This window comes from Helianthus annuus, chromosome 13, assembly GCF_002127325.2.
Source record: "Helianthus annuus cultivar XRQ/B chromosome 13, HanXRQr2.0-SUNRISE, whole genome shotgun sequence".
Classification (NCBI taxonomy): Eukaryota; Viridiplantae; Streptophyta; class Magnoliopsida; order Asterales; family Asteraceae; genus Helianthus; species Helianthus annuus.
The window spans coordinates 159,507,311-159,579,399 of record NC_035445.2 but is presented as its reverse complement, the minus strand read 5'-3'; the positions used below and the strand labels follow the sequence as shown (position 1 = coordinate 159,579,399).

Genomic DNA, 72,089 nt, shown 5'->3' with positions numbered 1-72,089 from the left:
GACATTACTAACTAGACACTAACGATAGTAGTTTCTCATCCCCACACTTAAACTCTGCATTGCCCTCAATGTAGGATGAAACCGACTCAAAAGACTAAAATAAATAAGAAAAAAAAAGACAAAGGGCAAATCGGAAAGGACTTAGCTGGTTAATTAACGTGTAAGCTCCAAAACTCTCGTCCAATCTAGCTCGATCGTACAGCATTTCATTCGCGATCGGCTACAACTCTTACCGGTACACTCAGTAAATTCCTTGAAATTTGAGAAGCAGCTCCAAAATCACCCGAATGGAGATTGCGTACGGGTGGTACGATTCAAACCTACATAAACAAAAACAAGCAAAAACCAAAGCAGTACCGACTCGACACAAAAGAAACCGACTCAAAACTACTAAGTTAGACTCATAGTACAAAATAAATGACTCAAAATACAAGTAAACTCGTATCGTATACAAATCGGGTGCGAGAAACTGACTAACCCGACAAGAAACAAAGTTGGCTCGAAATCACCCTCGTCGCGCTACGCGACGAATTCAGGTCTATACGTTCACGTGCCGCCGCGTGCTTAATTTAATTTATTTTATATTTTATCCTCACGCTACGCAACTAAACTACCACATGCCCTTTGCGTAACGCGAAGGGCTCTTTTTCACAGAAGGTTTCTAGTTTTCCATGCCTTAGAATTTTCAATATAATTTTCCCAACTCATCCAAAGTAATTTTTAACCTAAATTTTGAGTAGAAAACACTCTCAGACTCCGTTTCTTCGTATTCCGAACTCTTCCACGGACATGAGTACCTGCAAAACAACTCAAAACACCAAACACAAAACTACCTAAAGTACGACAAAGACTTAACCTTTCTAACTCTCATGTAGGATCATGTAGACCCAGCTCACCTCGGTACCCTAACTCTCGGGTTGTAGCGCTATCATATCGATTATTAACCGAGCCTCTCCATGCCCCCATATCTCTCACAAACTCTCAACTCAAACCTAGATGTATTCCAGATATATCCATCCCCACATTGAGCGCTCAGGGTTACTATCTTAGCTTCTAACCATTCCATTCTCTTCTCTAAATCCTCAACTCTCCTATCTGGTGGATCCCCACACTTGGGTCCTAGCATCTCCTCTAGACTATGGTCTCTCGCCCCCCCTTCTTGTCTCTCTCACCCTTTTCACTTTCCATAACCGCCGCTACCGACTCTACTTAAGCGCTCGAGCCTCTCGCCTTATTGACCTCGAAAACTATTGTCTCCTCACCCACTCTAAGAGTAATAGTACCTATTAAAATGTCTATGAGGGCCTTAGCAGTGCACAAAAATGGACATCCTAAAATTAGAGGCACATTCTTGTCCGCTTCCATATCTAGCACAACAAAATCCACCGGGAAAACAAATTTGTCGACTTTTATGAGCAGATTTTCAACTATCCCCCGAGGATACTTAACGGTTTTGTCAGCTAAGCCTAAGGTCATGCGAGTTGGTTTGGGATCACCAAGGCTGAGTTTTTCATAAAATGAATGCATCAGATTAATACTAGCACCAGGGTCGGCTAACGCGTGATTCAGAACAACACCACTAAACAAACATGGGATCGTAAAGATACCCGGATCTATGAGTTTCTCCAGTAGTTTGTTCGTCACCACAACAGAGTATTCAGCATTTAAGGAAACATTCAAAAGCTCCTCTAACTTATCTTTCCCTTTCAGGAGATCTTTTAAGAATTTAGCATATTTCGGCATATGCTTGAGGGCTTCAGTTAACGGAAGATTGATCTTAAGTTTTTTGAACATGTCTAAGAAATGCCCATATTCCTTAGTGTATTTTTGATTCTTTACACGTTAGGGATAAGGAATACAAGCATGATCAATCTCAGAATTCGGTCTAACTAAGTCGACCGGCTTCCTAACAAACTTTTCTAACGGAAGGGTCTCTAATTCTCTCTCCTCATCCACCGGTTCCTCTTCCTCTACTTGAACCGGTGTTCTCTCAAACTCCCCTAACTCTCGACCCGACCTAGTTGTTATAGCTTTAACGTGTTAGTTGGTTGGGTTGATAACAATGCTACTTTGGAAAAGAAGCACTTCTTTTCCATTTATAGTGAAATGTTATATCTGTAGTTGATTTACATACCTTTATAAGTTGTCTTGAAGTATCTTGTTCGAGAGCTGTTATGTGCCATATATGGAGTTGAGATAGGGACTCCAAGTATACTGATGGGAACCTTTTTTAGTAGGCAACACTCCTAAGAAGAATTAAGGAAGCGTATAACATTTATTACAATATCGCGACCGATTTTGGGAGCTACTAAATCACAAATACTAAACATATGAGGAGCTTATGGGTTACGGAAGAGGGAAACAGGCTTGTCAAAACAGAATCCTTATGCATGATTTTTTATGTGCTAAAAGTGGTCAAATAAAAATAAACTAAATTAACCTGATCTAGACACCCTAAGCTATTAATTTATAACCTTAGACTCGATCTAAACCTAAACCACACAACCGACAAGTGTACCGATCAATGTAGTAAAGCTAAAGTAAGTCCAAGTATCGAACCCAGAAGATTCTCTAATTACGTTAACTAGACGCTATCTAAACCTAGACTGACATAGACACGAAACTAACCATTGTTATATTTTGGGGGAGGGGGGTTTCTAAATATCCTAAAATTGCAAATTAAATTAAATTAATTAACTAAAGTTAACGAATCACAAATTAACTAGGGTTTTACTCAATTGGTGGAAACGACTGCCTACACTGGATTCTTGATTTATTTTAGTTATGACTTCTTATGTTTTTATAATTATTATGGAACTGAGATCTTTATATACTAAACGTGTCGAGACACAGAACAAGACCATCGACCCTTCTCGAGGAGACACTTATGGAACTCTAAAGGCTGTTATGTTTACCGGTTAACTAGACTCCTTCACATGTTATCTAGGTTTACAAAAGTACCCTAATACGATTCACCCCCTCACGGGTTATAAACCTAGGATAAGTTTGGAATTTCAGTTTAACTTGTTAGACAATTATCACTAAGGAAACTAGTTCAGACTCCTCACAGATATCCTATCTAGCAATTTAATGATGAAGACCTAACAATAATTTCGCACGTCACAGCTATTGAAATTAGTAGAACACTTTAATTTATTAAATTATCAATTATTACTTCTAAGGTGTATTGGCCAATTAACCCTAAAGATTATTAAATTAATTTATAACCTAGCATGAATCTAATGTGTGATATAGACACTCACCAAGACTCATACGAAGCAACGAAAGACAATTAAACGACTAAAAGCGTGCATATACATTAAACCAAAATAACAAACCGACTACTTTTACAAACAATCCATAAATATTTAATTAAACATAATAAAAATCATAACTTTATAAATCCATTATCACACTCTACGCAGTAACAAAAAAATTAGCCAACAATAGTCATAAACCAACACAAACAAAGAGTATTTTCAAGGGCAAAAGACATGACTGAAATTAGAAACAAAGAATGATAAAACCCGGATAATAAAGGCACGACCCAGAGACTTCCTCTGCTTCAAATCTTCATCCAATGGCTTCAACGTCTCGAAAACGCTCCAAAAGTTCCCAAATTGCAGTTGATTTTCGTCCCTAATTGATGTAGATTCGTAACTAGGGTTTAATGGGGTTTAAAGATGTTTAATTATTGCTTAGAACAAGAATCCTAGTCCCAAAATAACACTGCCGCGTAGTTAAATGCCTTCGCGCTACGCGAAGGGGATGTGGCCTTCCTGTCGCACGACACGGCTTGTGAAAGTCAAGCCGGTCAACTTAAAGTCCTTCGCGACACGCAGAGGTTTCTCTTGATTTTGTCGCGTAGCACGACAAGCATTAAACTTTCATTTTTTAATTCCTTTCAACTCTCGAGCTTTCGTTCACGTCCCGGCACTTGGTTCTAGCATGTTTTAGCCCGTTTTCACTCTTTTCAGCTACTTTTATTAACCAAGTCCTGCAAAACATAAACGAATCAACTATACGCATATTCTAACTAAAACTGAAATAAACGACACGAAAACTATACAAACTTTACACGATAAATGGATGTATTTTGTAATACATCAATTTTCCAAAGGCATATGTTAGGAAATACACTCATGACCAAGTTAATCAACGTGCGAATGACTACAAGATGCTTAAGGGAGAGTAACTAATAATGGCAAATATGGTGGAAGAACCCTCCGTGTTATCTAACATCACAATATGATGTCAGAGGTGAACCATGATGGTTCCAACTATGAGGATTGGCCAGTGGGCTAACACAAGTGCTACCGGTCATGATTGTATGAACAAAAGAGACATCGTATAAAAACAACGTAGTGTTGTTTTTTGAACAAAAAAAAACTTAATCGTTTTAGTTTACTACTCATACTAAATAGTTTGTTGCAAACAATATGAGATACTGTTACTAAACAAATTTGTGACATTTCAAGGTTGGTGTTTCAACATGAAAGACATACATAATCTTGTGAATCCACTTAAGTCTACTGAGGGAACCTGGAGCATACACTCTATATCGATGTTAGCTAATGGGCGAAGATGTAGGTCCCTTTTTCTCGGAGGATTACGAACCTAAACCTTGTTATACAAACCTACTAGCGAGTGCGGAATCCAAGCTAGCAAGCAAACCGAGTTAGTAGCAAGTAGAGAAACAAACACACAAGTTCACCGATTAACACAACTTGTATTAATGCAATGAGGGTTCGGTTACAAGCTCAATGTTTACAGAAATGTTCTATAAACTCTCTTAGTGTGTGTGTGTGTGAGTCCTGGACAGAATGCTCTCAAAGCTCTCTATCTCTCGGATGTGCAAATGGCAGAACTAACTCACACATACACTGCATGGGTATATATATACCCAGCCCATGATGCCAGATCGAAGGATCCGAAGGTTCCGATAGATGGTCCGAAGGATCATCTATCGATCACAAGTTGTTCGAATGATCAGCATTGACCTCGAAGGATCATCCTTCGAGGTCTAATCAGTCGAACCATATCTTTCGTGCACCTCGAAGGATCAACAGCATCCTTCGAGAAGCTATCCTTCGATCAGAACACCTTTCACTATTTTACCAACTGTTGTCCAAGTCAAACCGGAGGATGGTTGACTTGGTCAACTTACAACACTAAATAGAACATCGTACATACAGACCGAATACAGACAAAGTACAGACACAAGTGCACCAACAAACTCCCCCTTGGCTGTAGCTTTGTCTTTATCTTCTATAGTTGTAGACTCGTCTCGAACTTCGACGGTCTTTGGTCTTCGAGTTACCAAAACTCTGATGTCCTTTCAAGTCTTCAATGTCGGAGGATCTTCAAAGTCTTCACGTCTTGAAAGCAGAGAGTGTATCAACAAACTACCCGTATCATGTAGGAAGTGTGTTGACAAACTCCCCCTTAACATAAGCTCCCCCTTGAGTTATGCTCGTGAAAAGACTTTATCTTTATGAAGTGAGATCCCTGTGGTGTTGATGATGGTCAGCGGCTACTCGATCATCTTCATCTTTTGAGCGCCTTCTCGTCGTGTCCTCCTTCCAAGGCTTATCATCGACCATGTTCTCCTAGCCTTTAGAATCTGCACATGCAAGAAATCTAAACGCGTAATGAGAACACTGCTTGGAATATAGTATAAACAAATGACACACGAATGACCATGTCATAATCAAACACCGTCCGACAGTTTGAAAGTTTAAATTTGTCAATTTTAGTTTTTAACTTTCAAACATGCAAATTTCGACCGTTTATGAAGATTTAGTCAGTTCGATTTTCAGTCAGGTTTCAGGTAACGAAGACTTGAGCTCCAACATCGTACGATCGAAAATAAAGTAGAAATAAAATCTTTTTGGCTTTTATAAAGTTTATATTAAAACACTCCTAAAATCTTTTTGGTATTTTTGAAAGTAAAAGACAACAATTTAAAATCCTTTGAGTGTTATCAAACGACATCACCGCTAATGTCGTGCTGATATGCACCAAACGACGAAACTGTTTAAAAGAAATAATAAAAGTTAAGCAGTAAATAAGTAAATATATACAAACATTCTTTTTGCGAGTTTCTAGGGTAAGAGAATCATATCAGTATACGGTCATGCCAAAACACTCTTGTTGTTCAGTTAGTTAACATTAAGATAAGCATCCTATAACAATTATCGGTATTGTTGTCCACTTAAGCTCAACTTATCAGATGTAATCATGGCGAGGGGATACGTTAAGGTATGATTTATACTTACCGACCGGTGTGCATCCACATCACGACACATTCCCGTATCAAGGTATGCACGAGAGTTCATCTTACCGGTGAGTATACCGATTATCATCTGTTTGACCGTATAAATTGTGAGATACTCACTTATTTTGATTTGAAAACAAGCCCTATGTGATATAATCACTTATTGATGAGGAACTTGATTTTCATATGCATGAGGGCACAGGTGCAAGTCCGTGAACAGGTCAGTACTTTCGTACAGCAGAGAGACGAACTTGACACCCGGATAAATGTGATATTTTATCACTTATTTGATTTGGACATGTGATTGTTTATCACTTATTGAGGTCGAATGCAGTATGTAATATGTACACGTATGTATAGTATCATGGAAGATCTAGACTTGCGTCCCCGTTATTTTTCGGTAAAAGATACAACCATGATACCCAGATGATAAGCAGCATAAAGACCGAATATCTCAGAACCTCGGCAATCTATCAAACGAAATTTCGGTACTAAGACCATATGCCAATGAATGGTTCCCACCTGGTCTTCAGTCGATTAAGATTTATATCACCCTGCACACTTTAAAATGATTATGAGCCTACCGATACATCTTATATAGAGCTGCTTATCGTTTTGCATTTAAGGTTTAAAGAGGTTTGGATAGACCACTGATGTACTATCATTTTCTCTTTTGCTCGCCAGGAAACTCATTTTTGTTTTTCTATTGTTTTTGTGTTTTTGAAATTTTTCGATGTTTTTGTATTTTCCGATTTTTGGAATTACTCCCCCTAAAATCAACAAACTAAGATAAATTTAAAAACACAAAGATATTTACAAAAATGATTTTCCGATGTTGGTTTACTCTTGCTTGACCTTAATGCCGTTTACCAAAATTAAGTTTTACCAGAAAAGATTTAACAAATTTTTGAAAAATGAGTTGGCATGTCGGTAAGCGGTGCGGACCATGACAACATTGATGAGTTTCATATTGAAACAATCACGTGTGAGGTGATATCCGAGATCAACGTGTCAGGTCAAAGAGTGCTGTTCAAGATAATAATAATTCATAAAGTAGCTTAAATATCGACAAGTATAGGAGAGATTCCGTGCATTGCAAGGAATCTAAACATTCTCCCAACTGGATATCCACCCGGTGTGGACTTCAAAGTCGAATTTTCAACTACTGAAAAGTCTCTTGACAGCAACAAAATCATAAACCTCCGGGTCCGGCTGGTCTTCCACATTTCACCAGCGAAGGTCTTTGACTTTCTCTTTCAGAAATGGTGTGCGGATGTTAAATCCACGCAAAGGCATCGACACACATTTCACTTCATTCGTTCCTGTGGACCCGATCAAAAACCATAATGACCAAATTTTGACACGTTCTTCATTTGGTCGAATTTTGCAACTTCATTCATCCAAATTTTCTTTTTCTTTTCTCTCTCTCCATCAAAGGCAACAATTTCTTCTGTCGCCTATCTTGTGCAAGGACATTCCACTATCAACAATCCTAAGACTATCAATAGTTCCTCCTGGAACTTCCTGCACACTCATTCAGAGATTAGTTGAAGAGAGGGACCCAAGCCATTGTGGTCTTGGGTCTTCCATTTTCATCAATGACAATAACTTCTTGTCTTTGATGGTTTGTAAATTGTGATGGTCCCCCTGATTCAGTAACCGATTTAGGTTTCCATGTCTGTTTTATTTTATCAGTGTCATTCTTTAAAATTTTAACTTCATTACAGTTTGAAGCTTTTGAATTTGTTGATTTTACAGAAACAGATTGTTTTTGAACCACATCGGTTTTAATTGCCTTTTCAATCCTTTTGACCTGTTGGCGTTTCTGCTTCTTCTCCCTTTCTTTTACAAGTCGGGGATCTTGTTTTGTGGAAACAGATGGCTTACGGTCAGTCTTGTCACGGGGATCATCAACCTTCCCTTTTTGCTTATGAAGATAAGGGCAATTCCGAATTATATGCCCAATAGTTCCACACTCAAAACATGATCTTCGTTCAACATACCTCGAAGAATCATGTGTTCTCTTAGCCGATGATGTTGAACTTTGTGAACCCGAGGTACTAGGCTGTGAACTGTTTTGTTCATTTCTTTTCAAAACAGTAGCTCTCTTGACAAAATCTAAGTTAGATTTATTTTCAAACGTTTCAATTTTGTCCGTTCCCGTCGATTTCACAAAGTTAACATTTTTCTTCTTCTTTTGATTCGGCTTCTTCTGGACTTGAGTCGGTGCCTTTCCTTTGGGCTTGGTGTGATTTTGCTGTTTTGGCATTGCTGGTAATTTCTTGTTGCCAAATTGTTTTCGAACTTCAGCCTTTGGGATTGGAGGACACTGTGTAACTGTAACATGTGGTCCTTTCTTCCCCAAAAACTTACTTGTCGAATTTTCAAAGACTTTATCGATTAAGGATTGATTAACGTTCTTAATCGGAAAATCTTTGTCTGAGTAAATTTTATCATCACCAACCAAAGTGTACAGCAAGGTCACACTCTCCGACTCCTTCTCAGACGAGGACTCAGTTGCAACAGTCTTAGCGGGTGTGGCAGGGGGATCACATAGAATGTGATTCTCAAGAGGTATGTCCTCATTTTTGACTACCGCATTAGACTTTGCTGGAGCAGCATCATCAGATTCATCATCTGAAGAATCAGCATCCTCAACCTCAACTGGAGGATCCTGTTTCTGTTCAGCAGTTACAAATGTATCTGCTGACACATCTGAATCTGAGGATACTTCTTTCTGGTATCCGAGTCCTGCTGCAAACTCCTTCACATCAAGAGGAACAGATGGTTCGAAAAACACTCTATCCTCCTCATCAGGCATGGCATCATAATTGTGTCTGACTGGTGGTGGGCATTTTTTGTATCCTATGCATGTGACATCCTTCTTTTCTTTCTGAACGTCAATGATGTGATCCAACACGTAGCTAGAGCTCAAATAGCTGTCTAGCTTGAGTTGGATTGCCTCACTTTCCGTTTTTACACAGACCATTTCTTTTTGCATTGCCTCAAGACGTGAGATGTACAAATTAATGTCCGTTTGTTTTCTGGAAACCATTTTAGTCAATTCAGTTTTATCTTTCTTTAATGTCTCTATCATTGACTTAAATTCCTTTTCATGGTTTTCATAAAACATATTGGCTTCTGTGCATTTTGAAAGATCCACAGTCAACTTCTGATTGTGGATGAATGTCACATCATATTTTTCTTGCAAAGCCTCGTGTTTGCTTTGCAATGCACACCACTCATCATTCAAGGAACCATGTTTGTCTTGCAAGTCAAACAAACTAGCTTGTAAAGCATCATGTTTGGCTTGCAACTCAGACATGCTTGCCTCAAACTCAGCACATTTAGCCTGCAAGCTATCACAGTTATCACAGTTTACAGCAATGGGTTCATCGACCCATACCTGACTTGAAGAACTGTCGACATTAGCCATAAAGGCTGAATGGAGAGAAGACGAAGCACATGCAGCTTGATCCACCAGAACAGATCTTCTTTGAGTTTCTGCTGCAGCTTCCTCCAAAAGTTCATCAATATCAGCATCAACTGAGACACCAGATGTCTCACCCATATTCTCATCGCCTGACCCAGATGAATCTTCATCAACACTCCTGCTGTACCCAGAAGAGTCTTCATCCTCAGAAGATTCACCACCACTGGCGGAAGATTCTCCACCACTGGTGTTAACTACATTCTTCACAACTTGAGCAAAGCAAGCTGTACCATTTGGAGCATCACCACCAAACTGGATTGACCAGTCGCAACCTTCATCCATCTGAACTACAAGTGCCCGGTTGGCTTGATTGTTGACAGGCACTAACGTACGTTCATTATTTCTGTTCTGGTTCTGCTGGTTGCCCTGGTTTCTGAAGGGGTTCTGGTTTCCATGCTGTGCTGGCTTTGCACATTCCCGTTTAAAGTGACCCCGTTCACCACAGTTGAAGCATTTAACGGCTTGCTTATCGAACCCATACTTGGTGTCTCGCTTACTTTCCAAGCTGGTTCTGCCAGTACTTTCCATCCAATCCTTTGCTCTTCTCACAGCACTAGCAAAGGCCCACTTGATATCCATCAAGTCCATCTCTTCTTTATCAATCTGCCTGTAATCTTCTTGTGTCAGATTAATGTTGCCAATCTGACCTTCAATTAACCCACAGTACGCGCTCACTATAGTGTTAAGTAGCTCCATGTGTTCCTTGGCTACTTCTACACTGACTTTTGAGAAGCTTGACGTGTCGAGTTGTACTGTACCTGGCTTTGATTGTTGACTAGCAGATGATGTTCCTCCATAACATGCACGTTGTTGTTGAGCAGGAGGCGGAGGAGGAGGTGGTTGGATTGGATTTCCAAATATGTCTGTGGTGGGAGGCGGCTTAACAGGAACTTGTATTGGATTGCCAAAACAATCTGTGCTTGTGACAAACGTCGTTTGAATTGGAGCATGTGAACCAGTTCTTGCAGACGAAGAGCTGGAAGTTCCATAATACATTTCTGGATTCTGTGGTAATGGAACTCTCTTCGCCTTCAATGTTTCCTCCTGATCCTTGTTTTCCAAAAGCTGCACGAAGTCGTTAAAACTTGTAGTTCTCAACGCTCCGTTATACTTAAGGATTTCCAAGAAACTACTCCATTGAGGAGGTAAGGCATCAGCAAACTTCTTTACCACCTCTGCTTGAGTTGTTGTAACTCCAAAATTGTTCAACTCAGTAAGCAGGTGATAGAAACGACTTGTCATGTCTCCCAGAGACTCCTTATCCATGCAAGCGAAGCTATCAAATTCTTTCTTGAGTAGATCATGACGCAGCTGACGTGTTGCTTCATTCCCTACTCCTCTTGTTTTCAACCCGTCCCACAACTTCTTAGTTGTCTTGAAGCTGACAAACTGGTGATAAATATCCTTGCTCAAAGCCTGGGTGAGAATGGCGTATGCTTTCTTTTCCAGATCATACGTTTTCTTTTTATCTTCGGGAAGATCAGCAAATGACGCAGTCTCTGAAGCAGCAACCTCTATGGCTTGATCGAAATCTGTGGTGAAATGTATCCACAGTTCCGTATTTTGACCAAGAACATATGTTTTAAACCTCTCAGCCCATCCTGGATATTCATTCAAACTCATCAGTTTTGGGGGTCGATTCAAACTTCCTGTTTCGCTTTCGCTTAATAAGATACTTTGTACACTCGGAGTTTGACCCGTTACTAATGCCCATTGATTTGATGGTAAAGCATTTGCTTGTGAAGATGTAGATACTGGAGATTCGGCCCATGATGGTGATAGACTTGTACACGTGTATTTTCCACTATCAGGAGCCGGTGTACCCCACCATGAAGGAGTAACTCCTGAACTTGTATATTTACCACTATCTGGAGCAGGATTCCACCAACTCGGATTCATGATTGATAAGCAAAATAAATGCTAAGTGAATAATCCGAGAGATCACAGCCGAAGGATCCTGGTCGAAGGATCTGAAATCACAGAAACTTGTTAACAACAAACTGACCACAATCGAAAGATTAACTATTGTTCGAAGGATCAACAGTACTCGAAAGATTACTGTTGAGTCTCGAACAATGATTTCGAAAGATTCAAGAGCTCGAAGGATTCTCCTTTGAAAGATCCTTATCTTTCGAGCTAAATCCTTATCTTTCGGACACTTGTCTTTCGATTAGATTCCTTTCTCGAAGGATATGATTCAGACTTCGAAGGATGGGTCGAAGGATAACAATCTTTCGAGCCTTCCTTGATCGACAGATGCCGAAGGATAGTCTTTCGATGTCGAAAGATATCTTTCGAGAGGTTCTGACACACACTGATCTGATGTGATAGGTTGGTGAAAAAGGTGATGGGTTGGTGAAGTACTTTCGGCAGAAAGGTATGTTCTGCACACGGATCTTCACCAACTTTTTGACTTTCAAAAACAATGCCCAAAAATGGCAAACCTTATCCACCAAGTCCGGTCACCGGAAACACACCGGAAATTGGCCGGAAAACACAAAGTTTCTTAAAAACCAATTTCCAAGTTACCCAACCCAACTTTAAACACTCCGGGTTAGTTTAGACACGTTTTTACTCAACGAATATGCAAGAAAACAAGTAAAAACAGGTGCAAAACCAAGTGTTTCAACACACCAAAACTTGTAAAAACCCGGTTTTAAACAAGGTAAAGAGCGAGGCTCTGATACCACTTGTAGGTCCCTTTTTCTCGGAGGATTACGAACCTAAACCTTGTTATACAAACCTACTAGCGAGTGCGGAATCCAAGCTAGCAAGCAAACCGAGTTAGTAGCAAGTAGAGAAACAAACACACAAGTTCACCGATTAACACAACTTGTATTAATGCAATGAGGGTTCGGTTACAAGCTCAATGTTTACAGAAATGTTCTATAAACTCTCTTAGTGTGTGTGTGTGAGTCCTGGACAGAATGCTCTCAAAGCTCTCTATCTCTCGGATGTGCAAATGGCAGAACTAACTCACACATACACTGCATGGGTATATATATACCCAGCCCATGATGCCAGATCGAAGGATCCGAAGGTTCCGATAGATGGTCCGAAGGATCATCTATCGATCACAAGTTGTTCGAATGATCAGCATTGACCTCGAAGGATCATCCTTTGAGGTCTAATCAGTCGAACCATATCTTTCGTGCACCTCGAAGGATCAACAGCATCCTTCGAGAAGCTATCCTTCGATCAGAACACCTTTCACTATTTTACCAACTGTTGTCCAAGTCAAACCGGAGGATGGTTGACTTGGTCAACTTACAACACTAAATAGAACATCGTACATACAGACCGAATACAGACAAAGTACAGACACAAGTGCACCAACAGAAGATTGAAACTAGACTACCAAGTATAACGCATTCTAGGAGGTTACACTCCAATCATGTTCACACTTAGTCACATTTCTTGTTGTTAAACTTCCTCTACCGATCGATCTAGCCATGAGCAGGTTGAAGAGAGCTCTAACAGGCCTTGGAGGACTGAACCCACGTATGTGGCAAAATACAGGGATGACTTGTGGCTAGGGGTGAAAGGCCAACCAAGATCGGATATAGCTGGTTTTCACCTAATCTAAGCATATGATGTCGATGGCCCGAGGTAGAGCACTCAATGGGCTAGGGTGGCCCCATTTTGCCTTACCAACCCCAAGGAAACTCCGAATACAGGCCTAGATCGTTTGTACAGACAGACTTTTTGGGTGCTAAGATCGAACCCTAACTAATATAAGTTTCCATTTACCTTGCATCCATACTTATACATTTATGATCCAAGTTGGGAAACAAATCCATAAAAATTAAAGATTAAAAATCAAATCTGTAATTTGCCCCAAACCACAAACCATCCGTGTAATTTACTCTAGAGTTGAATTCGGTTTTGCTCCCAGTGGTTTGGTCATTTTAATAGTTTTGCCCCAATCCTTTAAAAATAGCCATTTTATTCCCTGGTCAATTTAATGTATCTCTATTTCAGTTCTTGCCCTAAACGGCATCCATGTGCAACATTAAATAATTGTCATGTGCCCCTCACATGAGGGACAATTATGTCTTTTCTCATCATATCTTATTATTTAGTATTTGTTTATATATCAAAAAGAAAAACACAACTCACTTTCACATACTTATCTTTCTCGAACTTCTCAGACCGCCACCACCCACCACATCTGCCGCCATCACCATCACCACCCCACCCACTACACCTTCTCTCTCCAAGTCAACCACCTTTTCATAAGAATATTGCACCTTTCAAAACAAACACTAAAATAAAACCCTAACTTATATCATCAAATCCGCCAAATTTCAAACTCCCGTTTCTAAGTTCAGACAGTGACGGAATGAATGAGAGAGAAAACACCAACAAAATGAATATACAGAGAGAGAGGGGACCAATGAGAGAGAAATATGAGAGACAGAGAGAGGAACGCAGATCTAAGTTCAGACAGTGACGGCGCCTAGGTTTTCGAGCCAAGAACTCTAGCTCCGACGACTTTACAAACTCAAATGATGATGGTGACGATGGAGTTCGTTGAAATCTTATTTTAGATCTACTTTTAAAGGATTTTTGAGCAGTTAGGGAGGCCACTAAAGTGCGTGGGGTGGTGCAAGATGGTAGCGGTCAGGTGGAGGTGGTAGTGGTGGTCGGGTGGGGCTGTTGCAAGGTGGTTGTCGGGTGGGGCTGTTGCAAGGTGGTTGTCGGGTGGGGCTGGGGCAACGTGATGGTAGTGGTGGTCGGTGGAGGTGGTGCAAGGTGGTGGTAGTTGTCGGGTGGAGATGGTGAGAGGGGTGGTGGTTGTTCAGTGGGTTGGGGATGGTGTTTGATGGTGGGGTGTTGGTTGTTACAGTATAGAGAGAAAGATGCAGGGATGAAGCATGGAAGTGAATGTTTTTCTTTCGTTATACTTATGTAAATGTAAATATATACATATAATTAATAATAATAAGGGAGGATGAGGAAAGACTGAAATGCCCCTCATGTGAGGGGGCACATGACAATTATTTAACGTTGCAAATGGATGCCGTTTGGGGCATGAAGTGAAATAGAGATAAGTTAGATAGATCAGTGAGTAAAATGACTATTTTTAAAGGATTGGAGCAAAACCGTTAAAACTGTAGGTCCCTTTTCGCGGAGGATTACGAACCTAAACCTTGTTATACAAACCTACTAGCGAGTGCGGAATCCAAGCTAGCAAGCAAACCGAGTTAGTAGCAAGTAGAGAAACAAACACACAAAGATTCACCGATTAACACTAGTCGTATTAATGCAAATGAAGGTTCGGTTACAAGCTCAATGTTTACAGAAGTGTTCTATAAACTCTCTAAGTGTGTGTGTGAGTTCTGTGCAGAATGCTCTCTAAGCTTCTATCTCTCGGTGTGTAAAATGGCAGAACTCTTAGAACTCTCAACACATGCATGGGTATATATACCCAGCTCAGCAGGTCTGCTCGAAGGATTCGACAGATGGTCCGAAGGATCATCTGTCGACCACATGTTACACGAAAGATCAGCATGGACCTCGAAGGATCATCCTTCGAGGTCTAATGGTCGAACCATGGTCGAACCATATCTTTCGATCACCTCCAAGGATCAGGTGTATCCTTCGAGGCTATCCTTCGATCAGAACATCTTTCAACTGTTGTCCAAGTCAAACCGGAGGATGGTTGACTTGGTCAACTTACAACACAAATCAGGACATCGTTTATATCAGACCGAATACAGACAAAGTACAGACACAAGTGCACCAACAAACTCCCCCTTGGCTGTAGCTTTGTCTTTGATCTCTAAGCTTTGTCTTGTTCTTCTAAAAGTGTAGACTCGTCTGGAACTTCGACAGTCTTTGATCTTCAGGTCTTCAAGACTCTGATGTCCTATCATGTCTTCAATGTCGGAGGATCTTCAAAGTCTTCACGTCTTGAAAGTAGAAAGTGTATCAACAAACTACCCGTATCATGTAGGAAGTGTGTTGACAAACTCCCCCTTAACATAAGCTCCCCCTTGAGTTATGCTCGTGAAATACTTTAACTTTATGAAGTAAGATCCTTGTGGTGTTGATGATGGGCAGCGGCAACTCGATCATTTTCATCACTTGAGCGCCTTCTCGTCGTGTCTTCATTCCAAGTCTTGTCATCGACCATGTTCTCCTAGCCTTTAGAATCTGCACATGCAAGAAATCTAAACGCGTAATGAGAACAACTGCTTGGAATATAGTATAAACAAATGACACATGAATGACCATGTCATAATCAGACACCGTCCGACAGTTTGAAAGTTTAATAAATTTGTCAATTTAAGTTTTAACTTTCAAACATGCAAATTTTTGACCGTTTATGAAGATTTAGTCAGTTCGGTTTTCAGTCAGGTTTCAGGTAACGAAGACTTAAGCTCCAACATCGTACGATCGAAAATAAAATAGAAATAAAATCTTTTTGGCTTTTATAAAGTTTATATTAAAACAAACCTAAAATCTTTTTGGTATTTTTGAAATTAAAAGACAACAATTTAAAATCCTTTGAGTGTTATCAAACGACATCACCGCTAATGTCGTGCTGATATGCACCAAACGACGAAACTGTTTAAAAGAAAACAATAAAAATTAAGCAGTAAATAAATATATACAGACATTCTTTTTGCGAGTTTCGAGGGTAAGAGAATCATATCAGTGTATGGTCATGCCAAAACACTCTTGTTGTTCAGTTAGTTAACATTAAGATAAGCATCCTATAACAATTATCGGTATTGTTGTCCACTTAAGCTCAACTTATCAGATGTAATCATGTTTAGAGGATACGTTAATGTATGATTTATACTTACCGACCGGTGTTCATCCACATCACGACACATTCCCGTATCAAGGTATGCACGAGAGTTCATCTTACCGGTGAGTATACCGATTATCATCTGTTTGACCGTATAAATTGTGAGATACTCACTTATTTTGAATTGAGAACAAGCCCTATGAGATATAATCACTTATTGATGAGGAACTTGATTTTCGTATGCATGAGGGCACAGGTGCAAGTCCGTGAACAGGTCAGTACTTCCGTACAGCAGAGAGACGAACTTGACACCCGGAAAAATGTGATATTTTATCACTTATTTGATTTGGACATGTGATTGTTTATCACTTATTGAGGTCGAATGCAGTATGCAATATGTACACGTATGTATAGTATCATGGAAGATCTAGACTTGCGTCCCCGTTATTTTTCGGTAAAAGATACAACCATGATACCCAGATGATAAGCAGCATAAAGACCGAATATCTCAGAACCTCGGCAATCTATCAAACGAAATTTCGGTACTAAGACCATATGCCAATGAATGGTTCCCACCTGGTCTTCAGTCGATTAAGATTTATATCACCCTGCACACTTTAAAATGATTGTGAGCCTACCGATACATCTTATATAGAGCTGCTTATCGTTTTGCATTTAAGGTTTAAAGAGATTTGGATAGACCACTGATGTACTATCATTTTCTCTTTTGCTCGCCAGGAAACTCATTTTTGTTTTTCTATTGTTTTTGTGTTTTAGAAATTTTTCGATGTTTTTGTATTTTCCGATTTTTTTGGATTTACTCCCCCTAAAATCAACAAACTAAGATAAATTTAAAAACACACAAAGATATTTACAAAAATGATTTTCCGATGTTGGTTTACTCTTGTGCTTGACCTTAATGCCGTTTACCAAAATTAAGTTTTATCAGAAAAGATTTGACAAATTTTGGAAAAGTGAGTTGGCATGTCGGTAAGCGGTGCGGACCATGACCACATTGATGAGTTTCATATTGAAACAATCACGTGTGAGGTGATATCCGAGATCAACGTGTCAGGTCAAATAGTGCTGTTCGAGATAATAATAATTCACAAAGTAGCTTAAAAATCGACAAGTATGGGAGAGATTAAGGATTTAAAGGCGTCTCCTGCAACTGTTCCGTGCATTGCAAGGAATCTAAGCACTCCCCCAACTTAATATTCACTCGGTGTGAACTTCAAGGTCGAATGTGCAGCTACTGAAAAGTCTCTTGACAGCAATAAAATCATAAACCTCCGGGTCCGGCTGGTCTTCCACATTTCACCAGCGACGGTCTTTGACTTTCTCTTTCAGAAATAGTGTGCGGATGTTCAATCCATGCAGAGGCATCAGCACACATTTCACTTCATTCGTTCCTGTGGACCCGATCAAAAACCAGAATGACCAAATTTTGACACGTTCTTCATTTGGTCGAATTTTGCAACTTCATTCATCCAAATTTTCTTTTTCTTTCCTCTCTCTCCATCAAAGGCAACAATTTCTTCTGTCGCCTATCTTGTGCAAAGACATTCCACTATCAACAATCCTAAGACTATCAATAGTTCCTCCTGGAATTTCCTGCACACTCACTCAGAGATTAGTTGGAGAGTGGGACCCAAGCCTTCACAGACTTGGGTCGTCCGTCATCATCGAGAATTGTAACATCCATTTCCCGATGATTCAGAATTGATGCAGCTCCCCCTGAAACAGTTACCGGTTTTGGTATCCAAATCTCTTTCTGTTTTTCATGTTTAGCATTCGATTTAACAGATTTTGTTTGAATAATCTCCGGTATTAAAAGCTTTTCAACTTCTTTTCTTTGTTTCTTTTTCTGTTTCTTTGCTCGTTGTTTAACAAGACGAGGGTCCTGTTTTGGTGAAACAGATCTTTTATGGTAATTGTTACCATGGGGGGCATCAATTTTTGTCTTTCTTTTGGTGAGATATGGACAATTCTTAATGATGTGCCCATACTCACAGCATTCAAAGCATGATCTCCGCTCAACAAACCTCGGAGTATCATAACTGCAATAGCCGGATGATGAACGTCGTGATCTTGAGGTACTTGGTCCTACATCACAACCGTTTGTGTGTTGTGTATAGTTGTTTTGACTGTTTCTTTTCAAAATTTTACTTTGTTTAACAAAATCCTTATTGGATTTGTTTTTGGAAGTATCAATTTTATCAGTCCCTCTTGATTTCACGAGGTTTATCTTCCGAACCTTTTTCTTGTTTTCGCCCTGTTTGCCTTTTCTATTCTCTTGGGCGGCATGATTTTGTTCACGGGGATCATCAACCTTTGCTTTCAACTTATGAAGATATGGACAATTTCGAATGATATGTCCAATTGTTCCACACTCAAAACAATATCTTCGTTCAACAATCCCCGAAGCATCATGTGGTCGTCTTGCCGACGATGATGAACTTTGTGATCCCGAGGTACTAGGTTTTGAACAGTTTGGATCATTTCTTTTCAACACTGTTGCTTGTTTAACAAAATCTAAGTTAGATTTGTTCTCAAAAGTTTCGATTTTGTCCGTTCCCTTAGATTTCACAAAGTTCACATTCTTGTTTTTCTTTTGGGTCTGTTTCTTCTGACCCTGAGTCGGTACCTTTCCTTTAGGTTTGGTGTGATTTGGCTGCCTCTTTTCTGTTGGGAATTTTTGATTGCCATATTGTTTTCGAATTTCAGCCTTTGGAATAGGAGGGCACTGTGTAACTGTAACACGTGGTCCTGTCTTTCCCAAAAACCTACTAGTCGAATCTTCAAAGACTTTACTTATTAAAGATTGATTAACATTCTTAATAGGAAAATCTTTGTCAGAGTAGATTTTATCATCACCAACAAGAGTGTACAGCAAGTTCACACCCTCCGACTCTTTTGCAGACGAGGACTCGATTGCAACAGTCTTAGCAGGTTTTGCAGGAGGATCACATAGAATGTAATTCTCGAGAGGTATGTCCCCATCTTTGACTACCGCATCAGACTTTGCTGGAGCAGCATCATCAGATTCATCATCTGAAGAATCAGCATCCTCAACCTCAACTGGAGGATCCTGTTTCTGTTCAGCAGTTACAGATGTATCTGTTGACACATTTGAATCTGAGGATACTTCTTTCTGGTATCCGAGTCCTGCTGCAAACTCCTTCACATCAAGAGGAACAGATTGTTCGAAGAACACTCTATCCTCCTCGTCAGGCATCGCATCATAATTGTGTCTCACAGGTGGTGGACATTTCTTATATCCTATGCATGTGACATCCCGTTTTTCTTTCTGAACGTCAATGATGTGATCCAACACATAGCTAGAGCTCAAATAACTATCTAGCTTAAGTTGGATCGCATCACTTTCGGTTTTCACACAAGCCATTTCTTTTTGTATTGTCTCAAGACGTGAGATATACAAATTAATTTCCGTTTGTTTTCTGGAAACCATTTTAGTCAATTCAGTTTTATCTTTCTTTAACGTCTCAATCATTGACTTAAATTCTTTTTCATGGTTTTCATAAAACATATTGGCTTCTGTGCATTTTGAAAGATCCACGGTCAACTTCTGGTTGTGGATAAATGTCACATCATATTTCTCTTGCAAAGCTTCGTGTTTGCTTTGCAATTCACACCACTTGGCATTCAATGAAACATGTTTGTCTTGCAAGTCAAACAAACTAGCTTGTAAAGCATCATGTTTGCCTTGCAACTCAGACATGTTTGCCTTTAATCTAGCACAATTATCACAATCTACAGCAGTTGGTTCATCAACACATACCTGAATGGAATTACTCTCAGGTGTTGGCCTTTCTGCATCAGAATCAACAATCTCCCTTGATGATTCACATTCAGATCCATCCTCACTTGAACTTGAAGTTGTATCACCCTCCACTGAAGTTGAAACATCTTCACCTGAACTTCTAACATGTTCAGAACTGTCATCATTTCCCGAGGATCCACCATTGCTGACATCTTTGACAATTTCAGCGTACAACGCCGTTTTTGTCTGACTACTGTTCTTGGGATTAAGAAGTGACGATTCTACAGTAGAATAATGGTGTTGTACGGAAACTGGGGGTAATGGATTTCCAAAAATGTCTGTGGTGGGAGGCGGCTTTACAGGAACTTGTATTGGATTGCCAAAACAATCTGTTGTTGTTATTTTCGATTCACTTTGCCTTTGATTGATAACTGATGCCCACATTTCTGCAGTAATTCGAGGTGGTGTGACAGGTTCGGCCCATAATGGAGATGACCTTGTATTCGTGTATCTTCCATCGTCTGGAGCCGGTGTACCCCACCATGAGGGAGTGACACCTGAACTTGTATATTCACCATTATCTGGAGCAGGAGTTCCCCAGCTCGGATTCATGATTGATAAGCAAAATAAATGCTAAGTGAATAATCCGAGAGATCACACAGCCGAACGATCCTGTTCGAAAGATCTGAGATCACAGAAACTTGTTAACAATAAACTGACCACAATCGAAAGATCAACTATTGTTCGAAGGATCAACAGTTCTCGAAAGATTACTGTTGAATCTCGAACAATAATTTCGAAAGATTCAAGAACTCGAAGGATTCCCTTTTGAAAGATCCTTATCTTTCGAGTCAAATCCCTATCTTTCGGACAACAGATCTCGAAAGATTCACCAATACGAAGGATCCTAATCTTTCGGACACTAGTCTTTCGAAAAGATTCCTTTCTCGAAGGATATGGTTCAGACTTCGAAGGATGAGTCGAAAGATAGTAATCTTTCGAGCCTTCCTTGATCGACAGATATCGAAGGATGATCTTTCGATGTCGAAAGATATCTTTCGAGAGCTCTGACACAATCTGATCTGATGTGAAAGGTTGGTGAAAAGGTGACAGGGGTTGGTGAAGTTGCTTTCGGCAGAAAGGATGTTTCTGCACAACTTTCCACCAAACTTTTTGACTTTCAAAAATTATACCCAAAAAGGCAAAACCTTATCCTCAAGTTCAGTCACCGGAAACACACCGGAATACCACCGGAAAACACAAAGTTTTCTAAAAACCAATTTTATGTTACCCAAACCAAACTTGAACACTCCCGTTAAGTTTAGACACGTTTTTACTCAAAGAAAATGCAAGAAACTTAGTAAAAACAGGTGCAAAACCAAGTGTTTCAACACACCAAAACTTGTAAAAACCCGGTTTTAAACAAGGTAAAGAGCGAGGCTCTGATACCACTTGTAGGTCCCTTTTCGCGGAGGATTACGAACCTAAACCTTGTTATACAAACCTACTAGCGAGTGCGGAATCCAAGCTAGCAAGCAAACCGAGTTAGTAGCAAGTAGAGAAACAAACACACAAAGATTCACCGATTAACACTAGTCGTATTAATGCAAATGAAGGTTCGGTTACAAGCTCAATGTTTACAGAAGTGTTCTATAAACTCTCTAAGTGTGTGTGTGAGTTCTGTGCAGAATGCTCTCTAAGCTTCTATCTCTCGGTGTGTAAAATGGCAGAACTCTTAGAACTCTCAACACATGCATGGGTATATATACCCAGCTCAGCAGGTCTGCTCGAAGGATTCGACAGATGGTCCGAAGGATCATCTGTCGACCACATGTTACACGAAAGATCAGCATGGACCTCGAAGGATCATCCTTCGAGGTCTAATGGTCGAACCATGGTCGAACCATATCTTTCGATCACCTCCAAGGATCAGGTGTATCCTTCGAGGCTATCCTTCGATCAGAACATCTTTCAACTGTTGTCCAAGTCAAACCGGAGGATGGTTGACTTGGTCAACTTACAACACAAATCAGGACATCGTTTATATCAGACCGAATACAGACAAAGTACAGACACAAGTGCACCAACCTGTCGACCACATGTTACACGAAAGATCAGCATGGACCTCGAAGGATCATCCTTCGAGGTCTAATGGTCGAACCATGGTCGAACCATATCTTTCGATCACCTCCAAGGATCAGGTGTATCCTTCGAGGCTATCCTTCGATCAGAACATCTTTCAACTGTTGTCCAAGTCAAACCGGAGGATGGTTGACTTGGTCAACTTACAACACAAATCAGGACATCGTTTATATCAGACCGAATACAGACAAAGTACAGACACAAGTGCACCAACAAAAACGACCAAACCACATGGAGCAAAACAGAAGTTAACTCTTTACTCTATTTATGTACACTAGATTTAATTCAGCATTAAATTTTAAATTTACAGCTATAAATTATTCTTAAATCAAATTTAGTTTTTTTTTAAGTATTGAAACACATCTATTTTATTTCCAACCTAAACCACAAATTCAGTTTTAATATTGTTAATTGTTAATGCTAATCACTTCATTGTCATTAATCATTGATAATTGATAAATAATCTATAAATATAAGTTTAGTAAATCCTAAGCTATTGCTTTTATTATTATTATCCTAATTAATATATCAAATTAATATTCCGAAAGTTTCTCCGTGGAAGATGTAAAAAGCAGGAATTGGCCGGGGATATATTCACATGGAATCATCACTAAAACTTGAGTGACTTAACTTTATACAAATAAAACTAAAAGGTCTTAAAAACAACATTGATGAAAAACGTTACATTTTGACTCTTGACATGTGTCGTATCGAAATTCTATCTATAAAAGAACTGACAAGGGGACATTGGAAACCGATCCCCCTTTAATTCCTCCTCCGCGAATCACAATTCAGCAAGGTACAACGATTCTTTCTGCAATGTGATCGATCATCGATCATTATAGTAGTTTTTTGTTGTTTTAAAGAGTACATGTGATCTTATGTTCTGCTAATAATCTTAAATTAAAAAAATTAAACCCTAGTTTCATATTCTATGTTTTCGTTAATTCAGTTTTCTGCAAATTTCTATCAACTTTGTGTTAAGAATGTATAGTCATGTTCCTTATAATTTTCTGAGGTTTTATTGGATAATCCAGTGTATGGATCGATCTTAGTAGCATGCAACTTCGTAAAGTGGCGTTGGGATATCGATCCAGATAGCATGTAACCTCATAATCTTCTGATTGAATGCTAACAAATATTCAAAGAAGTTTACGAAAAGCACGCAATTACTCATTAGGGCTTAATTAAACTAATTGTTCAGTAAGGAGTTTCTAGCTTTTTAAAACCTTTCATGGGGATGTAAAAAGTTTATTTCATGGTTCATTTGCTCATGATATATAGATGGAGTGTTGTCTTGTTAATCAGTGTGGTTTTTAGATCCTTCCCTTTTCCTCAAAAGCATTTTAATCCTGCTACTTTATATAGAGTGACTTTACCACATAATCTCTCTTTACTGATTTCGATACTTGATTTAAGTGTTATTATTACATCAAATATTTTTTCTGATATACATTGAAACAATTCAGGTGACTGGAATGCCAAACCAGATTGAAAGCATGAATTTCTGACTCTAGCCGTTCATACGGTTGGGGATTATACACATCACATGAGCGATGGATTTGGCACGTGATGCAACAAGTATCAATGAAGAAGTAGAAGAAAAAGAAGATAGAATAAGCAATTTACCAGATGAACTTATTCGTCACATTATGTCTTTCCTTGATATGAAAAATGCTGTTCGGACCAGCGCACTGTCTCATAAATGGGAGCATATTTGGACCTCAACTCACAGTTTTAACCTTAATAGCTGTGAATTTCCTACAGTGCGTTTGTTTGCCGAATTTGTGAAGGGCGCGCTATCTCATCAAAAAATTCCTGTAGAAGTGTCTAAGGTTCAGCTCACAATCACAAGAGCAGCCAACCTCCCTGTTGTTAAACGCGTTGTAAACAATGTATATATGCATAATGTAAGGGAACTGAATATGACATGCCTTGCTAGGAAATTCTATCAGTTTCCAGAATGTCTTTTCAGTTCTGATACTCTCAAACATCTCACCCTTGCAACCGGTGACCAATCTTTCTATCTACACAAGGCCAGCTGCATACCAAGAGTTGCATGGAATTTTCCGGCTTTAGAAACTCTGTGTTTGAGGAGTATGCATTTAGGTGATCAAGGATATGAGAGCCTTGACCTTTTTTCCAAGTGTGTAAACCTAAGGGACCTCACTTTACATGAGTGTTGCATGTATGGCTTGAAGATTTTCAATATTTGTGCTCCAGAACTTTCTAATCTCACAATTAGGGGCACCGCATATCCAGATGTTGTCAATGTCGTCGCTCCTAAACTTGAGAATCTTACTGCATCTGTCAGGGGTACTGTTAATCAAGTTCCATACACATATGAATCTCTGCAGCTGTCCACGGAGGGTTTTGATTCTCTTGAGAAAGTGAACCTTTCCTTGTCAATGCCGCATTTGGATCAAGCCAGATTTTTTCCGCTGCTTCTTAATTTGTTTCACCAACTCCGCAGCACCAAATATTTGGTTATTAATTTGGATATCATTGAGGTATTTATCCTTACTCTTATTCTTTTATATGTTGATTAAAACTTGAACTAGTTTTATTGTGCTTGGGATGAAGAAAAAGTCCATAATTTAAACGTTAAACTGTTCGGACAAAGTAAGGAATACGATTTTCTTCTAGTCCATCCATCAAAGAGGGGCGAGGGTACTTTTGGCTTTGGGTAACTTGATTGCTCATTGAACTAAGTTTATCTATATAACTTGAGATATTTATTAGATATAAAGGTGACCATATAAAAAATGATTTTAATGTAAAAGAATGCAGTTTCTTTTTCAAACTGATGAACAAAAGTTTTCAGATTGATATCTCCCCAAATTAGATTGTGATAGTACAATATCTAATCATCACTTTTAAGGAATCATAATAGAGTTTTAAGATAAATATTGCTTGCTTATTCTAAGCTGTCTCATTTTTTTTTTGTTGCAGTAAACTAGTTTACAAAGATCATTTTTGTTAAATGACACTTGGCTAGCATGATTCGGTCATTGTTAGCTGTTGTGTTCTGCAGTATATTACTGTAGCATTTTTGCTCTTCTGAATTCCTATGAGCTACCAACCCATTAATTAGTCTAGAGATTTTGTTATGTACTTATTGCACTTATCCTTTATGTATGTCTAAGATAGTGCTGAAAGTTTCTATTTTCTAATTTATGTTTACTTGTTTGTATATAATGTACCAAGACCCTCTCATTATGCCTGGATCAACTATCACTTGAACCTTGCCCATTCGATAACTTGAAGTGTTTGGAGATAAGCATGGTGTCCCAGAAGCAAAATGACCATATACCTAGAGTACCCACTCAAGTCAGAAGCTACTTTCTTGAGAATTCTCCCAGTGCAACAGTAATCATGAATTTACCTCAGGTATTTACATGACCACATAATCCATGTATTTGTCACCGTATTTCTGTTAACATTCCTTTGTGACTATGTTTAATTAATTTAGGAGTGTTTTAATAAATAATGGTGTATCTCACTGCCTATTATATTACTAGTCAAAGGATTGCTTTATAATGGAAAGTTCAGTTTCTTGATTAGCTTACTAGCACATGGATACAATATATGATCTATCAGGTATTTTTTAAGGATACTTTTCTTGTATATTGTTGGTGCACTTGTGTCTGTACTTTGTCTGTATTGGGTCTGTATGTAAACGATGTCCTTAGTAGTCTGTAAGTTGACCAAGTCAACCATCCTCCGGTTTGACTTGGACAACATTTGAAAGATGTTCTGATCGAAGGATAGCCTCGAAGGATACACCTGATCCTTCGAGGTGATCGAAAGATATGGTTCGACCATGGTTCGACCATTAGACCTCGAAGGATGATCCTTCGAGGTCCACGCTGATCTTTCGTGTAACATGTGGTCGACAGATGATCCTTCGGACCATCTGTCGAATCCTTCGAGCAGACCTGCTGAGCTGGGTATATATACCCATGCATGTGTTGAGAGTTCTGAAGTTCTGCCATTTTGCACCGAGAGATAGAGAGTGTTGAGAGCATTCTGTCCAGAACTCACACACACACACACTTGAGAGTTTACATGTTAGATTTGTAAACATTGAGCTTGTAACCGAACCCTCATTGCATTAATACGACTAGTGTTAATCGGTGAATCTTTGTGTGTTTGTTTCTCTACTTGCTACTAACTCGGTTTGCTTGCTAGCTTGGATTCCGCACTCGCTAGTAGGTTTGTATAACAAGGTTTAGGTTCGTCATCCTCCGCGAAAAGGGACCTACAAGTGGTATCAGAGCCTCGCTCTTTACCTTGTTTAAAACCGGGTTTGTTCAAGTGTTTGGTGTGTTTGAACACTTGGTTTAGCACCCGTTTTTGGTGGTTTTTCTTGCTTGTTTAAACTGAAAAACGGTTTCTAAACCTTCGGGAGTGTTCAAGTTTGGGTTGGGTAACATAAAATTGGTTTTTAGAAAACTTTGTGTTTTCCGGTGGTATTCCGGTGTGTTTCCGGTGACTGGCTTAAGGATAAGGTTATCCTTTTTGGGCAATCTTTCAAAAGTTGGTGGGAAAGTTGATCTGACATCCCCTTTTGCCGAAAGTTTGACCTTACCAACCTGTCACCTTTTCACCAACCTTTCACATCAAAGTCAGTTGTGTCAGAGCCTCTCGAAAGATATCTTTCGACATCGAAAGATCATCCTTCGATATCTTTCGATCAAGGAGGGCTCGAAAGATTTATATCCTTCGACCCATCCTTCGAAGTCTGAAACATATCCTTCGACAGAGGAATCTTTTCGAAAGACTAGTGTCCGAAAGATTAGGATCCTTCGTATTGGTGAATCTTTCGAGATCTGTTGTTCGAAAGATAAGGATTTGGCTCGAAAGATAAGGATCTTTCAAAGGGAATCTTTCGAGTTCTTGAATCTTTCGAAATCATTGTTCGAGAGTCAACAGTAATCTTTCGAGTACTGTTGATCCTTCGAACAAGGTTATATCTTTCGATTGAGGTTTGTTTATTGTTAACAAGTTTCTGTGATTTCAGATCTTTCGACCAGAATCTTTCGGTTGTGTTATCTTTCGGATCTTTCTTACTTAGCATTTATTTTGCTTATCTATCATGAATCCGAGTTGGTGGGGAAGTCCGGCTCCAGACAGTGGAAAATACATGAATACTAGTCAATCTCCATCATGGGCCGAATCTCCGGTATCTACATCCTCACAAACAAATGCCACTCCAGCTGGTCAATGGGCGTTTGTTTCAAATCAAACTCCGAGTATTCAAAGTCTTCTTCTAAGCGAAAGTGAAACCGGAAGTTTGAACAGGCCTCCAAAGTTGATGCATCTTCATGAATATCCAGGATGGGTTGATCGTTTCCATACATACATTCTTGGTCAAAATACAGAGTTGTGGTTACGGTTCATTACGGAATTCGATCAAACTATCGAGGTTGCTGCTTCTTCGACAGCTACATTTGCCGATCTTCCTGATGATCAAAAGAAGACGTATGACTTAGAAAAGAAAGCATACGCTATTCTTACTCAAGCACTGAGCAAGGATATTTATCATCAGTTCGTCAGTTTCAAGACTACGAAGAAGCTGTGGGATGCCTTGAAGACAAGAGGAGTAGGTAATGAAGCCACACGTCAACTACGGCGAGATCTACTGAAGAAAGAATTTGATGGCTTCACATGTATGGATAAGGAGTCCTTAGGAGATATGACAAGCCGTTTCTATCACCTGCTTACTGAGCTGACAAACTTTGAAGTCACAACGACTCCAACAGAGGTGGTAAAGAAGTTTGCCGATGCATTGCCGCCTCAATGGAATAACTTCCTGGAAATCTTGAAGTACAACGGAACGTTGAGAACTACCAATATCAACGATTTCGTGCAGCTTCTGGAGAACAAGGATCAGGAAGAAACGTTGAAGGCAAAGAGAGTTGCAGTGCCACAGAATCCAGAGATGTATTATGGCACCTCCACTACTTCATCTGCAAAAGCCGGTTCACATGCTCCACTTCAAACGGCGTTTGTCACAAGCACGGATATGTACGGCAATCCAGTGCAAGTTCCTGTAAAGCCGCCTCCAACCACAGATTTGTATGGAAATCCAATACAACCACCTCCTCCTCCTCCTGTTCAACAACCACAATATGCCTGTTATGGAGGAACATCATCTGCTGCAGGTCAACAATCAAAGTCAAATCCAGTACAGCTTGACACTTCAAGTTTTTCTAAAATCAGTGTAGAAGTAGCTAAGGAACACATGGAGCTGCTTAACACTGTAGTGAGCGCGTACTGTGGGTTGATAGAAGGTCAGATTGGAAACATTAATCTGACACAAGAAGATTACAGGCAGATTGATAAGGAAGAGATGGACTTGATGGATATCAAGTGGGCCTTTGCGAGTGCTGTGAGAAGAGCAAAGGATTGGATGGAAAGTACTGGCAGAACCAGCTTGGAAAGTAAGCGAGACACCAAGTATGGGTTTGATAAGCAGGCTGTTAAATGCTTCAACTGTGGTGAACGGGGCCACTTCAAAAGGGAGTGCACAAAGCCAGCCCAGCACGGGAATCAAAACCCCTTCAGAAACCAAGGCAATCAGCAGAACAGAAACAATGATCGTACATTGGTGCCTGTCAACAACCAAACCAACCGAGCACTTGCAGTACAGGTGGATGAAGGTTGTGACTGGTCAATCCAGTTGGGTGGCGATGCTCCTGATGGAACAGCATGTTTTGCTCAGATTGTGAAGGAGCTAGTTCACACCAATGGTGGAGAATCTTCTGCCAGTGGTGATGAATTGTCTGAAGATGAAGACTCCTCTGGATACAGCAGGAGTGTTGATGAAGAATCATCCAACTCTGGTGATGATCATGTGGGTGAGACATCTAATGTTTCGGATGATATTGACATTGATGAACTCTTGGGGGAAGCTGTAGCAGAAACTCAAAGAAGATCTATTCTGGTGGATCAAGCTGCTTACTCTTCGTCTTCTCTCCATTCAGCCTTTATGGCTAATGTCGACGGTTCATCAAGTCAGGTATGTGTCGATGAACCCACTGCTGTTAATTGTGATGAATGTGCTAGGTTGCATGCTAGATGTGCTGATCTTGAGAAAAGTATGTCTGAGTTGCAAGGCAAACATGATGCTTTACAAGCTAGTTTGTTTGACTTGCAAGACAAACATACTACTGTGAATGAGAATTTGAGTGACTTGCAAAGTAAGCATGACGCTTTGCAAGAAAAATATGATGTGACCTTTCTCCACAATCAGAAGTTGACTGTGGATCTCTCTAAATGCACAGAAGCCAACATGTTTTATGAAAACCATGAAAAAGAATTTAAGTCAGTAATTGAAACATTAAAGAAGGATAAAACTGAACTGACTAAAATGGTTTCAAGAAAACAAACTGATATTAATTTGTATATATCTCGCCTTGAGAGTATGCAAAAAGAGATGGCTTGTGTGAAAACCGAAAGTGATGCGATCCAACTCAAGCTAGACAGTTATTTGAGTTCTAGCTATGTGTTAGATCACATCATTGACGTTCAGAAGGAAAAGAGAGATGTCACATGCATTGGCTACAAGAAGTGTCCACCACCAGTGAGACATAATTATGACGCCATGCCTGATGAAGAGGACAGAGTTTTCTTTGAACCTTCTGTGCCTCTAGATGTTAAGGAGTTTGCTGCAGGACTCGGATACCAAAAGGAAGTATCCTCAGATTCAGATGTGTCAGCAGATACATTTGTGAGTGCTGAACAGAATCAAGATCCTCCAGTTGTAATTGAGGATGCTGATTCGTCTGATGATGAATCTGATGATACTGTCCCAGCAAAGTCTGATGCGGTAGCCAAAAATGAGGACATACCTCTTGAGAATCACATTCTATGTGATCCCCCTGTTCAACCCGCTAAGACTGTTGCAACTGAGTCCTCATCTGCACAAGAGTTGGAGAGTGTGAATTTGCTGTACACTCTTGTTGGTGATGATAAAATTTACTCAGACAAAGATTTTCCCATTAAGAATGTTAATCAATCCTTAATCTGTAAAGTCTTTGAGAATTCGACGAGTAAGTTCTTGGGAAAGGCAGGACCTAAAGTTACAGTCACACAGTGTCCTCCAATCCCAAAGGCTGAAGTTCGAAAGCATTTTGGCAACAAGAAATTGCCGACAGTGCCAACACAGCAAAATCACACCAAACCCAAAGGTAAAGCTCCGGCTCCAGTGCAAAAGAAGCCGAATCAAAAGAAGAAGAAAACTGTTAACTTTGTGAAATCGACGGGAACAGACAAAATTGAAAAGTTTGAAAATCAATCTAACTTAGATTTTGTCAAGAAAGCTATTGTCGAGAAAAGAAATGAACCAAGCAGTTCAAAACCTAGTACCTCGGGTTCACAAAGTTCAACATCATCGGCTAGACGATCACATGATTCTTCGGGGTTTGTAGAACGAAGATCATGTTTTGAGTGTGGAACCATTGGGCACATTATTAGAAACTGCCCATATCTTCATAAGCAGAAAGGAAAGGTTGATGATCCCCGTGGCAAAACTGACCGTAAGCCAACTGTTTCCACAAAACAAGATCCCCGCCTTGTAAAAGAAAGGGAAAAGAAACAGAAACGCCAACAGGTCAAAAAGATTGAAAAAGCGATTAAAACCGATGTGGTTCAAAAACAATCTGTTGTCGTAAAACCAGAAAATTCTAAAACTTCAAATCATCAAGAAGTTAAAATTTTAAAGAAAAACACTGGTGAAACCAAACAGACTTGGAAACCAAAAACGGTTGTTGAATCAGGGGGACCATCACAATACACCAACCATCAAAGACAAGAAGTTATTGTCATTGATGAAAATGGAAGACCCAAGACCACAATGGCTTGGGTCCCCATCTCCAACTAATTCATTTGAGTTCATGTGCAGGGTGCTTCAGGAGGAACTATCAGTAGTCATTGGATTGTTGATAGTGGGGCATCCAGGCACATGACAGGCGACATGAAGCTTCTCTACGACGTTAAATCTATTAGAGGAGGTTATGTTGCTTTTGCTGGAGATAAAGGTGGATACATAACGGGAGAAGGAATGATATCTAACGGGATTGTCAGCTTTGACAAGATCAATTTTGTGCAACAACTTGATCACAATCTTCTCAGTGTTTCTCAAATTTGTGACAAGAAATTTTCAGTACACTTTGATGCTAATGGATGTTATGTGCTGAAACCCGGCTTCAAAATTCCAAAAGAATGGATTCTCTTGTCGGCTCCAAGGATAAATGATTTGTACGTCCTTGATATGAGCCAGGCTATTACTACGTCTGCACAAGCAACTTGTTTCGTTTCCAAAGCCACAGAAAAAGACACTATCTCTTGGCACAGACGAATGGGTCACATTCACTTACGCAAAATGAATCATTTGGTTTCAAATGAATTGGTGAATGGTGTTCCCCTCAAAAATTTCCATCTTCAAGACATCTGTGTTTCGTGCCAGAAAGGAAAGCAAACAAAGAAGAAGCACCCTACAAAGAAGATCAACACAGTGGCAGTTCCTCTTGAACGTTTGCACATGGATTTGTTCGGTCCTGTCAAGCACAAGAGTATTCGGGGTGATCAATACTGCCTCGTGGTTACTGATGATTATTCAAGATTTTCTTGGGTTGCGTTCATGGCACACAAGAGTGAAACCTTCGGCATTATCAAAAACTTGATCATTCAGATTGAGAATTTATATAAGTTGAAGGTTAGGCGGATACGTAGCGACAATGGTACTGAATTTAAAAATCATTCCATGACGGAGTTCTGCACTTCAAAAGGTATTCTTCATGAGTTTAGTGCAGCTTATACTCCTCAACAGAATGGTGTCGCTGAACGTAAGAACCGCACATTGATCGAGACTGCTAGGACAATGTTGGTAGAGTCACAGTTACCCATTCCATTCTGGACTGAAGCTGTGGCCTCTGCATGTTACACATTGAACAGAGTCCTTACAGTCAAAAGACACAACAAGACCTGCTTTGAGCTTCTTCAAAAACGGAAACCAGATTTGTCTTATCTAGAACCGTTTGGAGCTCCATGCACTATCATCGATCCTAATGGAAAGTTTGGGGCAAGAGCAATTGATGGATACTTTCTTGGGTATGCCACTCCCAACTTACGAGTCTGGAATCTAGAGACTAAAAGGGTCGAGGAATGGTCTGAGGTCAGAGTACAAAGGCACACTTTGCCAGTCAAAAATCCGGGTCAACCTTGGATGTTTGAGTACGATGACTTCTTCAATTCGATCAATGTTGAAGCCGTTGAAGAAAATGCTGCGGCTAGGATGTTTTTCGAGAGTGACAATGCAACAGATTCACCGGTGGTTCGTCCGATTCTTGTTAATCAAGAACCATCTTCTTCGGTGAACAACAATACTCTCAACAATGAGGATTTTCATGATGCAAACGAATTGAACGAATCTTCAGAGGATGATGAATTTCTAGATGCAGATCAAGAAGCTCCTACAACAGCAGTTCATGGTACTTCAGAGGGTACTCCTCCAGTAGATGCTCATAGAACAGCTGAGGCTACTGCATCATCCTCTTCGTCAATTCCGGGTCTTGAATTGGTTGTTGATCTTAATCTTAACAACCTGGGTATAAATGTTCCAGTTCCAGATAATCCAGAAACAAGGATTCATAATACCCATCCTCAACAAAACATCATTGGAAATGTGCAAAGTGGCGTACAAACAAGAAACATGTTGCGAAACAACAACAATGCAGGCTTGTATGCAGCCATTCGAGAATCCGGACAACAAAACGACTGGTCTTTCGCGTGTTATGTCTCACAGGAAGAACCAAGAACATGGAAAGAAGCCTTGAAAGATAATGCTTGGGTTGAAGCAATGCAGGAAGAACTGCAACAATTCCAGAAGCTGGGTGTCTGGAAACTAGTAGAGAAACCTGCTGGATACAAGAAGATTGGTACCCGTTGGGTTTTCAAATGCAAAAAGGATGACCGCGGAGTTGTTATCCGAAACAAAGCTCGTTTAGTCGTTCAAGGTTTTCGTCAGATTGAAGGGATCGACTACAACGAAGTCTATGCACCAGTGGCACGTCTCGAAGCAATTCGAATCTTTCTAGCCTATGCGTCCTTCAAAGGATTCAAGGTTTATCAGATGGACGTGAAAAGTGCATTTTTACATGGTGTGGTTGAAGAAGAGGTGTACGTCGAACAGCCTCCAGGTTTTGAAGATCCTATCCATCCCGATCGGGTTTGGTTGCTCAACAAAGCTCTTTATGGTCTTCATCAAGCACCACGAGCTTGGTATGCAACCTTATCTCACTATCTGCTGGAGAACGGTTTTCGTAGAGGTCTTATCGACTGTACTCTTTTCATCAAGGAACAAGATGGAGATCTTCTTCTGGTACAGGTATACGTTGATGACATTATTTTTGGTTCTACTAATGATGTCTTGTGTAGGGAATTCGAGCGCATTATGCAGGATAAATTCGAGATGAGTGCTATGGGGGAAATGACCTTCTTCTTGGGCCTACAAGTACAACAAACGGAGTCTGGGATATTCATCCATCAGACTAAATATGTTGGTGACATCTTGAGCCGGTTCCAGATGTCTGATGCAACGCCCATTGGTACCCCATTGCCAACTAATCACGGAATTACTCCAGACTTGAAGGGAGAAGCTGTTAGCCCTTCTATCTATCGTGCCATGATCGGATCTCTCATGTACCTCACAGCATCAAGGCCAGACATAATGTACCCGACGTGCCTGCTTGCCAGATATCAAGTTAACCCGAAGGCCTCACATCTTGCTGCTGTCAAAAGGATTTTTCGTTATTTGAAGACGTACCCCGACACTGGTCTGTGGTACCCTAGGGATAATAACTTTGAATTGGTAGCTTTCAGTGATTCTGATTTTGGCGGATGCAAAATCGACGGTAAATCCACAACGGCTGGATGTCAGTTTTTAGGAAATCGCCTAGTCACATGGCAGTGCAAGAAGCAGACGTGTGTAGCTACATCAACATGCGAAGCTGAATACATTGCTGCCTCAAGTTGTTGCTCCCAAGTTCTTTGGATCCAACAACAAATGCGGGACTACGGTTTTGAATTCCTAACTACTCCTATTTACGTTGATAATTCTGCTGCTTTAGATATCACTAGAAATCCTGTGCAGCATTCAAAGACCAAACACATCGAAATCAAATATCACTTCATACGTGATTGCTTTGAGAAAAGGCTAATCGATGTTGTTAAGGTCCACACCGATGACCAACGTGCCGACTTATTTACCAAAGCATTTGACAAATCAAGATTTGACTTTTTATTATTGGTAAACGGCATTAAGGTCAAGCAAGAGTAACCAACATCGGAAAATCATTTTTGTAAATATCTTTGTGTTTTAAATTTATCTTAGTTTATTGATTTTAGGGGGAGTAAATCCAAATATCTGAAAATCCAAAAACATCGAAAAATTTCAAAAACACAAAAACAATAGAAAATCAAAAATGAGTTTCCTGGCGAGCAAAAGAGAAAATGATAGTACATCAGTGGTCTATCCTAACCTCTTTAAACCTTAAATGAAAAACGATAAGCAGCTCTATATAAGATGTATCGGTAGGCTCACAATCATTTTAAAGTGTGCAGGGTGATATAAATCTTAATCGACTGAAGACCAGGTGGGAACCATTCATTGGCATATGGTCTTAGTACCGAAATTTCGTTTGATAGATTGCCGAGGTTCTGAGATATTCGGTCTTTATGCTGCTTATCATCTGGGTATCATGGTTGTATCTTTTACCGAAAAATAACGGGGACGCAAGTCTAGATCTTCCATGATACTATACATACGTGTACATATTACATACTGCATTCGACCTCAATAAGTGATAAACAATCACATGTCCATATCAAATAAGTGATAAAATATCACATTTTTCCGGGTGTCAAGTTCGTCTCTCTGCTGTACGGAAGTACTGACCTGTTCACGGACTTGCACCTGTGCCCTCATGCATACGAAAATCAAGTTCCTCATCAATAAGTGATTATATCACAAAGGACTTGTTTTCAATTCAAAATAAGTGAGTATCTCACAATTTATACGGTCAAACAGATGATAATCGGTATACTCACCGGTAAGATGAACTCTCGTGCATACCTTGATACGGGAATGTGTCGTGATGTGGATGAACACCGGTCGGTAAGTATAAATCATACGTTAACGTATCCTCTAAACATGATTACATCTGATAAGTTGAGCTTAAGTGGACAACAATACCGATAATTGTTATAGGATGCTTATCTTAATGTTAACTAACTGAACAACAAGAGTGTTTTGGCATGACCGTACACTGATATGATTCTCTTACCCTCGAAACTCGCAAAAAGAATGTTTGTATATATTTATTTATTTACTGCTTAACTTTTATTATTTCTTTTAAACAGTTTCGTCGTTTGGTGCATATCAGCACGACATTAGCGGTGATGTCGTTTGATAACACTCAAAGGATCTTAAATTGTTGTCTTTTAATTTCAAAATACCAAAAAGATTTTAGGCTTGTTTTAATATAAACTTTATAAAAGCCAAAAAGATTTTATTTCTGCTTTATTTTCGATCGTACGATGTTGGAGCTCAAGTCTTCGTTACCTGAAACCTGACTGAAAACCGAACTGACTAAATCTTCATAAACGGTCGAAATTTGCATGTTTTGAAAGTTAAAAACTAAAATTGACAAATTTTATTAAACTTTCAAACTGTCGGACGGTGTTTGATTATGACATGGTCATTCGTGTGTCATTTGTTTATACTATATTCCAAGCAATTGTTCTCATTACGCGTTTAGTTTTCTTGCATGTGCAGATTCTAAAGGCTAGGAGAACATGGTCGTTGACGAGCTTTGGAATGAAGACACGAAGGCACTCAATGAATGAAGATGATCGAGTTGCCGCTGGCCATCATCATCACCTCAAGGATCTTACTTCATAAAGTTAAAGTCTTTTCACGAGCATAACTCAAGGGGGAGCTTATGTTAAGGGGGAGTTTGTCAACACACTTCCTACATGATACGGGTAGTTTGTTGATACACTCTCTACTTTCAAGACGTGAAGACTTTGAAGATCCTCCGACATTGAAGACTTGAAAGGACATCAGAGTCTTGAAGACCTGAAGACCAAAGACCGTCGAAGTTCAAGACGAGTCTACACCTTTAGAAGAACAAGACAAAGCTTAAAGATCAAAGACAAAGCTACAGCCAAGGGGGAGTTTGTTGGTGCACTTGTGTCTGTACTTTGTCTGTATTGGGTCTGTATGTAAACGATGTCCTTAGTAGTCTGTAAGTTGACCAAGTCAACCATCCTCCGGTTTGACTTGGACAACATTTGAAAGATGTTCTGATCGAAGGATAGCCTCGAAGGATACACCTGATCCTTCGAGGTGATCGAAAGATATGGTTCGACCATGGTTCGACCATTAGACCTCGAAGGATGATCCTTCGAGGTCCACGCTGATCTTTCGTGTAACATGTGGTCGACAGATGATCCTTCGGACCATCTGTCGAATCCTTCGAGCAGACCTGCTGAGCTGGGTATATATACCCATGCATGTGTTGAGAGTTCTGAAGTTCTGCCATTTTGCACCGAGAGATAGAGAGTGTTGAGAGCATTCTGTCCAGAACTCACACACACACACACTTGAGAGTTTACATGTTAGATTTGTAAACATTGAGCTTGTAACCGAACCCTCATTGCATTAATACGACTAGTGTTAATCGGTGAATCTTTGTGTGTTTGTTTCTCTACTTGCTACTAACTCGGTTTGCTTGCTAGCTTGGATTCCGCACTCGCTAGTAGGTTTGTATAACAAGGTTTAGGTTCGTCATCCTCCGCGAAAAGGGACCTACATATATTGGTTCACTTGAGGGTGCATGTAAGACGTAGGAATCCATCTCACATGGCGAAATCATGATTTGGTACTCCCAGAGAAGGATTGATGCCACTGTCATAAAAATAATTTTTATGTGTTATAAAATTCCACACCCTAATTGAAGATGTAAACAACTTGTTTTTACTTGGGAGTTGGGACAATGGTAAACATGTAGACTCTTAGGTGCTGGTTGTTTTTCAGAGGTAAAACGTCTGTAGTCTGCGAACCTGCAGACATCTGTAGCTAGCTGAAAAGGTGGACCAAACATCTGCAATCTGCAAAAAGAAAACTGTTTGTTTTATAACTTCTGCAAGCTACTGAAATATAAATAAACTGATTTATTAAACTTAAAAGAGTTTTTAAATATTCAAATTTAAATAAATACAAACAGTCAATAATTAATCTAATCTAACCGTGTAAAAAACAAAAATAGTATACCATTAAGATAAGAAAAGAAATGAGTTTACCTCATCTTGAAAACTTGTATAGATTTGATGAGATGAATAGCTAAAATAGTATTAATAATAATTATTATACCAAAGTATGACCAACTAAAATAGTATTTTCTCAATTAAATAACACATATAACTTAATAACTATAACGTAATAATTAATCTAATTTAACGATGTAAAATCAAAGCATATCAATTCAAGATGAGGAGGAGGGAGGCGGCGGTGGCTGGGGTGAAGGAGAAGGAGGTGTGCTAGGGTTTGTGTGTTTTTGTGACATCATGCAAAAAAGAAAGACAAGGAGAGGTAAGAAGAGCCTATCTCACATCTGTACCAAAAAAAGGACGCGCAAAGGTTTTTTTAATAAAAGGTCTTCGAGAAAACAAACAGTCTTCAGACCCAAACGTCTGTGCGTGGTATGCGTGATACAGACATAAGAGGCCTCTGAAAAAACAAACAACACCTTAATGTTATAACAGATAAAGCATGAGAATCTTGATTAATATTAAATAAGGGTACATACTTTTAGAGCAGGAAAAAAATAAGGAGTTAAGAGATCATGTGGATATTAGATTGCATGCATATATTTTGAGATTGTATATGTTTAAGAAGGAACTTCAACCTTATATAACAGTGCTACTTTGCAAAAGAAGCACTATCCTCTTCCATTTATAGTCAGGGGCGGACCCACATTGGTGCCACCGGGGTCCCCGGACCCAATCTTTTTAAAAAAAAAAATAGTAGATTCGGTATATTAAATTGTATATGGACCCCATAAATACAATTAGGTGGACACCATAGAAATAAAAAGAAAGCTGGTGTAGTGGTAAATCTCCCTTTTTTCCACCAAGAGGTCATGGGTTCAATCCTTGATAAGCCCACTTTTCTTATTTTTTTTTAAATCTAGTTCAAACCTCACTTTAACTCGACCCGAACGAGGACCGACCCGAAAATGGACCCCATTGAAATAAAATTCTGGGTCCGCCACTGTTTATAGTGAAATCTTTGCTGATTTACATACCCTTACAAGTTGTCTTGAAGTATCTTGTTGGAGTGCTGTTATATGCCACATATGGAGTTGAGATAGGGACTCCAAGTATACCAAGGGACCTGTAAAAGGCACCCCAGGCAAATCTTGCATCATTAATGTCATGTCGATATACGTGCATCGAACTCCTGCAAGTGTAGTAAGTGCATGAATTCAGGGAGACAAAGCAGTTCACCTCTCAACAAAATTTGCACATTAAACTTATCTTCTACTCATGTGGCTTCTCATTCCATCTATGCTGATTATAAATCTACTCATTTATAAGCTAGGATAATTTATTCACTTATGAGTGAAATATCTATTAATTGTGGTGAACACAGCCAGATTTCAAGATTTAGAAAGAAAACTTTTTGTCAGACAAGACAACAAAACTGTTTTGATTAGTTACCTACTTTGATTGAATGCAAAGATTGGAGATTGTGGAAGTTTAAGAAAGAACTTCTTCCTTATGTATTTGATAACAGTGCTACTTTGGAAAAGAAGCACTTCTTTTCCATTTATAGTGAAATGTTATATCTGTAGTTGATTTACATACCTTTAAAAGCTGTCTTGAAGTATCTTGTTGGGGTGCTGTTATGTGCCACATATGGAGTTGAGATAGGGACTCCAAGTATAATGAGGGACCTTTAAAAGCCACCCGGGACGAATCTTGCATCATTAATGTCTTGTCGATAGACCTGCATTCGAACTCCTGCAAGCGTAGCAAGTGCATGAATTCAGGGCGACAAAGCACTTCACCTCTCAACAAAATCTCCACATTAAACTAATATTCCAATCATGTGGCTTCTTATTCCATCTATGCTGATTATAAATCTACTCATTTATAAGCTTATAATAGTTTATTCACTTATTATTGAAATTTTAATTAGCTGTGGTGAATACAGCCAGAGTTCTAGATTTAGAAAGAAAACTTTTCATCAGATAAGACAACAAAGCTGTTTTGATTTATTACTTGCATTGATTGAAGGTGCCACAGAAGAGATCAAGGCAGCAGGAAGATGATGAGACAATGGCTAAGAAGGTGGCCAAATTGAAGACAGAAAAGAAGCAACCAGAGACTGCGGCCCAAGGGAAGAGATTGTTGTAGGCAAAGACTGAACCTCCTTCTCCAAGACTGTCATCTATTGTAAGCTTTCCATTACCTTGAACTCATGACTATGAATCTGTGATTCAACTTTTACAATAGTCATATGAGCACAAATTATCTGCACAGCAAACATCCAATGTGCTTATTTATTGCAGAACTTAAATTTTCACTTGGCACTACTATTTAATGAAGGTTGAGTAGAGACCAGAACTTAAATTTATTGTTTAAAAGGTCAAATATAAGTAAAACTGAAAACCAAAGGGCTTTGGTCTTTGGCCTAGTAGTACCAAGGTGTTGAAAAAAGGTGTCACTCCCCAAGTGTCGAGTTTAAGTCCCGTGGTGGAAAGAAGGTGTAGATTAGAGTCCCCTGATGCATAATGAAAACTTACATACAAAGAAAACATCCTAAACAAGTCATACAATTTAAAGTCGCCCAATGCATAACCAAGTGTTTACAACCTTCTAAACTGTTTCGTTAAAAAAATCATCATTTTTAATTTAGTAAGGGTTTTGTTTCATTTTTAAAATCATCATTTTAAAAACAAGGGTTGTTAAGTAAAACCCAACATGTTGTGGTCCACCCTAACAATTTACCTGTTATACAATTGGTGTGCTTAAAAAATTTTACAACTGACCGGTTAGTTTGGGATTGAGTTTAGAAATGACTTATTGACTTGTTAACTTTTTGAAGAAGCCAATAAGTCATTTTCAAAAGCCCAGATTTGGGGCTTTTCCAAATGAGTTATTGATTTATTGGCTCCAATAAGTTAATAAGTTATTTCAAAACTCAATCCCAAACACCCTCTTAGTGACTTCTCTTTTCATTTTTAAGGTTTTGTTAGTATGATTACTGGAAAACCAACTGGGGTAGCCCAGTTGGCCACCGACACCCACCTCTTCCCAGAGGTACCGGGTTCGAGTCTTGGGAGTGACATATGTCGCCCAGGGTAAGAACTCGGCAAGGGGAATTCACCGCGGAGCTAGCTTGGTCGGGTAGCGGCTCCCGGAGTGGGATCACTCCGGCTGTTGGGAGGACCGTGCGCTATCCCCCAGTATGATTACTGGAAGCAGATTCATTACAACTGCAATAGAAATGAGTGAGGCAAAGAATTTACTTTCCAACTCTTATGTCAATGTATCCATTTTCTTTTTCAAAAGTTCTTTTTGTTTGGCAACTGATATCTAGCTTTCTAAATGTTCAGCATCAGATGCCCACATCCTCAAGTGTTGATGGGTCAGGAAGCAACATGGATATTCAGCGTTCAAACTAAGAGATATTTCAATGCTTTTCTTTAATGTGTGGGCTTGCTTTTGTTGTGTATTATATCTTGATGGCACAGTTTAACTATGGCAACTAACATCAAGTTATGGTAAATGTGTGATTAGCCTTTCATGGCTATAATGTTTAAATCTAGAGAGATTATGTGTGTTTTATACATTTAAAATTGTTTTTTTTTATTGTTGGGGTTGTCTGTTTTGGGCTATTCAACGAATTTTCAAATGGCCGTTCAAAGGTAGAGGGTTATGATGCAAGCCTTAACTTTCAAACGGCCATTCAACAAGTACTCAAACGGCTGAACTTTTAAAGGGGCAGGGGCCTAATGAGGTGAACCTTAAGTGTCACACAGCCTTTTGGTTCAACCTCATACAGTCGTTTGAAAACCGTATGGGATTAGAAAGCAAAGGGTGTGTAGCTTGCCCCTTCAAATATCAAATATTATGTTCACGGACACAGTTAAAAGAATTTTAAGTTTCCACATCTCAAATCAATGAGCATTGATACAATTGTCTATTAAAAAAATCATTTTTTGGAAAAATTGGATTTTAATAATCCCAACTATTCGTAGTTTGCCGACAACAATCCCAACTTCAAAAATACCACTAGCAGTCTCAAGTCTCAACTATTAACATGTTGGCCTCCAATGGACCCTGACTAACAGAACTCTAACGCCGTTAGTCTTTGGTCGCCGGAAAAACGTTTTTGGCTAGAAAACTCAACATTTTCGTCCCAAACCTCTTTGTAACCTTATTACGGACCTTTAGGAACATTTTTCTAGTAAAAGCCCCAATTATTGAAGTCGCCGGAAAACTCCTATTTTCGCTGGAAAACTTCTTTCTGGCCTGAAAACTCAACTTTTTAAACTCAACTTTTTGGCTGGAAAACTTAACATTTCGGTCTCAAACCTCTTTGTAACCGTAGATCAGATCTTTAGATACCTTTTTCTTGGCCAAAAAAAGTTTTCCGACGACCGAATACTAACGGTGTTAGGGTTTCGTTAGTCAGGGTCCATTGGTGGCCAATACGTTAATAGTTGGAACTGCGAATGGTTATTTTTGAAGTTGGGACTGTTGACTGCTGTTGGTGCACTTGTGTCTGTACTTTGTCTGTATTCGGTCTGATATAAACGATGTCCTGATTTGTATTGTAAGTTGACCAAGTCAACCATCCTCCGGTTTGACTTGGACAACAGTTGAAAGATGTTCTGATCGAAGGATAGCCTCGAAGGATACACCTGATCCTTCGAGGTGATCGAAAGATATGGTTCGACCATGGTTCGACCATTAGACCTCGAAGGATGATCCTTCGAGGTCCATGCTGATCTTTCGTGTAACATGTGGTCGACAGATGATCCTTCGGACCATCTGTCGAATCCTTCGAGCAGACCTGCTGAGCTGGGTATATATACCCATGCATGTGTTGAGTGTTAGGGAGTTCTGCCATTTTCACACACCCGAGAGATAGAAGCTTAGAGAGCATTCTGCCCAGAACTCACTCACACACTTAGAGAGTTTATAGAACACTTCTGTAAACATTGAGCTTGTAACCGAAACCCTCATTGCATTAATACGACTAGTGTTAATCGGTGAATCTTTGTGTGTTTGTTTCTCTACTTGCTACTAACTCGGTTTGCTTGCTAGCTTGGATTCCGCACTCGCTAGTAGGTTTGTATAACAAGGTTTAGGTTCGTAATCCTCCGCGAAACAGGGACCTACAAGTGGTATCAGAGCCTCGCTCTTTACCTTGTTTAAAACCGGGTTTTTACAAGTTGTGGTGTGTTGAAACACCTGGTTTTGCACCTGTTTTTACTAAGTTTCTTGCATTTTCTTTGAGTAAAAACGTGTCTGAACTAACCGGGAGTGTTCAAGTTTGGGTTGGGTAACATAAAATTGGTTTTTAGAAAACTTTGTGTTTTCCGGTGGTATTCCGGTGTGTTTCCGGTGACTGGCTTAAGGATAAGGTTATCCTTTTTGGGCAATCTTTCAAAAGTTGGTGGGAAAGTTGATCTGACATCCCCTTTTGCCGAAAGTTTGACCTTACCAACCTGTCACCTTTTCACCAACCTTTCACATCAAAGTCAGTTGTGTCAGAGCCTCTCGAAAGATATCTTTCGACATCGAAAGATCATCCTTCGATATCTTTCGATCAAGGAGGGCTCGAAAGATTTATATCCTTCGACCCATCCTTCGAAGTCTGAAACATATCCTTCGACAGAGGAATCTTTTCGAAAGACTAGTGTCCGAAAGATTAGGATCCTTCGTATTGGTGAATCTTTCGAGATCTGTTGTTCGAAAGATAAGGATTTGGCTCGAAAGATAAGGATCTTTCAAAGGGAATCTTTCGAGTTCTTGAATCTTTCGAAATCATTGTTCGAGAGTCAACAGTAATCTTTCGAGTACTGTTGATCCTTCGAACAAGGTTATATCTTTCGATTGAGGTTTGTTTATTGTTAACAAGTTTCTGTGATTTCAGATCTTTCGACCAGGATCTTTCGGTTGTGTTATCTTTCGGATCATTCTTACTTAGCATTTATTTTGCTTATCTATCATGAATCCGAGTTGGTGGGGAAGTCCGGCTCCAGACAGTGGAAAATACATGAATACTAGTCAATCTCCATCATGGGCCGAATCTCCGGTATCTACATCCTCACAAACAAATGCCACTCCAGCTGGTCAATGGGCGTTTGTTTCAAATCAAACTCCGAGTATTCAAAGTCTTCTTCTAAGCGAAAGTGAAACCGGAAGTTTGAACAGGCCTCCAAAGTTGATGCATCTTCATGAATATCCAGGATGGGTTGATCGTTTCCATACATACATTCTTGGTCAAAATACAGAGTTGTGGTTGCGGTTCACTACGGAATTCGATCAAACTATCGAGGTTGCTGCTTCTTCGACAGCTACATTTGCCGATCTTCCTGAGGATCAAAAGAAGACGTATGACTTAGAAAAGAAAGCATACGCTATTCTCACTCAAGCACTGAGCAAGGATATTTATCATCAGTTCGTCAGTTTCAAGACTACGAAGAAGCTGTGGGATGCATTGAAGACAAGAGGAGTAGGTAATGAAGCCACACGTCAACTACGACGAGATCTACTGAAGAAAGAATTCGATGGCTTCACATGTATGGATAAGGAGTCCTTGGGAGATATGACAAGCCGTTTCTATCACCTGCTTACTGAGCTGACAAACTTTGAAGTCACAACGACTCCAACAGAGGTGGTAAAGAAGTTTGCCGATGCATTGCCTCCTCAATGGAATAACTTCCTGGAAATCTTGAAGTACAACGGAACGTTGAGAACTACAAATATCAACGATTTCGTGCAGCTTCTGGAGAACAAGGATCAGGAAGAAACGTTAAAGGCAAAGAGAGTTGCAGTGCCACAGAATCCAGAGATGTATTATGGCACCTCCACTTCTTCATCTGCAAAAGCCGGTTCACATGCTCCACTTCAAACGGCGTTTGTCACAAGCACGGATATGTACGGCAATCCAGTGCAAGTTCCTGTAAAGCCGCCTCCAACCACAGATTTGTATGGAAATCCAATACAACCACCTCCTCCTCCTCCTGTTCAACAACCACAATATGCCTGTTATGGAGGAACATCATCTTCTGCAGGTCAACAATCAAAGCCAAATACAGTACAGCTTGACACTTCAAGTTTCTCTAAAATCAGTGTAGAAGTAGCTAAGGAACACATGGAGCTGCTTAACACTGTAGTGAGCGCGTACTGTGGGTTGATAGAAGGTCAGATTGGAAATATTAATCTGACACAAGAAGATTACAGGCAGATTGATAAGGAAGAGATGGACTTGATGGATATCAAGTGGGCCTTTGCGAGTGCTGTGAGAAGAGCAAAGGATTGGATGGAAAGTACTGGCAGAACCAGCTTGGAAAGTAAGCGAGACACCAAGTATGGGTTTGATAAGCAGGCTGTTAAATGCTTCAACTGTGGTGAACGGGGCCACTTCAAAAGGGAGTGCACAAAGCCAGCCCAGCACGGGAATCAAAACCCCTTCAGAAACCAAGGCAATCAGCAGAACAGAAACAATGATCGTACATTGGTGCCTGTCAACAACCAAACCAACCGAGCACTTGCAGTACAGGTGGATGAAGGTTGTGACTGGTCAATCCAGTTGGGTGGCGATGCTCCTGATGGAACAGCATGTTTTGCTCAGATTGTGAAGGAGCTAGTTCACACCAGTGGTAGAGAATCTTCTGCCAGTGGTGTTGAATCGTCTGAAGATGAAGACTCTTCTGGCTATAGCAGGAGTGCTGATGAAGAATCATCCAATTCTGGTGATGATTATATGGGTGAGACATCGAATGCAGCAATCGATGCAGATATTGATGAACTCTTGGAGGAAGCTGCAGCAAAAACCCAAAGAAGATCTATTTTGGTGGATCAAGCTGCTTATACTTCGTCTTCTCTCCATTCAGCCTTTATGGCTAATGTCGACGGTTCATCAAGTCAGGTATGTGTCGATGAACCCACTGCTGTTAATTGTGATGAATGTGCTAGGTTGCATGCTAGATGTGCTGAAATGGAGAAAGGTATGTCTGAGTTGCAAGGCAAACATGATGCTTTACAAGCTAGTTTGTTTGACTTGCAAGACAAACATACTACTGTGAATGAGAATTTGACTAACTTGCAAAGTAAGCATGACGCTTTGCAAGAGAAATATGATGTGACATACATCCACAATCAGAAATTGACTGTGGATCTCTCTAAATGCACAGAAGCCAACATGTTTTATGAAAACCATGAAAAAGAATTTAAGTCAGTAATTGAAACATTAAAGAAGGATAAAACTGAACTGACTAAAATGGTTTCAAGAAAACAAACTGATATCAATTTGTATATATCTCGCCTTGAGAGTATGCAAAAAGAGATGGCTTGTGTGAAAACCGAAAGTGATGCGATCCAACTCAAGCTAGACAGTTATTTGAGTTCTAGCTATGTGTTAGATCACATCATTGACGTTCAGAAGGAAAAGAGAGATGTCACATGCATTGGCTACAAGAAGTGTCCACCACCAGTGAGACATAATTATGATGCCATGCCTTATGAAGAGGACAGGGTTTTCTTTGAACCTTCTGTGCCTCTAGATGTTAAGGAGTTTGCTGCAGGACTCGGATACCAAAAGGAAGTATCCTCAGATTCAGATGTGTCAGCAGATACATTTGTGAGTGCTGAACAGAATCAAGATCCTCCAGTTGTGATTGAGGATGCTGATTCGTCTGATGATGAATCTGACGATACTGTCCCAGCAAAGTCTGATGCGGTAGTCAAAAATGAGGACATACCTCTTGAGAATCACATTCTATGTGATCCCCCTGTTCAACCCGCTAAGACTGTTGCAACTGAGTCCTCATCTGCAGGAGAGCCGGAGAGTGTGAATTTGCTGTACACTCTAGTTGGTGATGATAAAATTTACTCAGACAAAGATTTTCCCATTAAGAATGTTAATCAATCCTTAATCTGCAAAGTCTTTGAGAATTCGACGAGTAAGTTCTTGGGAAAGGCAGGACCTAAAGTTACAGTCACCCAGTGTCCTCCAATCCCAAAGGCTGAAGTTCGAAAGCAATTTGGCAACAAGAAATTGCCAACAGTGCCAACACAGCAAAATCACACCAAACCCAAAGGTAAAGCACCGGCTCCAGTGCAAAAGAAGCCGAACCAAAAGAAGAAGAAGAATGTTAACTTTGTGAAATCGACGGGAACAGACAAAATTGAGAAGTTTGAAAATCAATCTAACTTAGATTTTGTCAAGAAAGCTTTTGTCGAGAAAAGAAATGAACCAAGTAGTTCAAAACCTAGTACCTCGGGTTCACAAAGTTCAACATCATCGGCTAGACGATCACATGATTCTTCGGGGTTTGTAGAACGAAGATCATGTTTTGAGTGTGGAACCATTGGGCACATTATTAGAAACTGCCCATATCTTCATAAGCAGAAAGGAAAGGTTGATGATCCCCGTGGTAAGACTGACCGTAAGCCATCTGTTTCCACAAAACAAGATCCCCGACTTGTAAAAGAAAGGGAAAAGAAACAGAAACGGCAACAGGTCAAGAAAATTGAAAAAGCGATTAAAACCGATGTGGTTCATAAACAATCTGTTGTTGTAAAACCAGAAAATTCTAAAACTTCAAATCATCAAGAAGTTAAAATTTTAAAGAAAAACACTGGTGAAACCAAACAGACTTGGAAACCAAAAACGGTTGTTGAATCAGGGGGACCATCACAATTCACCAACCATCAAAGACAAGAAGTTATTGTCATTGATGAAAATGGAAGACCCAAGACCACAATGGCTTGGGTCCCCATCTCCAACTAATTCATTTGAGTTCATGTGCAGGGTGCTTCAGGAGGAACTATCAGTAGTCATTGGATTGTTGATAGTGGGGCATCCAGGCACATGACAGGCGACATGAAGCTTCTCTACGACGTTAAATCTATTAGAGGAGGTTATGTTGCTTTTGCTGGAGATAAAGGTGGATATATAACGGGTGAAGGAATGATATCTAACGGGATTGTCAGCTTTGACAAGATCAATTTTGTGCAACAACTTGATCACAATCTTCTTAGTGTTTCTCAAATTTGTGACAAGAAATTTTCAGTACACTTTGATGCTAATGGATGTTATGTGCTGAAACCCGGCTTCAAAATTCCAAAAGAATGGATTCTCTTGTCGGCTCCAAGGATAAATGATTTGTACGTCCTTGACATGAGCCAGGCTATTACTACGTCTGCACAAGCAACTTGTTTCGTTTCCAAAGCCACAGAAAAAGACACTATCTCTTGGCACAGACGAATGGGTCACATTCACTTACGCAAAATGAATCATTTGGTTTCAAATGAATTGGTGAATGGTGTTCCCCTCAAAAATTTCCATCTTCAAGACATCTGTGTTTCGTGCCAGAAAGGAAAGCAAACAAAGAAGAAGCACCCTACAAAGAAGATCAACACAGTGGCAGTTCCTCTTGAACGTTTGCACATGGATTTGTTCGGTCCTGTCAAGCACAAGAGTATTCGAGGTGATCAATACTGCCTCGTGGTTACTGATGATTATTCAAGATTTTCTTGGGTTGCGTTCATGGCACACAAGAGTGAAACCTTTGGTATTATCAAAAACTTAATCATTCAGATTGAGAATTTGTATAAGTTGAAGGTTAGGCGGATACGTAGCGACAATGGTACTGAATTTAAGAATCATTCCATGATGGAGTTCTGCACTTCAAAAGGTATTCTTCATGAGTTTAGTGCAGCTTATACTCCTCAACAGAATGGTGTCGCTGAACGTAAGAACCGCACATTGATCGAGACTGCTAGGACAATGTTGGTAGAGTCACAGTTGCCTATTCCATTCTGGACTGAAGCTGTGGCCTCTGCATGTTACACATTGAACAGAGTCCTTACAGTCAAAAGACACAACAAGACCTGCTTTGAGCTTCTTCAAAAACGGAAACCAGATTTGTCCTATCTCGAACCGTTTGGAGCTCCATGCACAATCATCGATCCTAATGGAAAGTTTGGGGCAAGAGCAATTGATGGATACTTTCTTGGGTATGCCACCCCTAACTTACGAGTCTGGAATCTAGAGACTAAAAGGGTCGAGGAATGGTCTGAGGTCAGAGTACAAAGGCACACCTTGCCAGTCAAAAATCCGGGTCAACCTTGGATGTTTGAGTACGATGACTTCTTCAATTCGATCAATGTTGAAGCCGTTGAAGAAAATGCTGCGGCTAGGATGTTTTTCGAGAGTGACAATGCAACAGTTTCACCGGTGGTTCGTCCAATTCTTGTGAATCAAGAACCATCCTCTTCGGTGAACAACAATACTCTCAACAATGAGGATTTTCATGATGCTAACGAATTGAACGAATCTTCAGAGGATGATGAATTTCTAGATGCAGATCAAGAAGCTCCTACAACAGCAGTTCATGGTACTTCAGAGGGTACTCCTCCAGTGGAAACACATAGAACAGCTGAGACTACTGCATCATCCTCTTCGTCAATTCCGGGTCTTGAATTGGTTGTTGATCTTAATCTTAACAACCTGGGTATAAATGTTCCAGTTCCAGACAATCCAGAAACAAGGATTCATAATACCCATCCTCAACAAAACATCATTGGAAATGTGCAAAGTGGCGTACAAACAAGAAACATGTTGCGAAACAACAACAATGCAGGCTTGTATGCAGCTATTCGAGAATCCGGGCAACAAAACGACTGGTCCTTCGCGTGTTATGTCTCACAAGAAGAACCAAGAACGTGGAAAGAAGCCTTGAAAGATAATGCTTGGGTTGAAGCAATGCAGGAAGAACTGCAACAATTCCAGAAGCTGGGTGTCTGGAAACTAGTAGAGAAACCTGCTGGATACAAGAAGATTGGTACCCGTTGGGTTTTCAAATGCAAAAAGGATGACCGCGGAGTTGTTATCCGAAACAAAGCTCGTTTAGTCGTTCAAGGTTTTCGTCAGATTGAAGGGATCGACTACAACGAAGTCTATGCACCAGTGGCACGTCTCGAAGCAATTCGAATCTTTCTAGCCTATGCGTCCTTCAAAGGATTCAAGGTTTATCAGATGGACGTGAAAAGTGCATTTTTACATGGTGTGGTTGAAGAAGAGGTGTACGTCGAACAGCCTCCAGGTTTTGAAGATCCTATCCATCCCGATCGGGTTTGGTTGCTCAACAAAGCTCTTTATGGTCTTCATCAAGCACCACGAGCTTGGTATGCAACCTTATCTCACTATCTGCTGGAGAACGGTTTTCGTAGAGGTCTTATCGACTGTACTCTCTTCATCAAAGAACAAGATGGAGATCTTCTTCTGGTACAGGTATACGTTGATGACATTATTTTTGGTTCTACTAATGATGTCTTGTGTAGGGAATTCGAGCGCATTATGCAGGATAAATTCGAGATGAGTGCTATGGGGGAAATGACCTTCTTCTTGGGCCTACAAGTACAACAAACGGAGTCTGGGATATTCATCCATCAGACTAAATATGTTGGTGACATCTTGAGCCGGTTCCAGATGTCTGATGCAACGCCCATTGGTACCCCATTGCCAACTAATCACGGAATTACTCCAGACTTGAAGGGAGAAGCTGTTAGCCCTTCTATCTATCGCGCCATGATCGGATCTCTCATGTACCTCACAGCATCAAGGCCAGACATAATGTACCCGACGTGCCTGCTTGCCAGATATCAAGTTAACCCGAAGGCCTCACATCTTGCTGCTGTCAAAAGGATTTTTCGTTATTTGAAGACGTACCCCGACACTGGTCTGTGGTACCCTAGGGATAATAACTTTGAATTGGTAGCTTTCAGTGATTCTGATTTTGGCGGATGCAAAATCGACGGTAAATCCACAACGGCTGGATGTCAGTTTTTAGGAAATCGCCTAGTCACATGGCAGTGCAAGAAGCAGACGTGTGTAGCTACATCAACATGCGAAGCTGAATACATTGCTGCCTCAAGTTGTTGCTCCCAAGTACTTTGGATTCAACAACAAATGCGGGACTACGGTTTTGAATTCCTAACTACTCCTATTTACGTTGATAATTCTGCTGCTTTAGATATCACTAGAAATCCTGTGCAGCATTCAAAGACCAAACACATCGAAATCAAATATCACTTCATACGTGATTGCTTTGAGAAAAGGCTAATCGATGTTGTTAAGGTCCACACCGATGACCAACGTGCCGACTTATTTACCAAAGCTTTTGACAAATCAAGATTTGACTTTTTATTATTGGTAAACGGCATTAAGGTCAAGCAAGAGTAAAACCAACATCGGAAAATCATTTTTGTAAATACCTTTGTGTTTTTAAATTTATCTTAGTTTGTTGATTTTAGGGGGAGTAAATCCAAAAATCGGAAAATCCAAAAACATCGAAAAATTCAAAAACACAAAAACAATAGAAAAACAAAAATGAGTTTCCTGGCGAGCAAAAGAGAAAATGATAGTACATCAGTGGTCTATCCAAACCTCTTTAAACCTTAAATGCAAAACGATAAGCAGCTCTATATAAGATGTATCGGTAGGCTCACAATCATTTTAAAGTGTGCAGGGTGATATAAATCTTAATCGACTGAAGATCAGGTGGGAACCATTCATTGGCATATGGTCTTAGTACCGAAATTTCGTTTGATAGATTGCCGAGGTTCTGAGATATTCGGTCTTTATGCTGCTTATCATCTGGGTATCATGGTTGTATCTTTTACCGAAAAATAACGGGGACGCAAGTCTAGATCTTCCATGATACTATACATACGTGTACATATTGCATACTGCATTCGACCTCAATAAGTGATAAACAATCACATGTCCAAATCAAATAAGTGATAAAATATCACATTTTTCCGGGTGTCAAGTTCGTCTCTCTGCTGTACGGAAGTACTGACCTGTTCACGGACTTGCACCTGTGCCCTCATGCATACGAAAATCAAGTTCCTCATCAATAAGTGATTATATCACATAGGACTTGTTTTCAAATCAAAATAAGTGAGTATCTCACAATTTATACGGTCAAACAGATGATAATCGGTATACTCACTGGTAAGATGAACTCTCGTGCATACCTTGATACGGGAATGTGTCGTGATGTGGATGAACACCGGTCGGTAAGTATAAATCATACATTAACGTATCCTCTAAACATGATTACATCTGATAAGTTGAGCTTAAGTGGACAACAATACCGATAATTGTTATAGGATGCTTATCTTAATGTTAACTAACTGAACAACAAGAGTGTTTTGGCATGACCGTACACTGATATGATTCTCTTACCCTCGAAACTCGCAAAAAGAATGTTTGTATATATTTATTTACTGCTTAACCTTTATTAGTTCTTTTAAACAGTTTCATCGTTTGGTGCATATCAGCACGACATTAGCGGTGATGTCGTTTGATAACACTCAAAGGATTTTAAATTGTTGTCTTTTAATTTCAAAAATACCAAAAAGATTTTAGGCTTGTTTTAATATAAACTTTATAAAAGCCAAAAAGATTTTATTTCTGCTTTATTTTCGATCGTACGATGTTGGAGCTCAAGTCTTCGTTACCTGAAACCTGACTGAAAACCGAACTGACTAAATCTTCATAAACGGTCGAAATTTGCATGTTTTGAAAGTTAAAAACTAAAATTGACAAATTTTATTAAACTTTCAAACTGTCGGACGGTGTTTGATTATGACATGGTCATTCGTGTGTCATTTGTTTATACTATATTCCAAGCAATTGTTCTCATTACGCGTTTAGATTTCTTGCATGTGCAGATTCTAAAGGCTAGGAGAACATGGTCGTTGACGAGCTTTGGAATGAAGACACGAAGGCACTCAATGAATGAAGATGATCGAGTTGCCGCTGGCCATCATCAACACCACAAGGATCTCACTTCATAAAGATAAAGTCTTTTCACGAGCATAACTCAAGGGGGAGCTTATGTTAAGGGGGAGTTTGTCAACACACTTCCTACATGATACGGGTAGTTTGTTGATACACTTTCTACTTTCAAGACGTGAAGACTTTGAAGACCCTCCGACATTGAAGACATGATAGGACATCAGAGTCTTGAAGACTTGAAGACCAAAGACCGTCGAAGTTCAAGACGAGTCTACACTTTTAGAAGAACAAGACAAAGATTAGAGATCAAAGACAAAGCTACAGCCAAGGGGGAGTTTGTTGGTGCACTTGTGTCTGTACTTTGTCTGTATTCGGTCTGATATAAACGATGTCCTGATTTGTATTGTAAGTTGACCAAGTCAACCATCCTCCGGTTTGACTTGGACAACAGTTGAAAGATGTTCTGATCGAAGGATAGCCTCGAAGGATACACCTGATCCTTCGAGGTGATCGAAAGATATGGTTCGACCATGGTTCGACCATTAGACCTCGAAGGATGATCCTTCGAGGTCCATGCTGATCTTTCGTGTAACATGTGGTCGACAGATGATCCTTCGGACCATCTGTCGAATCCTTCGAGCAGACCTGCTGAGCTGGGTATATATACCCATGCATGTGTTGAGTGTTAGGGAGTTCTGCCATTTTCACACACCCGAGAGATAGAAGCTTAGAGAGCATTCTGCCCAGAACTCACTCACACACTTAGAGAGTTTATAGAACACTTCTGTAAACATTGAGCTTGTAACCGAAACCCTCATTGCATTAATACGACTAGTGTTAATCGGTGAATCTTTGTGTGTTTGTTTCTCTACTTGCTACTAACTCGGTTTGCTTGCTAGCTTGGATTCCGCACTCGCTAGTAGGTTTGTATAACAAGGTTTAGGTTCGTAATCCTCCGCGAAACAGGGACCTACAACTGCCGACAGTGAATAGTTGAAATTATTAAAATCCAATATTCCTTTTTTTTGGACGGCAAAAGATAATATATTCTTCAACCCCCAAAAAAAAATACAGTATTAGATTGAAGTTCTAATCCCTCACATCCTAAAGTACGGGTTGTTTAGTAATTAGTTAATAGTTAGTTTATATTAGAATTAGATTATCTTTGGAAGTACAAGTGCCAGATGCGACAAAATAGAAGTTTGAAACCTACAAACTAGAGGGATCGACGTCTCCTGGGGACGCGCCCCTTCAGATTGGCGGCAACATCACATGGACTTCAACAAGACGCGACGATTGATCAAGAGACACACTTCTTCATCTTTCAATCTCATCCACAAGTTCAAGAATAACAACCGTTCATGAAGAGACACGTCTCTACAATTGCACTTGTTCGTTTAGTATATATAGGGTTTGTATGTTTCAATTGTAGTTATCAGAATCTCTTGTATTATTACAATCACATTCTATATTAATCATTCTTTCAGAATTCTATTGTTCTATGTAGGTCCACTAGGAGGATCTAGAACACCTTCTCCTTGTTACCGAACACACTCGCAAGTGCGGAATCCAAGCGGGTATGCAACCAAGCCAAAGAACACACAAATACACAAAAGATTTCAAAGTTAAAAGCTCATGTATTAACTTTCAGTAGAGTTTAGTTACAAAGGTTATACAAGAAAATGCTCTCTCAAACTCAGTGGTGTGCTCTGTCTGTTCTGTGTGTTTGTGTCTGTATATATATCGGCCCCAATACCCAGTACCACTAAGAAGAGTGATACTGGGCCACGAACAATGTGCAAACCCACGAAGACTAGCAGTCTTCGTGGATATAACTGACGAACCCTTACACACATTGACGAACTCTCAAGTCTTTGTCACCTTGAGTCTTCGCAACAAGAAGTCTTCGTGGAAGGATGTATACGGACGAACACTTAAGTCTTCGTCCACAGAGACTTCGTCCAAGGCATGTAGTGTTCATCCATTGAGGGTTCGTCCATGGAGTCTTCGTAGACTTCATGCAATTCTTGAAGCTCATTTCATATGCACACTATATAAAAGATGACATCATCATGACATCATGGTGATGTCAACTCGTGGCTCTTCGTGCTTTGCATGTCGAACTTTGGGGCGCACGACTAGGGAATGTCGTGACGTCGGGCTTGAGCTGAACCTAACTGAGTCGAACCGAACCGAGTCGCGTCCACATAAAATGCATCAACATTCTATCATTGTGTTTATCATTGTTCATCAAGGGTTCTGACCAACAGGGGTATCAGAGTGCATGTTTCAAGTCTAGGAAGAAGAAGAAGAAGAAACCGATTGGAACATCATAACCAGATTCTCTCGAATTTATTTTTTAGGTCTTGTATTCGTTTCAATTGAATTGCAGTTTGATTAATTGATTGATTTCAATAAAATTTCGTTCGTTTGAATCCGGTTTTTTGAAATTCAATCTCGGATCAAATCTGTTTTTCAAAAAGAACATAAAGTATGGTTTAGAAAGGAACGGAATTCAAAACCAATAGCAAGTTAGAAATTCGAGAAAATCATGTCTGGTACAAAATCCTGTATGGTACAAAATCCTTCGTGGTACAAGACATTCGTAGTGGAAAATCCTTCGTGATGCAAGAACCTTCGTGGTGACAAGACCTGTGTGGCAAAGCAAGAAAAGAAAGACATGTTTGGCAAAGAAGACCAGTATGGCAAAGAAGACCAGTGTGGCAATCAAAAAACTGTGTGGTACGAACAAGTTAAAACCTGTGTGGTGCAAGCAAGAAGAAAGATTGAAGTAAAGCAAGGAAGATAAGAAATTGAAAGTCTAAGAAAGCAAATCAGAAAGGAAGTATGTCAGGAAGAGATGGAAATGATCTTAAAGGCATATAGTCTTTGGGATACGGTTGATTCAAAGGAAAGGGGTAGATGAGAAAAAGGCGCATACAACGAAAGCAATGATCTTCCAAACGTTACCAGGAGATATTCTAATGCAAGTTGCGCAATACCAAACTGCAAAGGAAGTTTGGGATGCAATCAAAGTTCGATATCTTGGAGCCGATATGGTTCAGAAAGCGCGTCTGCAAACTTGAGAAATGAATTAGAAGCCTTAAAGATGGGAGAAAATGAAACAATAAGTAGTTTCGCAAGCAAGTTGGGTGGTATAAAATCTAAGTTTAAAAGCCTCGGTACCACCATTAAAGATAAGAAGATTGTAAGGAAATTACTTATCTCAGTTCCGAAGAAGTTTCTGGCGATTGTGGCATCCATTCAGCAGTATTCAGAAATAGATAAAATGACGTTTGAAGAAGCAGTGGCAGGATTACAGCATTTGAAGAACGCCTCAAGAGTCAAAACGAACCGTAGAACAATAATCTCTTAATGGCAAGTTCCATTCCGGAAATTGGCATCGTGATAGAGGATGTGGAGGAAGGTCGTCAAGAGAAGGAAGAGGACGTGGACGAAATATAGATCGAGGAAATAAAGACAAGAGCGAGTTAAAGTGTTACAAATGTGGTAAATTCGGTCACTTCGCATACGAGTGTAGCAAGCGAAAAGATGAAGAAAAGGAGAAGGACGTAGTGGCACATCTTACTTTGGAAGAAGAACCAATGCTGCTGCAAGTCAAGCAAGTTCATGACCTACAACAACTCAAGGATGTCCGTGATTAGGGGTGAATAAATTTCTAATCCCTCACATCCTAAAGTACGACGGTTGTTTAGTAATTAGTTAATAGTTAGTTTATATTAGAACTAGATTAGTTATGGAAGTACAAGGGTCAGATGCAACAAAGTAGAAGTTTGAAACCTACAAACTAGAGGGATCGACATCTCCTGGGGACGCGCCCCTTCATATTGGTGGCAACATCACAGGGACTTCAACAAGACGCGAGGTTTGATCAAGAGACACACCTCTTCATCTTTCAATCTCATCCACAAGTTCAAGAGTCGCAACCGTTCGTGAAGAGACACTGTTGATGCAGATTTTGTGTCCGATGCTTGTCGAATAGATTAGTTTTATTTTACGCTGAATTTGTAATAGTTAGTGAAACGGTCTATCGAACGTGTATAGACCCGCTCGTTTGAAGTGGTCAAATGAGAGGGTTATTCGGTTGACCGTGTGGGTTTTGCTAGACAAACAGTTAGATTATGGTTGTATAATGTTTTGTGTCGAAGGATAAGGCATCGAAGGATTGTGTATATCCTTCGATGAGCTCGAAAGATATCATTCGATGGATACAGATGGACTTCGAAGGATATGCCATCCTTCGAAGTATATGTGGATCCTTCGATGGCTTTGTGATCGACAGATGATCTATCGATCGGTCTGTTAGATCCTTCGATACAACCTGTGTTGGGTATAAATACTAACACTTTGTCATTTGCAAAACCAAGAGAGTTAGAGGAGGTTTGAGACCTCACCGGGAGAGATCACCACTTGGTCTCTCCCCGGATGTATACTCCTTTGGTATTAGTTCGGTTGTCATGTAATCGGGCCGATTTGTAATGTTTTACTACCGGATTAATACAAAGTTGTTTGTTTATCATCTCTAATCTCTCCCGTCTTGAACATAATCATGATAATCACGGTTTCGGTCCTGAAACACGGTCCTACAAGTGGTATCAGAGCCGTGGCTCTTTACCTTGTTAGAAAACCGGGTTTGTTCAAGTTCTTGGTGTGTTTGGTCACTTGGTTTAGTACCCGTTTTTGGTGGTTTTCTTACTTTTTTTAAACATAAAAACGTGTTCTAAACTAACCGGGTGTGTCCAAGAGCGGGTTGGGTAACTTAAAACTTGTTTTTAAGAAATCTAGTGATTTCCGGCCAAATTCCGGTGTGTTCCGGTGACCGGACTTTCTGGATAAGATTTGCCATTTTGGGCATATTTTATTTGAAAATCTGAGTTGGTAGAGAAAGTACAGTCTGATCATACTCTTTTGCCGAAAGTTGACTCTACCAACCCATCACCTTTTCACCAACCTGTCAGTTGTGTCAGTCGTGTTCGAAGGATATCCTTCGACATCGAAAGATCATCTTTCGATCAAAGACAGTTCGATAGATAAGCATCTTTCGAACAGTCGTTCGAAGTCTGAGATATATCTTTCGATCCAGGGAATCTATTCGAAGGATAGTTATTCGAAAGATAAGGATATATATTCGAAAGATAAGGATCTTTCAAATTGTGAATCTTTCGAATTTGTGAATCTTTCGAAATCATTGTTCGAGATTCAACAGTGATCTTTCGAACACTGTTGATCCTTCGAACAAGTGTTGATCCTTCGATTGTGGTCTGTTTAGTTTAACAAGTTTCTGTTTTTCAGATCTTTCGAGCTTGGATCTTTTGGCTGTTTTGTCATCTTTCGAAATATTGATATAGAATTTATTTTTCTGATCAATCATGAATCCGAGTTGGTGGGGAAATCCGGCTCCAGACAGTGGAAAATATACAAGTACAGGTTCCACTCCCTCATGGTGGGGTACACCGGCTCCCGATAGTGGAAAGTACACAAGTACAAGTCTATCACCTTCATGGGCTGAGTCTCCGGTATCAACATCTTCACAAGCAAATGCCATATCATCAAGTCAATGGGCATTAGTATCGAATCAAACTCCGAGCATTCAAAGTATCTTATTGAGCGAAAGCGAAACCGGAAGTTTGAATCGACCTCCGAAGTTGATGCACTTAAACGAATATCCGGGCTGGGTTGATAGATTCCGTACATACGTTCTTGGTCAAAACACCGAACCGTGGATACGTTTCACCACAGATTTCGATCAAGCTATAGAAGTTGCTGCTTCAGATACTGCTACGTTTGCCGATCTTCCTGAAGATCAAAAGAAAACGTATGATCTGGAAAAGAAAGCATACGCCATTCTCACTCAGGCGTTGAGCAAGGATATTTACCACCAGTTTGTCAGTTTCAAGACAACTAAGAAGCTGTGGGACGGGTTGAAAACCAGAGGAGTAGGGAATGAAGCAACACGTCAACTGCGTCATGATCTGCTCAAGAAAGAATTTGACTGTTTCACGTGCATGGATAAGGAGTCTTTGGGAGACATGACAAGCCGGTTTTATCATTTGCTTACTGAGTTGAATAATTTTGGTGTAGCGACAACTCAAGCAGAAGTGGTGAAGAAGTTTGCTAATGGTTTGCCTCCCCAATGGAGCAGTTTCTTGGAAATCCTAAAGTATAACGGAGTGTTGAGAACTACAAATATCAACGACTTCGTGCAACTTTTGGAAAACAAGGATCAGGAGGAAACATTAAAGGCGAAGAGAGTTCCATTACCACAAAATCCAGAAATGTATTATGGAACTTCCAGTACTTCATCTGCAAGAACCGGTCCACATGCTCCTCTACAAACGGCGTTTGTCACAAGCACGGATATGTATGGCAATCCAGTGCAAGTTCCTGTTAAGCCACCTCCCACCACAGACATGTATGGAAATCCAATACAACCACCTCCTCCTCCTGCTGCTCAACAACACGCATGTTATGGAGGAACATCATCTGCTGGTCAGCAATCAAAACCAAATACAGTGCAGCTCGACACTTCAAGCTTCTCAAAGGTCAGTGTAGAAGTAGCAAAGGAACACATGGAGCTGCTTAACACTGTAGTGAGCGCGTACTGTGGGTTAATAGAAGGTCAGATTGGCAACATTAATCTGACACAAGAAGACTATCGGCAGATTGATAAAGAAGAGATGGACTTGATGGATATCAAGTGGGCCTTTGCTAGTGCTGTGAGAAGGGCAAAGGATTGGATGGAAAGTACTGGCAGAACCAGCTTGGAAAGCAAGAAAGACACCAAGTATGGGTTCGATAAACAGGCAGTAAAATGCTTCAACTGTGGTGAACGGGGTCACTTTAAAAGGGAATGTACAAAGCCAGCACAGCACGGGAACCAGAACCCCTTCAGAAACCAAGGCAACCAGCAGAACCAGAACAGAAACAATGAGCGTACATTAGTGCCTGTCAACAACCAAGCCAACCGGGCACTTGTGGTTCAAGTGGATGAAGGTTGTGACTGGTCAATCCAGTTGAGTGGTGATGCTCCAGATGGAACAGCATGTTTTGCTCAAGTTGTGAAGGAGTTAGTTCACACCAGTGGTGGAGAATCTTCCGCCAATGGTGGTGAATCTTCTGAAGATGAAGACTCTTCTGGGTACAGCAGGAGTGTTGATGAAGAATCATCCAGTTCAGGCGATGATCATGTGGGTGAGACATCTAGTGCTTCGGTTGATGCAGATATTGATGAACTTTTGGAGGAAGCTGCAGCAGAAACTCAAAGAAGATCTATTCTGGTGGATCAAGCTGCTTATTCTTCGTCTTCTCTCCATTCAGCCTTTATGGCTAATGTCGACGGTTCATCAAGTCAGGTATGTGTCGATGAACCCACTGTTGTAAATTGTGATGAATGTGATAGGTTGCGTGCTAGATGTGCTGATGTAGAGAAAAGTATGTCTGAGTTGCAAGGCAAACATGATGCTTTACAAGCTAGTTTGTTTGACTTGCAAGACAAACATACTACAGTGAATGAGAATTTGTGTGACTTGCAAAGTAAGCATGAAGCTTTGCAAGAAAAGTATGATGTGACTTTTATCCACAATCAGAAATTGACTGTGGACCTTTCCAAATGCACTGAAGCCAACATGTTTTACGAAAACCATGAAAAGGAATTTAAGTCGGTAATCGAAAAATTAAAGAAAGATAAAACCGAACTAACTAAAATGGTTTCCAGAAAACAAACTGACATTAATTTGTATATATCTCATCTTGAGACAATGCAAAAAGAAATGGCTTGTGTAAAAACGGAAAGTGATGCAATCCAACTCAAGTTAGATAGTTATTTGAGTTCTAGCTATGTGTTGGATCACATCATTGATGTCCAAAAGGAGAAAAGGGACGTCACATGCATAGGCTATAAGAATTGTCCACCACCAGTGAGACATAATTATGATGCCATGCCAGATGAGGAGGACAGAGTGTTCTTTGAACCATCTGTGCCTCTAGATGTGAAAGAGTTTGCAGCAGGACTCGGATACCAGAAAGAAGTATCCTCAGATTCAGATGTGTCAGCAGATACTGGTGTGTCCTCTGCTGAACTGAATCAGGATCCTCCAGTTGTCATTGAGGATGCTGATTCTTCTGATGATGAATCTGATGATGCTGTCCCAGCAAAGTCAAAGTCTGATGCGGTAGTCAAAAATGAGGACATACCTTTCGAGAGCTCTAACAGGCCTTAGAGGACTGAACCCACGTATGTGGCAAAATACAGGGATGACTTGTGGCTAGGGGTGAAAGGCCAACCAAGATCGGATATAGCTGGTTTTCCACGTAATCTAAGCGTATGATGTCGATGGCCCAAGGTAGAGCACTCAATGGGCTAGGGTGGCCCCATTTCGCCTTACCAACCCCAAGGAAACTCCGAATACAGGCCTAGATCGTTTGTACAGACAGACTTTTTGGGTGCTAAGATCGAACCCTAACTAATATAACTTTCCATTTACCTTGCATCCATACTTATACTTTTATGATCCAAGTTGGGAAACAAATCCATAAAAATTAAAGATTAAATATCAAATCTGTAATTTGCCCCAAACCACAAACCATCCGTGTAATTTACTCTAGAGTTGAATTCGGTTTTGCTCCCTGTGGTTTGGTCGTTTTAATAGTTTTGCCCCAATTCTTTAAAAATAGCCATTTTATTCCCTGGTCAATTTAACGTATCTCTATTTCAGTTCTTGCCCCAAACAGCATCCATGTGCAACATTAAATAATTGTCATGTGCCCCTCACATGAGGGACAATTATGTCTTTTCTCATCATATCTTATTATTTAGTATTTATTTATATATCAAAAGGAAAAACACAACTCACTTTCACATACTTATCTTTCTCTACCTTCTCAGACCGCCACCACCCACCACATCTGCCGCCATCACCATCACCACCCCACCCACTACACCTTCTCTCTTCAAATCAACCACCTTTTCATAAGAATATTGCACCTTTCAAAACAAACACTAAAATAAAACCCTAACTTATATCATCCAATCCGCCAAATTTCAAACTCCCGTTTCTAAGTTCAGACAGTGACGGAATGAATGAGAGAGAAAACACCAACAAAATGAATATACACAGAGAGAGAGGACCGAATGAGAGAAATATGAGAGACGGAGAGAGGAACACAGATCTAAGTTCAGACAGTGACGACGCCTAGGTTTTCGAGCCAAGAACTCTAGCTCCGACGACTTTACGAACTCAAATGATGATGGTGACGATGGAGTTCGTTGAAATCTTATTTTAGATATGCTTTTAAAGGATTTTCGGGCAGTTAGGGAGGTCACTAAAGTGCGTGGGGTGGTGCAAGATGGTAGCGGTCAGGTGGAGGTGGTAGTGGTGGTCGGGTGGGGCAGTTGCAAGGTGGTTGTCGGGTGGGGCTATTGCAAGGTGGTTGTCGGGTGGGGCTGGGGCAACATGATGGTAGTGGTGGTCGGTGGAGGTGGTGCAAGGTGGTGGTAGTTGTCGGGTGGAGATGGTGGGAGGGGTGGTGGTTGTTCAGTGAGTTGGGGATGGTGTTTGATGGTGGGGTGTTGGTTGTTACAGTATAGAGAGAAAGATGCAGGGATGAAGCATGGAAGTGAATGTTTTTCTTTCGTTATACTTATGTAAATGTAAATATATACATGTAATTAATAATAATAAGGGAGGATGAGGAAAGACTGAAATGCCCCTCATGTGAGGGGGCACATGACAATTATTTAACGTTGCAAATGGATGTCGTTTGGGGCATGAAGTGAAATAGAGATAAGTTAGATAGATTAGTGAGTAAAATGACTATTTATTGGAGCAAAACCGTTAAAACGACCAAACCACATGGAAAACCACATGGAGTAAAACAGAAGTTAACTCTTTACTCTATTTATGTACACTAGATTTAATTCAGCATTAAATTTTAAATGTACAGCTATAAATTATTCTTAAATCACATTTAGTTTTTTTTTTCAAGTATTGAAAGACATCTATTTTATTTCCAACCTAAACCACAAATTCAGTTTTTATATTGTTAATTGTTAATGCTAATAACTTCATTGTCATTAATCATTGATCATTGATAATTGATAAATAATCTATAAATATAAGTTTAGTAAATCCTAAGCTATTGCTTTTATTATTATTATCCTAATTAATATATCAAATTAATATTCCGAAAGTTTCTCCGTGGAAGATGTAAAAAACAGGAATTGGCCGGGGATATATTCACATGGAATCATCACTAAAACTTGAGTGACTTAACTTATACAAATAAAACTAAAAGGACTTAAAAACAACATTGATGAAAAACGTTACATTTTGACTCTTGACATGTGTCATATCGAAATTCTATGTATAAAAGAACTGACAAGGGGACATTGGAAACCGATCCCCCTTATTATTCCTCCTCCGCGAATCACGATTCAGCAAGCAAGGTACAACGATTCTTTCTGCAATGTGATCGATCATCGATCATTATAGTAGTTTTTTGTTGTTTTAAAGAGTACATGTGATCTTATGTTCTGCTCATAATCTTAAATTAAAAAAATTAAACCCTAGTTTCATATTCTATGTTTTCGTTAATTCAGTTTTCTGCAAATTTCTATCAACTTTGTGTTAAGAATGTATAGTCATGTTCCTTATAATTTTCTGAGGTTTTATTTGATAATCCAGTGTATGGATCGATCTTAGTAGCATAAAGTGGCGTTGGGATGGATCGATCCAGATAGCATGTAACCTCATAATCTTCTGTTTGAATGTTTTTCAAATATTCAAAGAAGTTTACGAAAAATACCCAATCACTCATTAGGGCTTAATTAAACGTAATTGTTCGGTAAGGAGTTTCTAGATTTTTAAAACCTTTCATGGGGATGTAAAAAGTTTATTTCATGGTTCATTTGCTCATGATATATAGATGGAGTGTTGTCTTGTTAATCAGTGTGGTTCTTAGATCCTTCCCTTTTCCTCAAAAGCATTTTAATCCTGCTACTTTATATAGAGTGACTTTACCACATAATCTCTCTTTACGGATTTCGATACTTGATTTAAGTTTTATTATTACATCAAATATTTTTTTCTGATATACATTGAAACAATTCAGGTGACTGGAATGCAAAACCAGATTGAAAGCTTGAATTTCTGACTCTAGCCGTTCATACGGTTGCGGATTATGCACATCACATGAGCGATGGATTTGGCACGTGATGCAACAAGTATCAATGAAGAAGTAGAAGAAAAAGAAGATAGAATAAGCAATTTACCAGATGAACTTATTCGTCACATTATGTCTTTCCTTGATATGAAAAATGCTGTTCGGACCAGCGCACTGTCTCATAAATGGGAGCATATTTGGACCTCAACTCACAGTTTTAACCTTAATAGCTGTGAATTTGCTACAGTGCGTTTGTTTGCCGAATTTGTGAAGGGCGCGCTATCTCATCAAAAAATTCCTGTAGAAGTATCTAAGGTTCAGCTCACAATCACAAGAGCAGCCAACCTCCCTGTTGTTAAACGCGTTGTAAACAATGTATATATGCATAATGTAAGGGAACTGAATATGACATGCCTTGCTAGGAAATTCTATCAGTTTCCAGAATGTCTTTTCAGTTCTGATACTCTCAAACATCTCACCCTTGCAACCGGTGACCAATCTTTCTATCTACACAAGGCCAGCTGCATACCAAGAGTTGCATGGAATTTTCCGGCTTTAGAAACTCTATGTTTGAGGAGTATGCATTTAGGTGATCAAGGATATGAGAGCCTTGACCTTTTTTCCAAGTGTGTAAACCTAAGGGACCTCACTTTACATGAGTGTTGCATGTATGGCTTGAAGATTTTCAATATTTGTGCTCCAGAACTTTCTAATCTCACAATTAGGGGCACCTCATATCCAGATGTTGTCAATGTCGTCGCTCCTAAACTTGAGAATCTTACTGCATCTGTCAGGGGTACTGTTAATCAAGTTCCATACACATATGAATCTCTGCAGCTGTCCACGGAGGGTTTTGATTCTCTTGAGAAAGTGAATCTTTCCTTGACAATGCCGCATTTGGAACAAACGAGATTTTTTCCGCTGCTTCTCAATTTGTTTCACCAACTCCGCAGCACCAAATATTTGGTTATTAATTTGGATATCATTGAGGTATTTATCCTTACTCTTATTCTTTTATATGTTGATTAAAACTTGAACTAGTTTTATTGTGCTTGGGATGAAGAAAAAGTCCATAATTTAAACGTTAAACTGCTCGGACAAAGTAAGGAATACGATTTTCTTCTAGTCCATCCCTCAAAGAGGGGCGATTTTGGCTTTGGGTAACTTGATTGCTCATTGAACTAAGTTTATCTATATAACTTGAGATATTTATTAGATATAAAGGTGACCATATAAAAAATGATTTTAATGTAAAAGAATGCAGTTTCTTTTTCAAACTGATGAACAAAAGTTTTCAGATTGATATCTCCCCAAATTAGATTGTGATAGTACAATATCTAATCATCACTTTTAAGGAATCATAATAGAGTTTTAAGATAAATATTGCTTGCTTATTCTAAGCTGTCTCATTTTTTTTTTTTTTTTTGTTGCAGTAAACTAGTTTACAAAGATCATTTTTGTTAAATGACACTTGGCTAGCATGATTCGGTCATTGTTAGCTGTTGTGTTCTGCAGTATATTACTGTAGCATTTTTGCTCTTCTGAATTCCTATGAGCTACCAACCCATTAATTAGTCTAGAGATTTTGTTATGTACTTATTGCACTTATCCTTTATGTATGTCTAAGATAGTGCTGAAAGTTTCTATTTTCTAATTTATGTTTACTTGTTTGTATATAATGTACCAAGACCCTCTCATTATGCCTGGATCAACTATCACTTGAACCTTGCCCATTCGATAACTTGAAGTGTTTGGAGATAAGCATGGTGTCCCAGAAGCAAAATGACCATATACCTAGAGTACCCACTCAAGTCAGAAGCTACTTTCTTGAGAATTCTCCCAGTGCAACAGTAATCATGAATTTACCTCAGGTATTTACATGACCACATAATCCATGTATTTGTCACCGTATTTCTGTTAACATTCCTTTGTGACTATGTTTAATTAATTTAGGAGTGTTTTAATAAATAATGGTGTATCTCACTGCCTATTATATTACTAGTCAAAGGATTGCTTTATAATGGAAAGTTCAGTTTCTTGATTAGCTTACTAGCACATGGATACAATATATGATCTATCAGGTATTTTTTAAGGATACTTTTCTTGTATATTGGTTCACTTGAGGGTGCATGTAAGACGTAGGAATCCATCTCACATGGCGAAATCATGATTTGGTACTCCCAGAGAAGGATTGATGCCACTGTCATAAAAATAATTTTTATGTGTTATAAAATTCCACACCCTAATAGAAGATGTAAACAACTTGTTTTTACTTGGGAGTTGGGACAATGGTAAACATGTAGACTCTTAGGTGCTGGTTGTTTTTCAGAGGTAAAACGTCTGTAGTCTGCGAACCTGCAGACATCTGTAGCTAGCTGAAAAGGTGGACCAAACATCTGCAATCTGCAAAAAGAAAACTGTTTGTTTTATAACTTCTGCAAGCTACTGAAATATAAATAAACTGATTTATTAAACTTAAAAGAGTTTTTAAATATTCAAATTTAAATAAATACAAACAGTCAATAATTAATCTAATCTAACCGTGTAAAAAACAAAAATAGTATACCATTAAGATAAGAAAAGAAATGAGTTTACCTCATCTTGAAAACTTGTATAGATTTGATGAGATGAATAGCTAAAATAGTATTAATAATAATTATTATACCAAAGTATGACCAACTAAAATAGTATTTTCTCAATTAAATAACACATATAACTTAATAACTATAACGTAATAATTAATCTAATTTAACGATGTAAAATCAAAGCATATCAATTCAAGATGAGGAGGAGGGAGGCGGCGGTGGCTGGGGTGAAGGAGAAGGAGGTGTGCTAGGGTTTGTGTGTTTTTGTGACATCATGCAAAAAAGAAAGACAAGGAGAGGTAAGAAGAGCCTATCTCACATCTGTACCAAAAAAAGGACGCGCAAAGGTTTTTTTAATAAAAGGTCTTCGAGAAAACAAACAGTCTTCAGACCCAAACGTCTGTGCGTGGTATGCGTGATACAGACATAAGAGGCCTCTGAAAAAACAAACAACACCTTAATGTTATAACAGATAAAGCATGAGAATCTTGATTAATATTAAATAAGGGTACATACTTTTAGAGCAGGAAAAAAATAAGGAGTTAAGAGATCATGTGGATATTAGATTGCATGCATATATTTTGAGATTGTATATGTTTAAGAAGGAACTTCAACCTTATATAACAGTGCTACTTTGCAAAAGAAGCACTATCCTCTTCCATTTATAGTCAGGGGCGGACCCACATTGGTGCCACCGGGGTCCCCGGACCCAATCTTTTTAAAAAAAAATAGTAGATTCGGTATATTAAATTGTATATGGACCCCATAAATACAATTAGGTGGACACCATAGAAATAAAAAGAAAGCTGGTGTAGTGGTAAATCTCCCTTTTTTCCACCAAGAGGTCATGGGTTCAATCCTTGATAAGCCCACTTTTCTTATTTTTTTTTTAAATCTAGTTCAAACCTCACTTTAACTCGACCCGAACGAGGACCGACCCGAAAATGGACCCCATTGAAATAAAATTTTGGGTCCGCCAATGTTTATAGTGAAATCTTTGCTGATTTACATACCCTTACAAGTTGTCTTGAAGTATCTTGTTGGAGTGCTGTTATATGCCACATATGGAGTTGAGATAGGGACTCCAAGTATACCAAGGGACCTGTAAAAGGCACCCCAGACAAATCTTGCATCATTAATGTCATGTCGATATACGTGCATCATCGAACTCCTGCAAGTGTAGTAAGTGCATGAATTCAGGGAGACAAAGCAGTTCACCTCTCAACAAAATTTGCACATTAAACTTATCTTCTACTCATGTGGCTTCTCATTCCATCTATGCTGATTATAAATCTACCCATTTATAAGCTAGGATAATTTATTCACTTATGAGTGAAATATCTATTAATTGTGGTGAACACAGCCAGATTTCTAGATTTAGAAAGAAAACTTTTTGTCAGACAAGACAACAAAACTGTTTTGATTAGTTACCTACTTTGATTGAATGCAAAGATTGGAGATTGTGGAAGTTTAAGAAAGAACTTCTTCCTTATGTATTTGATAACAGTGCTACTTTGGAAAAGAAGCACTTCTTTTCCATTTATAGTGAAATGTTATATCTGTAGTTGATTTACATACCTTTAAAAGTTGTCTTGAAGTATCTTGTTGGGGTGCTGTTATGTGCCACATATGGAGTTGAGATAGGGACTCCAAGTATAATGAGGGACCTTTAAGAGCCACCCGGGACGAATCTTGCATCATTAATGTCTTGTCGATAGACCTGCATTCGAACTCCTGAAAGCGTAGCAAGTGCATGAATTCAGGGCGACAAAGCACTTCACCTCTCAACAAAATCTCCACATTAAACTAATTTTCCAATCATGTGGCTTCTTATTCCATCTTTGCTGATTATAAATCTACTCATTTATAAGCTTATAATAGTTTATTCGCTTATTATTGAAATTTTAATTAGCCGTGGTGAATACAGCCAGAGTTCTAGATTTAGAAAGAAAACTTTTCATCAGATAAGACAACAAAGCTGTTTTGACTTATTACATGCTTTGATTGAAGGTGCCAGAGAAGAGATCAAGGCAGCAGGAAGATGATGAGACAATGGCTAAGAAGGTGGCCAAATTGAAGACAGAAACGAAGCAACCAGAGACTGCGGCCCAAGGGAAGAGATTGTTGTAGGCAAAGACTGAACCTCCTTCTCCAAGACTGTCATCTATTGTAAGCTTTCAATTACCTTGAACTCATGACTATGAATCTTTGATTCAACTTTTACAATAGTCATATGAGCACAAATTATCTGCACAACAAACATCCAATGTGCTTATTTATTGCAGAACTTAAATTTTCACTTGGCACTACTATTTAATGAAGGTTGAGTAGAGACCAGAACTTAAATTTATTTGCTTAAAAGGTCAAATTAAGTAAAACTGAAAACCAAAGGGCTTTGGTCTTTGGCCTAGTAGTACCAAGTTGTTGAAAAAAGGTGTCACTCCCCAAGTGTCGAGGTTTAAGTCCCGTGGTGGAAAGAAGGTGTAGATTAGAGTCCCCTGATGCATAATGAAAACTTACATACAAAGAAAACATGCTAAACAAGTCATACAATTTAAAGTCGCCCAATGCATAACCAAGTGTTTACAACCTTCTAAACTGTTTCATTAAAAAAAATCATCATTTTTAATTTAGTAAGGGTTTTGTTTCATTTTGAATGTCTAAATTCCTTATGAATTGAAAAATTTTAAAAACAAGGGTTGTTAAGTAAAACCCAACATGTTGTGGTCCACCCTAAAAATTTACCTGGTATACAATTGGTGTGCTTAAAAAATTGTACAGCTGACCAGTTAGTTTGGGATTGAGTTTAGAAATGACTTATTGACTTGTTAACTTTTTGAAGAAGCCAATAAGTCATTTTCAAAAGCCCGGATTTGGGGCTTTTCCAAATGAGTTATTGATTTATTGGCTCCAATAAGTTAATAAGTTATTTCAAAACTCAATCCCAAACACCCTCTTAGTGACTTCTCTTTTCATTTTTAAGGTTTTGTTAGTATGATTACTGGAAGCAAATTCGTTACAACTGCAATAGAAATGAGTGATGCAAAGAATTTACTTTCCACCTCTTATGTCAATGTATCCATTTTTTTTTCAAAAGTTCTTTTTGTTTGGCAACTGATATCTAGCTTTCTAAATGTTCAGCATCAGATGCCCACATTCTCAAGTGTTGATGGGTCAGGAAGCAACATGGATGTTCAGCGTTCAAACTAAGAGATATTTCAATGCTTTTCTTTAATGTGTGGGCTTGCTTTTGTTGTGTATTATATCTTGATGGCACAGTTTAACTATGGCAACTAACATCAAGTTATGGTAAATGTGTGATTAGCCTTTCATGGCTATAATGTTTAAATCTAGAGAGATTATGTGTGTTTTATACATTTAAAATTGTTTTTTTTTATTGTTGGGGTTGTCTGTTTTGGGCTATTCAACGAATTTTCAAATGGCCGTTTAAAGGTAGAGGGTTATGATGCAAGCCTTAACTTTCAAACGGCCATTCAACAAGTAGTCAAATGGCTAAACTTTTAAAGGGGTAGGGGCCTAATGACGTGAGCCTTAACTGTCACAGAGCCTTTTGGTTCAACATCAAACAGTCGTTTGAAAACCGTATGGGACTAGAAAGCAAAGGGTGTGGGTATAGCTTGCCCCTTCAAAAATCAAATATTATGTTCACGGACACAGTTAAAAGAATTTTAAGTTTCCACGTCTCAAATCAAGGAGCATTGATACAATTGTCTATTAAAAAAATCATTTTTTGGGAAAACTGGATTTTAATAATCCTGTTTTAAACAACTAGCCTATTAGAGATGAGAAAGAGAGATTGGGGAGATAAATGTATATCATTGATATGAAAATGGATTACACATGCCTCTATTTATAGGCTTACAAGAATAGGGGGTTAAGTATATGGAGAGTCATAAGTAAAGTGGATAGTCATACAATTAATACATAATAATTCATAACACTCCCCCTTGACTATCCACGTGACAAAATAATACATTATTCTAATAATACGCTTGGTGATGCTGCCTCATTAAAAACCTTGCCAGGAAAACCCAGTGGGATAAAACCATAGCTAAGGGAAAAAGAGTGCAGCGCGTATTATTCTCCCCCTGATGATTTAAGCTCTTTGAGTTGACGCATCCTGATGCCATGAACCAGTTTCTTGAATGTAGAGGTCGGAAGTGATTTAGTAAACAAGTCTGCCAAATTATCGCTAGAACGAACTTGTTGGACAGTAATATCTCCATTCTTTTGCAAATCATGTGTGAAAAAGAACTTTGGTAAAATGTGCTTCGTTCTGTCACCTTTGATATATCCCTCCTTAAGTTGAGCAATACATGCTGCGTTGTCTTCATGCAAAATTGTCGGTCCCTCATCTCTCATAGAAATACCACAAGACCCACGAATGTGTTGTATTACACTTCTTAACCAAACACATTCTCGACTAGCTTCATGAATCGCCAATATTTCTGCATGATTAGATGATGTGGCTGTGATGGTTTGCTTTACAGAACGCCATGAGATAGCAGTGCCTCCACTTGTGAATAAATATCCAGTTTGAGATCGTCCAGTGTGAGGATCAGACAAATACCCTGCATCTGCAAAACCAACCAAACTTGTTGTTGATTGGTTAGTAAAATACAACCCCATATCTTTTGTACCTTGAAGGTATCGAAATATTTGTTTTACCCCATTCCAATGCCTCTTCGTAGGGCATGAACTATATCTTGCCAATAAATTTACAGAAAATGATATATCTGGTCGTGTATGACTAGCAAGAAACATTAGTGCACCAATTGCACTTAAATATGGTACTTCTGGACCAAGAATTTCCTTTCCATCATTCGGAGGTCGGAATGGGTCTTTCTCGACATCAAGAGATCTTACAACCATTGGGGTACTCAATTGATGTGATTTTTCCATATAAAACCTTCTAAGTAACTTTTCTATGTAGTTTTGTTGATGTACAAGAATTCCACCCTTAAGGTGTTCGATTTGTAACCTGAGACAAAATTTTGTCTTTCCAAGGTCTTTCATTTCAAATTCGCTTTTCAAGCATTCAACCGCCTTTTGGAGCCCCCTTGGAGTTCCAATTATATTCAAGTCGTCAACGTATACAGCAATTATAACATATTCAGATTCTGACCTTTTTATGAAGATACACGGGCATATTGAATTATTTTTGTAACCTTCTTTCAACAAATACTCACTAAGGCGATTATACCACATACGCCCAGATTGTTTTAGCCCATATAATGATTTGTTTAATTTAATTGAAAGATATTCTCGAGAACTAGATGTACATGAGTTTGGTAATTTGAATCCTTCAGGGAGTTTCATGTAAATATCAGTATCAAGTGAGCCATAAAGGTAGGCTGTCACAACATCCATTAGGCGCAGATCAATCCCTTCTTGTATTACCAGACTAACAAGATAACGAAAAGTTGTCGCATCCATTACCGGAGAATATGTCTCCTCATAATCAATCCCAGGTCTTTGCGAAAAAACTTGTGCTACTAATCGTGCCTTGTATCGTACGATTTCATTTTTCTCATTGCGTTTTCGCACAAAGACCCACTTATATCCGACATGCTTTACACCTTTAAGTATAGGGACTACTTGTCCAAAAACTTCTCGTTTATTGAGGGAATCTAATTCTGCCTTAATTGCGTCTTTCCAATTTGGCAAATCATTTCTTTGTTTACATTCCTCAACAGATTTTGGTTCTTGATCCTCATTATTTTCC

The 72,089-nt window shown here is 39.4% G+C and overlaps 2 protein-coding genes and 1 non-coding gene across 3 annotated transcripts; all 3 read left to right on the top strand.

Moving 5' to 3' along the window:
• The first annotated feature begins 24,012 nt into the window (after nt 1-24,012).
• Nucleotides 24,013-25,146, top strand: LOC118479394 (FBD-associated F-box protein At5g22730-like). The gene is made up of 2 exons (XM_035982430.1): nt 24,013-24,966; nt 25,018-25,146. Exons 1-2 carry the CDS (start codon nt 24,013-24,015, stop codon nt 25,144-25,146), a joined length of 1,083 nt encoding a protein of 360 aa, XP_035838323.1.
• A 527-nt stretch (nt 25,147-25,673) lies between these two features.
• Nucleotides 25,674-41,251, top strand: LOC110902133. The gene is made up of 3 exons (XR_004876452.1): nt 25,674-25,846; nt 39,824-39,982; nt 41,146-41,251. It is a non-coding gene; the product is annotated as an uncharacterized LOC110902133 (transcript).
• A 22,543-nt stretch (nt 41,252-63,794) lies between these two features.
• LOC110902146 (FBD-associated F-box protein At5g22730) lies at nt 63,795-68,473 on the top strand. Its single transcript, XM_022148874.1, has 2 exons — nt 63,795-64,748; nt 68,354-68,473. Exons 1-2 carry the CDS (start codon nt 63,795-63,797, stop codon nt 68,471-68,473), a joined length of 1,074 nt encoding a protein of 357 aa, XP_022004566.1.
• The last annotated feature ends 3,616 nt before the right edge of the window (nt 68,474-72,089 follow it).

Excerpts from the sequence above, each read along its gene's own strand:
- LOC118479394 (XM_035982430.1), top strand. The coding sequence starts at position 24,013 with ATGGATTTGGCACGTGATGCAACAAGTATCAATGAAGAAGTAGAAGAA. Across the intron at positions 24,967-25,017 it reads TTAATTTGGATATCATTGAG|TTTTATTGTGCTTGGGATGA; the intron begins GTATTTATCCTT and ends AACTTGAACTAG.
- LOC110902146 (XM_022148874.1), top strand. The coding sequence starts at position 63,795 with ATGGATTTGGCACGTGATGCAACAAGTATCAATGAAGAAGTAGAAGAA. Across the intron at positions 64,749-68,353 it reads TTAATTTGGATATCATTGAG|GTGCCAGAGAAGAGATCAAG; the intron begins GTATTTATCCTT and ends CTTTGATTGAAG.